General features: G+C 27.9%; 1 protein-coding gene and 2 pseudogenes across 1 annotated transcript; all 3 read right to left on the bottom strand.

The window, feature by feature from the left end:
* Positions 1-3,430: 3,430 nt before the first annotated feature.
* On the bottom strand, positions 3,431-4,917 carry LOC146886948 (uncharacterized; annotated as a pseudogene).
* A 7,936-nt stretch (positions 4,918-12,853) lies between these two features.
* Positions 12,854-13,943, bottom strand: LOC114180557 (uncharacterized; annotated as a pseudogene).
* Positions 13,944-35,137: 21,194 nt separating this feature from the next.
* On the bottom strand, positions 35,138-36,241 carry LOC114180556 (uncharacterized). The gene is made up of 3 exons (XM_028066867.1): positions 36,141-36,241; positions 35,982-36,058; positions 35,138-35,256 (listed from the first exon to the last, which is right to left on the bottom strand). The coding sequence occupies exons 1-3, from the start codon at positions 36,239-36,241 to the stop codon at positions 35,138-35,140; spliced, it is 297 nt and encodes a 98-aa protein (XP_027922668.1).
* Between the last annotated feature and the right edge of the window lie 35,848 nt (positions 36,242-72,089).

Raw genomic sequence — 72,089 nt, forward strand, 5'->3', positions numbered from 1 at the left:
ATAAAGAAAATTGTAAATCAAACAAGCAACAAAGGTCAATATTATCAACAACTAAACTACAATGATCTTGTGATAACCACTGCTCTCACTATAGAGCTCTGATTCAAGATCGGACGGGTCAAAGTCAAAAACTATGTGTTAAGGGTCATCTATTAAAATATCAGCTCGATCCAACGGTTAGCGAAGTAGTAACTTTCATTTTACGAAATATGTGCAGTGTTGTCAACAACCAAACTGCAGTGACCTTGCGATAAAAACTGCTCTGACTACAGAGCTTTAATTAAAGATCCGACCGGTCAAAGTCAATAATTTTGTGTTAAGGATCAGCTGTTAAAATTTCAGCTCAATCCAACGGTTAACGCAGTAGGAATCTTCATTTTACGAAAAGTGTGGAATGTAGAAAAAGAGTAGCGTCGCATCAATCAAACATACTCGCACACCATACATTTTTATTCGACCAACAGCCTCATTCAAGCATCACAGCCATACAAACAGACCAAAACTCGGCAAAATAACTTTATATACATAAACCTAGCTTCCTTTACCTGGAAAAAGCTAGCAGAATATCCCGACACCCAAGCAAGTGAGTACTACCGACCACGGAGCAGATTTACAATCTGTAAAACAGTGGAATAGATTCAAAATGGGTTACCATGGTGAACCCTAGTTTGAATCATGATGACAGAGCTGGGAATGAAAAAGGTACGGTAGAGAATCAACTTACATGAATTGAAGAATGGGGTTGAGTTAACACAAAGAAGGGTAAGACCCAAACCCTAGCAGAGCTTCTGTGGAGAGAAAAGGGAAGAGCGAGAGCACTGATTTTGGCAAGTGAGTGCAGAATGAGGGGTATGGCTGCTTTAGGGGCCTTGTCACCCTATGGGCCAGCCTTTAGGCCCAACTGATTAGGGGCAACCCTTAAAAATAAGAGCAGAAAATAATTGAGCCTTATACTTACCCCAAATAAACTACAAATAAAATGGAAGCACACACATAATCACATAAGTTTTGCCTTAGAGAGTAAGTGAGATTGGGAAACACTCTAACTAAGGCAAAATAAAAACTAAAGACAACATGTGTTGCACTTGAAACGAAGTAATATAGAAAAATAATAGATTTCACTATGTTAATTAGGATTTAAATAAACAAGTTTTGGTTCACCAAATTCAATTTTTGGATTGTTGTTTTATTTTAGATGATTGAATCACTCATAAAAAATTATAAAGATATTTGACCATAATTAATTATGTGTGTTTTTTAATTTTTCTTTCCAGGCTTAAATACCTTGTTAGTCCCAGTTTTCGTGAGCTTTGTTTTGTTTGGTCCTCATTTTTTCAAGATGTTCAACATAGTTCTAATTTTTGTAATTTGTGATCAATTTAGTCATTTTTGCAGTCGCCGTTTAAATCTTTAACGGGAGGTGAACAATAATTGTCATGTGTCACTCTGTGGTTTTTTTTAATTTTAAAAATGTTGTCCATGTGTCAAGTCACCATTGTGACACGTGGAAGTATCTTGTGGCTTATATTCAATTTAGTTCCAATTTTTCGTTAATTTTATTCAATTTAGTCCCAATTTTCATTAATTTTGTTCAAATCAGTTCCAATTTTGCTCCTTTCCAAATTGACCAAATTTAATTTCTATATAAATGTTGTACAATGAAAAATTTTCCTTCTAATTATAAAAACAATAAAGAATTTTTTCTCTAATTTTAAACTAACTTTATCCCTATTTTTTACATGTACCAAAAATAAAACATATATAATAATTTCCCTCCAAACATATAGTTATGTTTGGTATAAAAATAAAATTTTCAATATAACATTTATATAAAAAATAAATTTGGTCATTTTGGATAGAGACAAAATTGAGACTGAATGGAACAAAAATAACAAAAATTGGGATTAAATTGAACAAAATTAACGAAAATTGAGACCAAATTGAATATAAGCCATGAGATACTGCCACGTGTCACAATGTTGTGTTGACACGTGGACAACATTTTTAAAATTAAAAAATTAAAAAAAAATTAAAAACCACATAGTGACACATGACAGTTATAGTTCATCTTCCGTTAACTATTTAAACGACATCTTCAAAAAGGACCAAATTGACCACAAATTATAAAAATTAGGATAATTTTAAACATTTCGAAAAAATGAGGAACAAACGAAACAAAGCTCACGAAAATTGAGACCAAAAAGATATTTAAGCGTTCTTTCAACTATTGAGTTTTTACATAAATTAGATATGAGATATATTAAATTTGAATTTGGCCAATTTGTCAAATAAGTTAGTTTAATATTTTTTTTAAAGATTTATTTACTTAAATGTAATAGTTTTAATATTTCAAATAAATCTTTTAAATTGAAGAGGTTGATTTGTTTAAATAAATGTAAATAATATAATGATAATAGTATTCCTCTAATATTAAATATTTATTATAATAATTTTAAAATTTATATTTTAAAATTATTTAATTTTTCAAGTTAATTTAACTTTTAATACATTATATACAACGCATTAAAAATAATTAAAATTAAAAAAAATTATATATATATATATATATATATATATATATATATATATATAAATATATTTTGTAATGTAAATATAATTATTATTTTAACTTAATTTATTTTTTAAGTTAATTTATTTTTTAATACATTATATAAAATTAAAACTATATATATTAATATATATTTTTTAAATATTTATTAAGAAATATTAATATTTTCTTTCATTTTTAAAATATATATTAAAAGATAAACTATAAAGAAAACATAAATAAATAAAATTAAAGAATATATTAAACTACCATTTTTAAAAACTTTAAATAAAACTTTAAATTAAATTAAAAGAAGTTAAAACAGAATATTAAAGAATATATATATATATGCTTTAAAAAATAAATAAAGTTACAAAAATACCATTTTTGTTTTGAATTCATTGTCTGTTTATAATGATTTATAAAAAAATGTATGATTTTTTTTAACCATCTGTTTTTTTATCAAATCTTTGAAAATAGGCATTGCATAGAAAAAACGTTACACTTTTAAGTTAAAAAGTGATACAAGTTTTATAGGTGTGGTGTTTATAAGTGTGACAACGTGTTGTAACAAGAGAAGAGTCTGATACTATATTGAGATTTTCCTCCTAAGAAACAAACACAAAACAAGGAAAATATTTGATTGAAAAAATGTTTATTGATCTTGGTAGGAAGTAGCCTCCTGACATTAAATAGATTATTATATTAAATATTTAAAGTTCTTAAAAAATAGCATTAAATGACCTTAGTATTTTTATTTCCTTAACCTAATAACCTAAATTCACCCATGCTTATATATTAAGGTTAAGCATGAAAAGCCAAATGAGTGTAAAAACTAAAAATAGAAGTGTTTATAGACTCTGAATGGTATCAATATCTTGTTCAGCTCGTTTTGGTCTTTTTAAATTCAGTTAGAGCATCATTAAAAGTGCTCCTAACATGGCGGCACATGAGCATCAGTTCCAAGCATCCATCTTTAAACGCCTCCTTTGCTGGATCCCCTACACAACCAAATTTAACACAAGATTACAATGTCATACTTTATTGCATTTTTTTACAATGTCATACTATATTGCATTTTTTTTTATATCGACAAATGGTAGTTATTATAGTATTTGTTAGTGGTAGTAGATATACATAGAAATTAAATGAGATATGTTTGTTCTTTATATACTATGGTTTTCTAAATTTCCATTTTTGAGAGACAAAAGAAGATAAATAGTCTTACTTGAAAGATACGATTCTTGGTGTTTATAGACTCTGAATGGTATCCATATCTTGTTCAACTGATTTTGGTCTTTTTAAATTCAAATAGAGCATCATCAAAAGTGCTCCTAACATGGCGGCATATGAGCATCAGTTCCAAGCATCCATCTTTAAACACCTTCTTTGTTGGATCCCCTACATAACCAAATTCAACACAAGATTACAATGTCATACTATATTGCATTTTTTTACAATGTCATACTACATTGCATTTTTTTTTTCTATATACAAATGGTAGTTATTATAGTATTTGTTAGTGGTAGTAGATATATATAGAATAAATAAGATATGTTTGTTCTTTATATACTATGGTTTTCTAAATTTCCATTTTTTAGAGACAAGAAGATAAATAGTCTTACTTGAAAGATACGATTCAAAATTGGTGATTCATCACTAAATTATTAATTATTAGAGACGAATACAAAAAATAGAGTAACATAACTTAGAAATAAATTCTTCATCTACCCATCCCAGTGTTTTCAAATCAAGAATCTTTTTATCAAACTCAGGAATTGGTTAAACTAATTTAATGAAAAGAACTAATGAAAATATTTATTAAATCAAAATTTGAAAATTAAGTAAACTTATCAAATGAAAGTATTTATTATTATTCTATATATATCCAAGAGAATTCTCAATTTCTCTCATCTTCTATTTTAAACTTTACCACTGAGTCATCATTATATCTCTACAAACGATAAGTATTGGAGGCTAAGAATTTTGTATGTAGTAGCAAAAAGAATTTAGCATATACATGATTATTGTAGAAAATTTTTACTTATGGTAAGATTTGGTTCACTATGATAAAAAATTGACAAGAAACTCAACACACTTCTGCATTACCTATTGTCTGGAGTCTGATATTAACTCGACTAAATTAGGGATGAGGGATGCTGTACCCACAATATGTCACCCTTGGACTGCAAAACAACACTAAAAACCTCAATAAATCAAGATAAATATATTGAATTAAACTCGTATAAGAATATTCACAATACCTACTCCTAATTTAGGGTGTATCAGATAGAATTTGCAAATGTATGATCCTCATCTACCAGGCAAAATGTTGATTTACTATCATCAGAATTTGACCCAAGTTCCATCTTTGTCAGTTAATCTGAAAGATAACATAAAATATTTTTAAGAACAACCTTAAAATAGAGAGTCCTACATAGTCATTAAGAAATTGTCAATCACAAATTAGTTCTTTTGTGCATAAAATAAAATATTATTCTTCAAATTTGTCCACACAACAAAAATAACAATCATATCTATGAAAGTTCCACTAATAGCAACAATCATCAAAACTTGGGATCGATCTATTTTACAATTTACACAACCTTAAGAAATAAGAATTGTACTAGTTTTTTTCATTAATGAGTCTGTACATATGATTACCACATAACCTAAATCATCATCAATTACACAAAGTGGTAAAATTTGTAAAATTACATGATTGACACATCCAATTGTCAAAATTAAGAAGTAAAATCGTCAATATTTCTTAAAAAACAAATCCTTATTTCCATGTAACTATTACATAAAGAACTAACTATTGCTACCCAAAGTTGAAGATTGAAACTTTGAAGATGTTGATCACTTCTTAAACCAAATAAAGTGAATCGAACAAAATCACGCACGGATAATCACTAAATCTTTGCGTGCGAGAAAGTGAAATTGGGGAAAACGCTTTACCTGAGGCAAAATAAAAATGAAAGACAATGTGCGCTACACTTGAAAGGCACCGTTGATTGGAGTAATAGAGAAAACTAAAGAATTTCACTCTCTTAATTAGGGTTTATTGTGATACGACAAAAGTAATTTTAAATAAGCAAACCTCTATTCATAAAAATATTATAAAAATATTTGACCATAATTATATGTGTTTTGAATTTGTCTTTCCAAATTATTATAATAAAAACGTACTAGAATATTTGCCAAAATAATTAAAACATTTTTTAAAAATGATATTTTAATTTTAAAAATATATTCTTTATTATTTAATTTAAATCTAATACATGTATTTCCTTTTAGTTTTTTAAATCAATTTTACTTTTACTCAACCTTATGTCTCATTAATTTTAGACAATTCTATTAATTCATTCATTGTTATAGATATATCATATTCATATCTTATATTTTATCTCCCATTATAATTTAAAATAAATAAAAACTAAATATAGTTGTTCACACATACCAACTTCACGTATAATATGTCACGAATCACTCAACTAATTCAATATCATAATATCATAAATTACCATTTCTATTATTTTATATTATGTAACCGATAAATGAAATGAAAATATTTTTTCTACTCTATAATTAATTGATAACAACTTTTGGATATATTATAATTATAATTATTTAAAAAAGTAATTTTTTATATTTGTAAATAAAGAAAAATTATAAATTAAAATAATAGATATAAAGTAAGTGTAAAAATTAATGTGTGAAAATAATAAAACCCTATATTAAGCCATGTATATTATATTATATGATATTATCACTATAAATTCAAGATGATAAATATCTATATATAGTATAATAAAATACAAAATTGATAAAACTATAAATATTAAAATAACAACCCCACTAAGGGCAAAAATATTCATCTCTCACTCTTTCTTCCCTCTTTATTATTTTATTTCCCCTCATCCTCATTAATAATAAGTAATGAGTTTATAAGGGCATACCTTTAAGTGACAAAAACAAGGAAAAATGCGATTTAAACTCCATAACTATGCAACCCATGAAGAACGTATGACATTCAAACTCACACTAATAAGTATAGATAATCAAATAATATCATAGCATTATTTAATATTATCATGCATCAAAACATTTTTTACAAAAATCCAAAGGGAACAACTCTACATAAAATGTCAAACGCCCTATCAAACACCAAAGAACCAAACACATGAGTGATAGCTAGAAAGAAGAAAACCCATATACCTTGCGTGTATGACGTAAAGAGAAACAACCTCCTGCAACGCTCCAAACCTCACCTACTCATGACGGTCCTTCACGTCTCCATGTTTGTTTTAAGTTTTATAGATTTTAAAAACCCCTACACCATTTTATTTAGTTTTTATACATGCATTTTTAGAATATATAATATTTGGCTGTTTTTCTTCTCTATCTATAATATGGCAGCAACATGTTTAAAAATCACTATCCTAACCTTTAAACTGATTTATTTCTTTATTTTTTGGGTAACTTATGATCAATTGAATAACAACCGAAAGATTAGAGCATATGATTAAAAAAAAATACTGCAAAGTGTGGGTAACAGAAGAGAGAAAAAAAATGTGACCCAACATAAAAATGGAGAGAGAAAACTAATTAAAAATAAACATGTATAAAAATATATATATACTTTAAAAAATAAACAAAGTTACAAAAATACCATTTTTGTTTTGAATTCATTGTCTATTTATAAAGATGTATAAAAAATGTATGAAAATAAGTCAAGCTAAAAAATAATTAAACTATAAAAATAAATAAAAAAATTATTCTGTTTTATATTTTTTTAATTTTATTTAAATTTTTTTTTTAATTTTATCTTTAGCTGATTTGTTTGTATTTTATTTATTTTTTATTTTTTAATATTAATATTTTTCAAATTTATTTATTTACAATTTTTAATATTTTTTTATATATTTAAAAAACAAAATAAAATATTAGCATATATATATATATATATATATGAAAATTTATATCTTAATTTATTTTTTATATAATGTATTAAAAATAATTAAATTAAAAATGATTAAACTTTAAATTAAATAAAAAAGTAAAAAGAAAATATATATATATATATATATAATTTTTTAATTTTAATTTTAATTATTTTTTAATTTAATTTATGTTAATTTAATTTATTTTTTAATACATTACGCAAAAATAAAGTTAAGTGTGTGCGCGTGTGTATATATATATATTTATATATATATATATATTTTCTTTTCTATTTTTAAAATTTATAATAACAAATATTAATAATTTATTGAATTTTTAAAAAATATATTAAAGGATAAAAAAATAAATAAGACATAAAATGATATACTAAAGAAAAAATAATTAAAATTTAACAAAAAGTAAACTTTAAATAAAATGAAAGAAATGTTAAAACAAAAATAAAATATAAGTTAAATAGAGGTTAGGGGCACCTCACTTAAGGTAAATATAGAAATAAAGTAATTATGAATAGATGAAAAGATAATAAAAATATGAGAATAAGGTAATAAATGTGTCCTTCCATTATACCATATGAAAGGGTAATAAGTTTCTACCTCTAATCAAAGTAACTTCTCAATTATTAGCAAAAACTCAAGCAATCATATGAAAGTTTCTAAAAATTAATCAAAGTAACTTCTTAATTAAAATTCAAAAAAACCCATAGACTCATATGATTGTTATGTTCTTTAGATTTAACACTATGCTAACTTGCTATAATGTAAAAATCAATGCTTTAACTAGATTAAGAACTAAAAGACATAGATAAAAAATAAATCTCAAAAAGAATCAAAAGAACAAATAAATTAATTCATCTAACCTCATAATCCAATTAAGAAATTACAGTGGAACCAACCCTAAAAGCTTAGCCCCCAACCAACATGATAATATGATGAAGGAAGGAAAAATAAAAGAAAAGAAAGAATGAGATATGCGGTGGATGATGGTATCTCTAAAACCAGAGAGTGGCTAGGTTTTGTTGATTCACCATGTTAGCAATCTGCTACTGCATGGCTGCAATCATTGCCTCAATTGCTCCCACCAAATGAGGATTATCTAGGTTTGGAAGAGGAGGAGGAGGAGGCCTAGGTGCCATAGCTCTGACCACACAAAGAAAGGAACCATCAGTTTAGCTAACAAATACCACAACCACGCCAAAGACACTAAGAGGAACACACAACAGAAACTAAGCAAGCTCACACCTACAGATCCTAAAGGAACCAGGCTCTGAGACCAAAAATGTAACATCCTGTTTTAATAGTTTTTACACTATCTGGCAAAATATTATATTATGATAATTCAAAGCAGATGATAGGAATAGGCTGGTATAAACTATCAATATAGTCATCCCAAAAATAATTGTACATGTATTGTCTATCAACACAGCCTACACTAAGAAAGGGTTACCAAGCACCCAACATCTAAGCAAAACATAGAACAAATACTACTGCTGGATCGCTCACGTCACCACTCAACTCCTATCCCGGAGGGGTGTGTCTTCGCCTGCACTTTTATCTTCTCACACCAATTATAGGCGATCATTGCAAAAGAGAAAAGACACAAAAAGAAACAACATATGCAGGAAGGGTAAGCTAACTTAATTTAGAGAAAATCATGCAGCTTATTAATTATACATCAATCAAGGCTTATCACATTTATCAGAATTATTCAAACCACCACAACCACAACATATATTCGTGACTCTAGACTCAATATCCAAATTATGTAAGAGACATTGGAGCTCTTGGCGGCTTGCACCTGTGATGGTTCCCAAACTTTGCAGAGTTTTGGGCACAAAGGGTTATCACCCAACCACTCCCAGGGTAAGTCTCATTCGCGTCTATGACGGATCGGGTCCATAGACTAGGACCTCCTGCTACTCCTCTCGACATAATTTATTATACTCTATATGAGTCTTAATGTTTATTAGAGCGTCAAGATACCACCAAACTAAGTCCTCATGTCCTTACATTCACTAAAACCTTCCTTTTTAGAATTTCCCTTGAAATCCTAATTCAATCACATTCTCTAATGAACCAAATCCACACAATTCCATCACGTATACTATTTTTCATAAAAACTCGAGCACAAAAGAGACAAATATCACATCAATTCACTTAGTATAGCTTCATTTAATCTAAAACAGAGAAGTAACTAAATTCTGTAGTGAAACTCGCTCAAGCTAGAGGATCTCGCCTAAGCTAGAGAGTTGTCTCGCTTAGGCGAGTCACTCTCGCCTGGGCGAGACCCCAAATAGAGAGCAACCCCAAATTTGAGCGAATTCTCACTCAGGCTAAGCTGTTTCGCTTAAACGAGAGTGACTCTCGCTCAAGCGGAACCAGCTCGCCTAGGCGAGACCTCACGCAACAACAAGGGTGAATTTCTGGTATTTTCACTCAGGCGAGAGCTGCTTGCCTTGGCGAAACCATGCAAAACCACACAGTTCATGCCAAAATCGCAATTCACCACACATAATTGTTCCCACTCATCAATCAAGCACCCAATCATGCAATCCTAGCTCTAATTAACAATTTTTATGCGAAATTTGAGTGAAAGGTTAGCTTCCCATACCTATTTCTAATTTTTGACTTGGCAAGACACTGCATCAACAGTGAGGGCACAGAACCTCAAACCAACCTATGTAAATGCAACACAGTGTTGCAAAAGAAGATATAGACCTAGTTAACTCAGAAACAGGAAGTGAATTCTGTATGGAGAATAAGGAAGAGCTTTACTTGGTTTGACTCACTCTGAAGAGGGAAACAGAGGTTGAAAATCCACAGAGGGTCTAATAGGGGCTTCATTTCCAGGACCTGAATGCAAGAGTAAGGAAATTTTGATTGAAGGAAGGGAAAATTATGGATGAGAAGGGGCTGATGAAGTATCAGTGTGTGAGGAGAGTGGAGAGAAGGAGAGTTGGTGTTCTGTGTTTGGTAAGGAGCATGGGTTTCATATGCTGCACTTGAAATGAGGTAATAGAGAAAAATAATAGATTTCACTATGTTAATTAGGGTTGAAATAAACAAGTTTTGGTTCACCAAATTCAATTTTTGGATTTTTGTTTTATTTTAGATGATTGGATCACCATAAAAAATTATAAAAATATGTGTGTTTTTTTAATTTTTCTTTCAAGGCTTAAATATCTTGTTGGTCCCAATTTTCGTGAGTTTTGTTTCGTTTGGTCTTCATTTTTTCGAAATGTTCAACATGGTCCTAATTTTTGTAATTTGTGGTCAATTTGGTCCTTTTTGCAAACACCGTTTAAATCGTTAACAGAAGGTGAATAGTAACTACCACATGTCACTCCATGGTTTTTTAATTTTTTTTAATTTTTTTTAAATTTTTTTAATTTTAAAAATATTGTCCTTGTGTCAAGTAAGAATTGTGACACGTGGCAGTATCTCGTGGCTTATATTCAATTTGGTTCCAATTTTTTGTTAATTTTGTTCAATTTAGTCCCAATTTTCATTAATTTTGTTCAAATGAGTCCTAATTTTGCTCCTCTCCAAATTGACCAAATTTAATTTTTATATAAATGTTGTACTGAATCATTTAAAAAATAATGAAGAATTTTCCTTCTAATTTTAAAAACAATGAAGAATTTTTCCTCTAATTTTAAACTAACTTTGTCCCTATTTTTTACATGTACCAAAAATCAAACATATATAATAATTTCCCTCCAAAAATATAGTCAGGTTTGGTATAAAAATTATGAAAGAAATATTTAAAATAAATTTGAATTTTACTAATTTTTTTTTCAATATAACATTTATATAAAAAATAAATTTGGTAATTTTGGATAGAAACAAAATTGAGACTGAATTGAACAAAAATAACAAAAATTGGGACTAAATTGAACAAAATTAACGAAAATTGCGACCAAATTGAATATAAATCATGAGATACTACCACATGTCACAATGCTGAGTCGACACGTAGACAACATTTTTAAAATTAAAAAAAAGTTCATTTTTTTTAAATTAAACAAAAATGAAAAAAACCACGAAGTCACACGTGACAATTATGGTTTATCTTCCGTTAACTATTTAAGTGACATCTTCAAAAAGGACTAAATTGACCACAAATTACAAAAAATATGATAATTTTAAATATTTGAAAAAAATGAAGAACAAACGAGAGATATATTAAATTTGAATTTGGCCTATTTGTCAAATAAGTTAGTTTAATATTTTTTTTAAAAGATTTATTTACTTAAATGTAATAGTTTTAATATTTCAAATAAATCTTTTATATCGAAGAGGTTGATTTGTTTAAATAAATGTAAATAATATACTGATAATAGTATTCCTCTAAAATTAAATTTTTATTATAATAATTTTAAAATTTATATTTAAAATTTATTTAATTTTTAAAGTCAATTTAATTTTTAATACATTATATACAACGCGTTAAAAATAATTAAAATTAAAAACAATTATATATATATATATATATATATATTCTGTAATGTAAAGTTTAATTATTATTTTTATTTAATTTATTTTTTAAGTTAATTTATTTTTTAATACATTATATAAAATTAAAACTATATATATATATATATATATATATATATATATTTTAAATATTTATTAAGAAATATTAATATTTTGTTTCATTTTTAAAATATATATTAAAAGATAAAATATAAAGAAAAATGAAAATCATAAACTAAAGAAAAAATAACTAAAATTAAAAAAAAAAACTTTAAATAAAATTAAAAGAAGTTAAAACAGAATAATAAATAATATATATATATATATATATATGCTTTAAAAAATAAATAAAGTTAAAAAATACCATTTTTGTTTTGAATCATTGTCTGATTATAAAGATCTATAAAAAATGTATGAAAAATATTTTTTTTAAACATCTATTTTTTAATCAAATCTTTGAAAATAAGGACATCGAAAAAACATTACACTTTTAAGTTAAAAAGTAATACAAGTTTTATTGGTGTGGTGTTTATAAGTGTGAGAATGTGTTGTAACAAGAGAAGAGTCAGATACTATATTGAGATTTTCCTCCTAAGAAATAAACACAAAACTAGGAAAATATGTGATTGAAAAAAAGTTTATTGATCTTGGCAGGAAGTAGCCTCTTGACATTAAATAGGTTATTATATTAAATATTTTAAGTTCTTAAAAATAGCATTAAATGACCTTAGTATTTTTATTTCCTTAACCTAATAACCTAACATTCACCCATGCTTATATATTAAGGTTAAGCATGAAAACCTAAATGAGTGTGGAAACTAAAAATAGAAGTGGTTACAGACTCTCAATGGTATCCATATCTTGTTCAACTGATTTTGGTCTTTTTAAATTCAAATAGAGCATCATCAAAAGTGCTCCTAACATGGCGGCATATGAGCATCAGTTCCAAGCATCCATCTTTAAACACCTTCTTTGCTGGATCCCCTACACAACCAAATTCAACACAAGATTACAATGTCATACTATATTGCATTTTTTTTACAATGTCATACTACATTGCATTTTTTTTCTATATACAAATGGCAGTTATTATAGTATTTGTTAGTGGTAGTAGATATATATAGAAATTAAATGAGATATGTTTGTTCTTTATATATCATGGTTTTCTAAATTTCCATTTTTTAGAGACAAGAAGATAAATAGTCTTACTTGAAAGATACGATTCAAAATTGGTGATTCATCACTAAATTATTAATTATTAGAGACGAATACAAAAAATAGAGTAACATAACTTAGAAATAAATTCTTCATCTACCCATCCCAGTGTTTTCAAATCAAGAATCTTTTTATCAAACTCAAGAATTGGGTAAACTGATTTATTGAAAAGAACTAATGAAAAGATTTATTAAATCAAAATTCAAGAATTAAGTAAACTTATCGAATCAAAGAATTTATTATTATTCTATATATATCCAAGAGAATTCACAATTTCTCTCATCCTCTATTTGAAACTTTACCACTAAGTCATCATTATATCTTTGCGAAACGATAAGTATTGGAGGCTAAGAATTTTGTATTTAGTTGTGAAAAGAATTTAGCATATACATGATTGTTGTAGAAATTTTTTACTTATGGTAAGATTTTGTTCACTACAATCAACAATTGACCAGAAACTCAACACACTTCATGCACTACCTGTTGTCTAGAGTCTGATATTAACTCGATTAAATGAGGGATGAGGAATGTTGTACCCACAATATGTCACCCTTGGACTACAAAACAACACTAACAACCTCAATTAATCAAGATAGATATATTGAATTAAACTCACATCAGAATATTCACAATACCTACTCCTGATTTAGGGTGTATCGGATAGAATTTGCAAATGTATGATCCTCATCCACCAGACAAAATGTTGATTTACTATCATCAGAATTTGACCCAAGTTCCATCTTTGTCTGTTAATCTAAAAGATAACATAACATATTTTTAAGAACAACCTTAAAATAGATAGTCATGCATAGCCATTGAGAAATTGTCAATCACAAATTAGTTCTTTTGTGCAAAAACTAAAATATTATTCTTCAAATTTGTTCACACAACAGAAACAACAATCATATCTATGAAAGTTCCACTAATAGCAACAATAACCAAAACTTGGGATCAATCTATTTTACAATTTACACAACCTTAAGAAATAAGATTTGTACTAGTTTTTTTCATTAATGAGTCTGTACATATGATTACCACATAACTTAAATCATCATCAATTACACAAAGTGGTAAAATTAGTAAAATTACATGATTGACACATACAATTGTCGAAATTAAGAAGTAAAATCGTCAATATTTGTTAAAAAACAAATCCTTATTGCTACCCAGAGTTAAAGATTGAAACTTTGAAGATGTTGATCACTTCTTAAACCAAATAAAGTGAATCGAACAAAATCTCGTACACATAATTACTAAATCTTTGCGTGCGAGGAAGTGAAACCGGGAAAATGCTTTACCTAAGGCAAAATAAAAATGGAAGACAATGTGCGCTACACTTCAAAGGCATCGTTGATTGGAGTAATAGAGAAAACTAAAGAATTTCACTCTCTTAATTAGGGTTTATTGTTATACGACATAAATAATTTTAAATAAGCAAATCTCTATTCATAAAAATATTTGACCATAATTATGTGTTTTTGAATTTATCTTTTCAAAATATTATAATAAAAACGTACTAGAATATTTGTCAAAATAATTCAAACATTTTTTTAGAAATGATATTTTTATTTTAAAAATATATTTTTTATTATTTAATTTAAATATAATACATGTATTTCCTTTTTAGTTTTTTAAATCAATTTTACTTTTACTCAACTTATGCCTCCTTAATTTTAGAGAATTCTATTAATTCATTCATTGTTATACATACTTGATATTCATATCTTCTATTTTGTCTCCCATTATAGTTTAAAATAAATAAAAACTAAATATAGTTGTTCACACATACCAACTTCACGTATGATATAGCTATGAATCACTCAACTAATTCAATATCATAATATCATAAATTACCATTTTTTTTCATATTATTAGTTTTTTAATTATGATGTGACATATTTAAATTTGAATTTGTCATTTGTCCTATAAGTTAGCTTCATATTTATTTTAAATATTTAGTTTTAATATTCTTTTAAATCTAAGAGGTTAATTTGTTTAAATAAATACAATAGTTATAATAGTATTATTCTTTATTATTTGTATTTGAATTATGAGGTGACATACTTAAATTTGAATTTGTCTTGTAAGTTAGCTTAATATTTGTTTAAAGATTTATTTACTTAAATAAATTAGTTTTAATATTTTAAATATGTCTTTTAAATATAGGAAGTTGATTCGGTTAAATAAATACAAATCATATAGTTATAATAGTATTACTCTTTTTTATTTTAATAATTTTAAAGTTAAATTTAATTTTCTAACTGAAATCATAACATCATGGTCATTCCCAATAGATAAATTTTAAGATGATATTTAAGATAAACCATTTGTAATTAGTAGATCCACATTTATTATTTTATATTATATAACCGATAAATGAAATGAAAATATTTTTTCTACTCTTAGTAGAATTAATTGATAACAATCTTTAGATATATTATAATTATAATTATTTAAAAAAAGTAAATTTTTATATTTGTAAGAAAAGAAAAATTATAAAGTAAAATAATAGATATAAAGTAAATGTAAAAATTTATGTGTGAAAATAATAAAACCCTAAATTAAGCCATGTACATTATATTATACGATATTATCTATGTGATGAACTATAAATTCAAGATGATAAATATCTATATATAGCATACTAAAGTACAAAATTGATAAAACTATAAATATTAAAATAACAACTCCACTAAGGACAAAAAAATTCATCATCTCACTCTTTCGTCCCTCTTTATTGTTTTATTGCCCACTCATTCTCATTAATAATGTGACTTTATTGTCCACTCATATCTTTAAATGACAAAAGCAAGAAAAAATGTGACTTTAACTCTATAACTATGTAACCCATGAAAAACTTATGACATTCAAACTCACACTAATAAGTATAGATAACCAAATAATATCATAGCATTATTTATTTGTTTATATTTTAATACATTATAAAAAAAATTAAATATCATATATATATATATATATATATATATATATATATATTTACATTAGTATTTTATTTTATTTTTAAAATATATATTTAGAAATATTATTATCTTATTTCAATTTTAAAATATATATTAAAAGATATAAAATAAATAAAACAAAAAATGATAAACTAAAGAAAAATAATTAAACTTTAAAAAATTAAACTTTAAATAAAATTTCAAAAAGTTAAAACAGAATAAAAATTATTATATATACATATATATATATATATATATATAGATTAATTATATAATGCTTTAAAAATTATAAAACAATAAAACTTTAAATTAAGTAAAAAATATTAATAACTTTATTTAAAATTTAATATTTTAAATTTTATCATTAGCTTAATATTTTGTGTTTTATTTTTTTACTATTAATATTTAACATATTTATATATTTTCAAATTTTTAATAATTCATTATATATATTTTAAATAAGATTAAACTTTAAATTAAACAAAAAAGTAAAAACAAAAAAAAAACTAGATATATATATATATATATATATATATATATATATATATATATATATATATATATTTCTTTTTTAAATTTAAGATCTAATTATTTTTTTAGTTTAATTTAATTCTTAATTTCATTTATTTTTTAAAACATTGTACAAAATTAAAATTAAAGATATATATACTTCAAAAAGTTAAAACAGAATAAAAAGTATTTTATATATATATATATATATATATATATATATATATATATATATATAAATTATATAATGCTTTAAAAATTATAAAACAATAAAACTTTAAATTAAGTAGAACATATTAATAACTTTAATTAAAATTTAATATTTTAAATTTTATCATTAGCTTAATATTTTGTGTTTTATTTTTTACTATTAATATTTAACATATTTATATATTTTAGAATTTTAATATTTCTTTATATATATTTTAAATAAGATTAAACTTTAAATTAAACAAAAAAGTAAAAACAAAAAAATCTATATATATATATATATATATATATATATTTCTTTTTTAAATTTAAGATCTAATTATTTTTTTAGTTTAATTTAATTCTTAATTTAATTTATTTTTTAAAACATTGTACAAAATTAAAATTAAAGATATATATATATATATATATATATATATATAACATTTTGATATTTTATTTTATTTCATTTTTAAAATATATATTAAAAGATAAAAAATAAAGAAAACAAAAATAATATACTAAATAAAAATTATTAAAAGATTAAAAATTAAACTTTAAATAAAATTTAAAAAAGTTAAAACATAATAAAAATTATTATATATACATATATATATATATATATATATTAATTATATAATGCTTTAAAAATTATAAAACAATAAAACTTTAAATTAAGTAAAAAATACTTAATCTGTTTTAGATTTTTGTGTATTTTATTTAAAGATTAATTTTTTTTAATTGTATCTTTAGCTTATTTTTTTTGTTTTATTTATTTTTATTTTATAAGATTAAATGTTTTAGAAATTTATAGTTTTTTCAAATTTTAGTATTTGTTAATTTATTTTAAAAATAAAATAAAATACTAATATATATATATATATATATATATATATATATATATATATATATATATATGCTTCAAAAATAAGTGAAGCTAAAAAGTAATTAAACTTTAAAATAAAATAAATAATCTGGTGTAGATTTTTTAATTTTCTTTGAATTTTTTTTTTAATTTTATCTTTAGCTGATTTGTTTGTATTTTATTTATTTTTTATTTTTTAACATTAATATTTTTCAAATTTATTTATTTACAATTTTTATTAATTTTATATATATTTCACAAATAAAATTAAATATTAGCATATATTTATATATATATATATATATATATATATGTAAATATATAACAATTTATTTTTTATATAATGTATTAAAAATTATTAAAATTTAAATTAAATAAAAAGTAAAAAGAAAATATAATATGTAACATCCCATTTAATAGTTTTTATGCTATTAAATAAAACATTTTATCCCGATTAAACAAAATAGATAGTAGAAATAGGCTTATATATAGTATCAATACGGTCATCCTAAATAACCATATATATACACCAACTATAAATACAGCCTATGCTAAGAAAAGTTTAACTGAACATCCAAAGTTTAAACAAAACATAGAATGGAGACTACTACTAGAGGTCCCATGCTATGGATCAACTCCTATCCAAGAGGGGAGTGTCTTCACCTGTATTTTCATCTACTCACACCAAAAGTAGGTGATCATTGCAAAAAGGAAAACACACAAAGAGAACAAACATAGGCAAGAAGGGTAAGCTAACTTGATTAAGAGAGAGAGCATGTAATTCAATTATGAATGCCAAGCAATGTCTTTTTAACATTCATTAGAATAAATTAAACCACCACAACACAACACAAAATTTCATGACTCTAGACTCAATATCCGGATTATGTATGCGACATTGGATCTCTTGATGACTTGCACTTGTGAAGGTTCCCAAACTCTGTAGAGTTTGGGCTCAAAGGGTTATCACCCAACCACTCCCAGGGTAACTCCCCTTCGCGTCTAAGACTGATCAAATCCAAAGACTATGACCTCCTGCTACTCCTCACGACATAATCCATTATGCTCTATTTGAGCATGAATGATTATTGGATTTTCAGGATACCAACCAATAGTGAGTCCTCATGTCCTTACACACACTAACATACTCATTAGAATTTCCCTTGAAATCCTGGTTCAATCACAACTTCTCATAATCCAAATTCATACAATTTCACCACATAGACTAACAGTCATAACAATCCAAGCATAGTATGAACAATTATCCCATAGTCTTATTTAAGTATATCTTCATCCATTTAAAACAGAGAAATAAACATAACTCTGTAGTGGCTCTCGCTCAAGCTAGAAGATCTCGCCCAAGCGAGAGGGCTATCTTGCTTAGGCGGGTTATTCTTGCTTGAGCGAGGCTCCAAACAGAGGGCAATTAAAATCTGGGTCTTCTGGCGTTTTCGCTCAGGTGAGAGCTGCTCGCCTAGGCGAAAATACCAAATTTCCACTCTATTCCCACATGCAAAAACCCAAAATTTTTGCACAAATCAATCACAAACCCAATTATATAGTTCAAGCACCAATTCAACACTCAAACATGCAATCCAAAGTCATCAAAACATATTTCTATGCAAAATTTAAGAAAAAGGCTAGCTTCCCTCACCTTTTCACTGAATTTGTACTTGGTTAAGTCAACCTTAGTTGTCAAAGGCAGAAACCCTCAATTCAACCTGAGGAATTTCATCATCAAGATACAGGGAGAGGGAGAATTCTAAGATTAATCCAAGAACAAATGCAAAGATTCAGAATTCAGACCAAAATTGAACCAAGCAAGAGTGGAGACTTACCTAGAGGGAGAGGAGCTGGGAGGGGGAGCAGAATGCGGCTCTATTGGAGTTGTTCTTCCAGAATCTGAGTACAACCAAGGGAAAAGGGTTCAATAGAAGATGATCAAAGGGGCAACTGACAGAGAGTGATGGAGAGGCAAGGAGAAAAAGAATTAGAAGTAGAGTGTGGGTTCTATGTACTTGGCAAAGGAGTAGAAGAGAGAATACCAAAAAAAGTGTCTCACATAATATATATATATATATATATAAAATTCTTTAATTTAAATTTTAATTATTTTTTAATTTAATTTATATTATTTTTCTTTATTTTTTATTACATTATGCAAAAATAAAATCAAGTATATATATATATATATATATATATTATTTTTAAAATATATAATAAGAAATATTAATGTTTTTATCAAATTTTTAAAAAATATATTAAAAGATAAAAAATAAATAAAACAAAAAGTGATAAATTAAAGAAAAAATAATTAAAATTTTAAAAAAATTAAAATTTAAGTAAAATTAAAAAAATGTTAAAACAGAATAAAACTTTGCGTTTTATTATGTAATCTCATTTTATTCTTCATATAAATTAAGAGGAGATTTAAATAAATGAATTATGATGGAATAGCTAGAATTGAGCTAATCTCAATCCCAGCTTTTCATCTCAATAACAACAGAAAGTTTGTGCGGTTGGCGTTTCAAAAATAAAATTTTAGATTAAATCATTTCATTGATTCCATTTTTGTAAAAAAACTCAGTAGATCTTTTTTTTGTCTCAGATTAATCTCATTCTATTTTTCATATTAATTAAGAGGAGATTTAAATAAATGGATTCTGGATGGAAGTGAAACTAAGATAAACTCAATCCCAACTTCTCATCTCAATAATGTAGAAAGAAAATGTTAAAGCTATAAAAAATTATTTTTGTCTTTAATGTAGACAAGGGACTGGTATTTCTAAATTTTTTTTATCAATATATGTTTTGCATAATTTTCTCAAAAAGAAATTAGAAAACAAAAAGAAAATTCAAATCTACTTTTCCATAAACTAAAATTAACTTGTGTAAAATAACATGAATTATTTCATATTTTTTATCTTAATTTTCTCTCTCTCTTAGAAACTATTCTACAAAAGTTTGTCAAAAAAATATAATTATTTACCACCACTTCTATTTTTCTCTTTTTACATTTTTGTTACAAATATACCATTTTTGTTTTGAATTTATTACCTGTTTTCAAAGATTTATAAAAAAAAAGTATGAAAAATATTTTTTCTAAACATATGATTTTTTTTTCATCAAATCTTCGAAAATAGAGATTGCATTGAAAAAATGTCACACTTTTAATTTAAAAAGTGATACTAGTTTTGTAAATGTGGTGTTTATAAATATGAGAATGTGTTGTAACAAGAGAAGGGTCAGATGTTATATTAAGATTTTTCTCCTAAGAGACAAACACAAAACTAGGAAAATATATGATTTAGAAAATGTTCATTGATCTTGCTATAAAGTACCCTCGTGACATTAAATAGATTATTATATTAAATACTATTTTGAGTACTTAAAAAATAGCTTTAAATGAACTTAGTATTTTTATTACCATAAATGCTTTATTTGAAAAAAAAGCAAACTACTTTTATTTTCTTAACCTAAGATTCACCAAGGCTTATATATTGTTCAGTTGTTCTTTTTAGATTCAGTGAGAGCATCATCAAAAGTGTTTCTAACATGGCAGCACAAAAGCATTAGTTCCAGACATCCATCTTTAAACATCTCCACTACTGGATCCTTACACAACCAAATTCAACACGAGATTACAATGTCATACTATATTGCATTCTTTTGTTAATCGACAAATGTTAGTTGCTATAATATTTATTAGTGGAGACCGAGAGTAAAAAACCAGAAATAACTAATGGTAGTAGGAATATAGAAAATAAATGAAATATGTTCATCCTTTCTATACATATATTTACAAAGCATTTCCCTAAATTTTCATTTTTGAAAGAAAAAGGAAGATAAAATTCTTACTTGAAAGATAAGATTCAAATTTAGCGAATCATCAATAAATTATTGCGAGATTACATTAGATTTATAATGTTGTGTATATAAACCCATCAGAAAAAAAAATATTTTTCTCTCTCGGAATTCTGGAGACCTCTCTCACCTTAAGCACACATTTTCTTTTAACCCTCGCATATAAAAGACCCACTCACCTTCGATCGCCACCCCCACGTGCTTATTGGTGTTCCAACGCAACTATTGTAAGTCCGATCTCCCGTTCAGGTTCGTAAAAATTAATTTTTATTGTGTTATGCAGTCTTTCTCAAGATTTTTTTATGATCTTGGTTGAATTTGATATTTTCATTATTTCTTTTTTATATGAAAAAAACATTATTGTCATGCATTTTTGGGTTCATTAGTTTTATAATTAATGTTTGTTGAATGCATTGGGTTGTGAACGTTGTTGCATGAATAAGTGAGATATATCATGTTTTAACATCGTATGAATATGTTGTGCCACACTTTTCATGTTAAGGGTTTTAAAACTTTTTCATAATAAAATAATATGTTTAATCCTAAACATTATTTCCTAATTTTTTATTTATTTTCCTAATATTTTCATAAATTGTGGATATATAATAGTCACGTTTTTTGGTATCATGTTTTATTTTGAAAGTTTTTTTAGAGGAAGTAATAACAAATAAATAATTTAAATATCCTTTTAACTTTTAAAATGTATAAATGCTCGTGTGACCGCTCGCGTCATCTTAGTACTTAATACCTTCGCTCTTCTATAAGATTACTAAAAAAAATATACAAAATTTTCAAATATTAAAAAGGAGAAATATCAACCTCTTCGAACAAAGTGTTTTTTTTTTCAAAAAGTTTTTCATATAAAACTATACGTGACCCTGATTCTCCATTATGAATGGAGATACGTAGGAGCAAGGAGTAATCCTTGTCGGGCCCAAAAACCAAAAAATCTTTTTTGTTTCCTTTGTTTTTTCTTTGTCATCTTTATTTATTTTTTTAATTTTTTTTCAAGTTTATTTATTTATTTATTTTTTAAAAATAAACATTTAAAGGAGACCACATCAATTTTTATTTTAATTAAAGGTACTGTATCACACCTAGCCGGTCACGACCAGTACAACAGCACATATCATCGTTCACCGACACACTATATTGGCAAAGGCTGGGGGACTGGTGTATCGTACCTGGCCAACTTAACTATACCATGCTTGGCCAACTTAACCATATAAATAAAGACCCTTACGTATATGCCGGAAACAACCCAAGTACACAACTCGGGCCAGCATAGACCTAAAATCATAACTGAACGAAGCTTAAACTAATAACAAAACGACCAACCTAGGATAGTGCACGGGCAAAGACGACATCCGCCAACTGAAGAAGTAACAGGATCAGAACATTCCTAAAGACTTAGCGAAATGAAAGGCCCCCCGACATCCAATAAGCCCACAATGGGCCTGGGCCAAGGTCTAGGCCCACCTACAGCCCAAACTAGGGCCCAACCCATGACACGGAATCAAACATAATTAATACTCTATAAATACATGTGGACCCTAGTAATTAAAGGTATGCATTCATTACTCCATTAATCACCTGATTTGACCTTTTGAGAGCTTTGACTCACTTGAGCTTCGGAGTCCCTTCTGCAGGTAACCCCCCGTGGGTCCAAGCTGACATGTATAAACCAGGAAGACGCCAACTGAGGAGATAGCGGACTACGTGGGTAAGGTGACGCTTGTGCCTAACTTATCTTGTTTGTTCTCTACAGGAACAATGATGTACCGTACTTAGCCAACTTAACTATACCATGCCTGGCCAACTTAACCATATAAACAACGACCCTTACGTATATGCCAGAAACAACCCAAGTACACGACTTGGGCCGACATAGACCTAAAATCATAACTGAACAAAGCCTAAACTAATAACAAAACGTCCAACCTAGGACAGTGCACAGGCAAAGACGACATCCGCCAATTGAAGAAGTAACCGGATCAGACCGTTCCTAAAGACTTAGAAAAATGAAAGCCCCCCTGACATCCAATAAGCCCATAATGGGCCTGGGCCAAGGTCCAAGCCCACCTACAACCCAAACTAGGGCCCAACCCATGACACGTAATCAAACATAATTAATACTCTATAAATACACGTGGACCCTTGTAACTAAAGGTACGCATTCATTACTCCATTAATCACCTGATTTGACCTTTTGAGAGCTTTGACTCACTTGAGCTTCGGAGTCCCTTCTGCAGGTAACCCCTTGGGTCCAAGCCGACATGTATCAACCAAGAAGAGGCCAACTGAGGAGATAGCGGACTACGTGGGTAAGGTGACGCTTGTGCCTAACTTATCTTGTTTGTTCTCTGCAGGAACAGGTACCGTCTTAGGATGAGTGTTGTGGGGTGCTAACACTTTCCCTACGCGTAATCAACTCCCGTACCCCCAAACTCTTTTTTCGTAGACCTTGCTTCTTCCTTTTTTATGGTTTTCCATAGTTTCCTATAATAACCAGGGATGATGTATTGTATGATTTAATTGGATGAATATAAGTTATGAGAAGATGAGGTTAAAATGGAATTTCAAGGGAAATCCAAGTGGAATAGTAATGTGTGTAAGGATGTGAGGAATCTAAAATGGTTGGTATCCTGAAACTCCAATAATCATTCAAGCTCAGATAGAGTAGAATAGATTATGTCGTGAGGAGTAGCAGGAGGTCCTCGTCGTCGGACTTGATCAAGTCTCAGACGTGGAGGGGACTTACCCTGGGAACGGTCGGGTGAATACTCCATGTGTCCAGACAGTGGCGGATCTTACCCACAAATTTTGGAGGGGCCAAAATAATATAATTTTTTAATCATTAGATTGTTGGATCATTAGTATAATATTTTAAGAATTGGTTTCTCTAACTGAATAATTTGATCTTTAGTATAATGTTGTGAAAAATATAATTTATCTTGTTTCTATCTTCACGAATAGCTTCACTTTTATCACTTTTGAATAATGAATTTATTCTTTTATTCTTCATCAATATACCAATTTTTTAAAATAATATTAAGAATAATTTATCATACATTACTTACAAATTTGAGAAGTGTAAATATTAAAGGAAAAATATAATATAGTTAAGTCACAATTAAAAATCGGTTATGAAAAAACACATAATACATTATTTTTCTTCTATATTCATAAAAAATGAATATACCAAAGGCTCATGAGATAAAAGAAACAATGCTAACTATTAAATTAATATTTCATTATCAAGTAAGATAAAAGATAATTACTTTTCTTTTCTTCAAAAAATAAATAAGAGAAATGAGAAATGAGAGAAAAAATAATAACTTTTTTCTTTAAAAAAATATGACAGTGAGAGATGAGTACAATTTTTGTAAAATTAAGAAGACAACAAGAAAGGACATAAAAAATATCTTAATAAATATTTGATTTAATTATTCTTTTAGTTATTCTTTTAGTTCAAAAATGTTAAGTTAGTCCTTCAATTTTGTTTAGTTTCAATTTCGTTATGAATTTTGAAAAACTGATGCAATTTGGTTATTTTTATTAAATTTCTTGAAATAGATCAATATTTTTTCATTAAAATTAAAGTTGTAAATATAAATAGTTTGTTTTGTTGGTATAATTAACATAATCTCACTGTCAATCTTGATGAAAATTGTTGATCCACTTCAATAAATTTAACGAGAATAACCAAATTGTATCAATTTTTCAAAGGTCGGGATCAAATTAAAAAATTAAAACTAGAAAATATATTACTTATAATTTAAAAAAACTTAAAAAAAATCAAAATTTTCAAAATGTATATAACATTAAAAAAAATTCAAAAATCTTGGGGGGGCCATGGCCCCTCCCAGCCTTTAAGATGCTCCGCCATATATTAAAAGATAACAAATAAATAAAACAAAAAAATGATAAACTAAAGAAAAATAATTAAAGTTTAAAAAATTAAACTTTAAATAAAATTTAAAAAGTTAAAACAGAATAAAAAGAATTATATATATATATATATATATATATATATATATATATATATATATATATTAATTATATATATGCTTCAAAAATTAAATTAAATTAAAAAAAAAAAAACTTTAAACTAGGTAAAAAATATAAATAATTTTATTTAAAATTAAATATTTTAAAGTTTATCATTAACTTTATATTTTATGTTTTATTTTTATTTTCTTTTACTATTAATATTTTACAATTTTTAATATTTCTTTATATATATTTTAAATAAGATTAAACTTTAAATTAAATAAAATAGTAAATATATATATATATATATATATATATATATGTATATATATATATTTCTGTTGTTAATTTAAGGTCTACTTATTTTTTTAGTTTAATTTAATTCATAATTTCATTTATTTTTCAAAACATTGTACAAAAATAAAATTAAAGATACATACATACATATATATATATATATATATATATGTATATATATATATTTTTTAGTATTTTATTTTATTTTATTTCATTTTTAAATATATATTAAAAGATAAAAAATTAATAAACTAAAGAAGAAATCATTAAAACTCAAAAATATTAAACTTTAAATTAATTTAAAAACTTTTAAAAGAGAATCAAAAAATGAAATGTATACATATAGATATTAATTATACATATGCTTTAAAAAATAAATAAAGTTAATACATATATTAAATTAAAAAAATAATTAAACTTTAAATTAAATACAAAATACTTAATATGTTTTAGATTTTATTTTATTTTATTTAAAGATTTTTTTTTAATTTTAACTTTAGCTTTTTATTTTTTTATTTATTTTTTAAGATTAAATTTTTTAGAAATTTATAGTTTTTTCAAATTTTAGTATTTCTTAATATATTTTAAAAATATAATAAAATTTTAATAATAAATATATATTAAGAAATATTCATATTTTATTTATTTTTAAAATATATATTAAAAGATAAAACGTAATAATAAACTGAAGAAAAAATAATTAAAATTCAAAAAATTAAACTTTAAATAAAATTAAAATTCGTTATCACAGAATAAAAAATAATATATATATATATATATATATATATATATATATATATATATATATATATATATATATATATATATATATATACACACACATATATATACATATATGCTTCAAAAATAAGTCAAGCTAAAAAATAATTAACCTTTAAAATAAATAAATAAATTATTCTGCTTTAGATTTTTTAATTTTATTTAAAATTTAATTTTTTTTAATTTTATCTTTAGCTGATTTGTTTGTATTTTATTTATCTTTTATTTTTGAATATTAATAGTTTTCAAATTTATTTATTTACAATTTTTAATATCTTTTATATATATTTCATAAATAAAATTTATAATAAGAAATATAATTATACATATATTTTTTTTGCAATTTTTAAAATTTATAATAAGAAATATTAATATTTTATTGAATTTTTAGAAAATTTATTAATAGATAAAAAATAAATAAATCAAAAAATTATTAAAATTTAACAAAAAGTAAACCTTAAATAAGAGGAAAAAATGTTAAAACAAAATAAAACTTTGTGTATTACTAGTAATCACGTTTTATTCTTCATATAAATTAAGAGTCGATTTAAATAAATAGATTCTGAATGGAATTACTAGAACTGAGTAACTCAAGAACATCTCATCTTGAGTACTAACTACTTATTTAAATCTCCAAGGTCATACCTCAACCTACAATAATCAAATATTTATTTATCATAATTTTTATTTTGATATTAAACCATATAATTGTATAAATAAATAAATAGGATTAGTGCATAACTAAAAATAAATAAAGAGGACCAATACGTGACTAGAGATAAATATAAATAAATGAAAATAAATACAAATTAAATAATTAGGATCAGTGCATAACTAGATATGAATATAAATAAATAAATAATAATGTGAAGTAAAATACAAGTTAAAAAGAAGTTAGGAACACCTCACTTAAGGTAAATATAAAAATAAAGTAATTATGAATAGATGAAAAGATAAAAAAAAAATATAAGAATAAGGTAATAAATGTTTCCTCCCCTTTTACCAAGGTTGTATTGAGACTTTGATGATATATAAATTTATTTTTCCTCTTTCTTACTTCTCACACTCGCACTACTCTACTTCTGTTTCTATTTGTTTGTTCTTATTGTCTCTCTTCTCCTCCCCATTTCATTTACCTCATCCTATTTATACTGTCATATGTAATCATTACATTAGTTTAAATTGAATTCAATTTCCTTTAATTTTAATTTTGTTGTTTCAATTTGATAAGAGTTTCTAGTTCATAGATTTTTCTTTTTACAATGAAAGGATAGAATCCTACTAAATGTTACATTATCTTTTCATTTTCTCATTTTTTATATATTAATAGTTTTTCTAAAATTATTATATATTTATTACTTAATTTTATGTTTATCCATTTGCTTTTGAATATTAGTCCAATCAATTTAAATGTTTTCCTTCTATACTTTTATATATTTTGTTCTGTACGCGTATATGTATATATTGTTAAGCCAATATATAATTTTATAGTATTATTATATTATTATTAGTTAATTATTGTTAAAAACAGATCTGTCTAATACTCTTAACCACAAGGGGATCAGAATTGATTAACACACTTTTATCTGGTTTAAGATGAATCTTGAAGAAATCTTTAGGTTTTAAAGCTCAATTAATCAATTTCGCAGTTCTGGGTTAATGGACTGTTTTAACTCAATTAAGAAAAGTTGTGAGAGAAGAGAAAGAAGCAATACACACCAATTTATACTGGTTCGATTCACAAAGAATCTACGCCCAGTCTTCTCCTAAGTAAACCCACTTAGGAGGATTCCACTAACACAATTAGGATCCAAGAATTACAAGAACACCTATATAATTCTAGAACCTAAAACCCAAGAACTTGATCTACCAATCAAGAACTCCCCCTAGGAGCAATGCATCCACACAATTGCACCTAGGCCTACACTTCACACACTAAAGCAATAGTAATCAGAAATACAGTAAACAAAATCAAGAAACGAATACACCTATGTTGTGCAGATTTGACAAGATGCTCCTTGATTCAAGCAAGACCCATCATAGTAGAATCAACCATCAATCTTCTTGGATCTGCACTTGAGTGATCTTCCAGAATGATCAATATCTCTGTGACTATCAGAAGGCTCTTTCTCAGAAGGAAAACTGCGTGATTTGTCAATTATCTCTTGAGCCAAAACAGATTCTAAAAATAGCTTTTATACAGAGTTTTCTGCTGTCACTAATTGATTAGCAATTTACCTAATCGATTATCGTGAGTGTATTTTCACTGCCTTAGTGCAGTACTCACAGCTAATCCATTAGTTAAAAAGCTAGCCATGCAAGATTACACCAGCACAAGTGTAATGGTCCAAAGCAGCACACAACAGGCCTAAAAAAACATTTGATAAAGAGAAGCTATTTGCCTAATGCATATCCTAACTAGACCAAGCTATGTTTTATTCTAAACCAGTAGACATCATCAAAATCATTCTTCATTCATAGGTGAAGTAGCTCCCCCTACCAACAAATTTGAATTTGGCCTATTTTCTAAATAAGTTAGCTTAAATTTTTTTAAAGATTTATTTACTTAAATGTATTAGTTTTAGTATTTTAAATGTTTCTTTTAAATTTAAAAGCTTAAGAGGTTGATTTGTTTCAAGTGATAATAATACTACTCTATTAGTACCATATTAAGTTTTTATTATAATAATTTTAACATTTAAATTTTATTGTAATAACTGAGATTATAATATCATGGTAAACCACACTAAATGAATTCAAGGCGAGATTTAAGATAAACTTTTGTGACTAACATTGTTAGTCACAAATTAAACCCACATATATTATTTTATATTATCTAATTGATAAATTAAGATGAAAATATTTTTCTACATTTTTGTATTTGTAAAAAAAGAAAAATTATAAAATAAAATATTAGATATAAAGTGGATGTCAAAATTTATGTGTGAAAATAATAAAACTCTAAATTAAGCCATGTATATTATATTCTACAATATTCTCCATATCATCAACTACAAATTCATGATGACAAATATCCACATATAGCATACTAAAGTGCAAATTAATAAAACTCCACTTAGGGCAAAAAGTTTACCATCACTCCTTCTTCCCTCTTTATTATTTCCACTCATATTAATAGTAAGTTACCACGTGCGTACCTTTCAACAACAAAACCAAGAAAAATGTTTTAAGTCGTTAGAAGATATCTGTCTTCCCATTCTCTCACTTACCTCCTTTTTCTTTAATTGTTAGCTCTTTTCGTTAGAATAAAATTAGTTATTATATTTATTTGAAAATAAATATTTTTATTTTAAATTATAAATATTTTCTTTTCTTTTAAATATACTTAAAATAAAATAAACTATAACATTTTACTTTAATATGTTTTCTTTAAATTTGATCGATTTTTCAAATTTGAATGTTTTTTAAACTTAATGCTTTTTTTAATTATAGATAATAAATTTTACAAGTTAAAAAAATTATTTGATTTAATTTTATAATTATAATAATAATCTATACCTATAAAAGATTTCCTTTGTAAGGTTCATTTTTATTTTTGAATTTTATCCTTTAAATAATTTTTAATTTAAAATAATTAGTTTATCAATTTTTTTCTATATGTGACAATTTTTTTAGTAAATCGAACTTTTTTTTTAATTTGATTTTTTTTAAACTCAACCATTTTTTTATTATAAAATTACTTACAAAGTAAATAAAAAAGTTTATAATAAAAGATTAAAACTTTAAGTTGAAATCTTTGAAGACGTTGATCACGTCTTACTGTAACACCCCATTTAAATATTAACATAATCAAATGGAATATTACACAAGATAACATAAAAGGCCAATTTGCGGAGTATCAAGTCACTCCTTACAAATATCCAAGGTACATAAAAGTTGAAATACTAGGGCACACCACGATGCCAATAACTAGAAAAAGAAAATAGTTCGACAATGTTTAAAATAAATACTTAGAGAGCAGATAATACATGGGCCATAGCCCTAAAGTAAACTCTGAAAAGCGGGATTTGTCCCAACACGGACTAAGCAGCGAAACCTCCACCACCGTGATGACCACGGGGAGTTCTCGCATCTGCTCACATCAATAAATTGATGATCATCGCAAAACGAGAAAACCAAACATATAACAATCAAACAAACAAAGGGTAAGCTAGAGTAGAAAACAGTTTATCATGCAATCACATGCTATTACACAATCCAACTAGTATATGTCATCCAAACATGTTATGACTCCTCAAGCAATACACTAGACTCGACACGACTCATCCGAATACATATAATCTAGTCAGATTCAGTGAATGCTTGCACTTATGGTAGATACCTCTGCTCACCCCCGAGCTGCTCAGCCCCGAGCTAAGTATTACAAGTGTTACAATGTCTCAATCCCCCCCACACAAGGTTAGCCCTTGATGAGTTTCAAGCCTCCTACTACTCTCACCACAAGAGTCAGTCCGCTCTAAGTGAGACTAACGGACTCCTTAGAGTGTCAGGATGCAACCTTACCTTGAATCCTTACCAAATTATATAGATGGGGCACCACCATGAACTCCCACTAACAGGGGTCATGGAATTACGTCCCGACCACTAAAGCACTACCATGAGGTCTCATCTAGAGGCTCATGGAATTACGCACTAACCTAGACCAAACATACTCAATCAATAAAGTAATATTTATCATGCACATAACTCTCATGCCAACCTTTATAACCAAATCCTCATTCATATTCCATGTTGAATCCATTCCAACTCATCCTTCCCAATCCATGAATATAGAATTTCACCTCATACCAATACCATGCCCTTTTGATACCAACCATTTCATTGAAATCACATGCCAAGATTTATCCAAGCTCATCATTCATAACTCATACACCCTTTTACTCATGCATATTCACTCATCTCATGCTTTAACATAGCAATCCAACTTAACATCATATTATGCAAACGATTTAGGGATTTTAGAAATAAAATTGCAGCTTGTGTAAAGCTCAAAAAAATTTTGTATTTATATTCAAATTAAATATGATTGAATCAAGAACCAAATGAAATAAGAACCAACTTAATTGAATAACGATAAAGAAAGTTGTAAACCAAACAAGCAACAAAGGTCAATGTTGTCAACAGCTAAACTATAGTGATCTTGATAAAAACTGCTCTCACTACTGAGCTCCGATTTAAGATCGGACTGCTCAAAGTCAAAAACTATGTGTTAAGGGTCATCTGTTAAAATATCAGCTCGATCAAACGGTTAACGAAGTAGTAATTTTCATTTTACAAAAAGTTTGCAGTGTTGTCAACAACCAAACTGCAGTGACCTTGCGATAAAAACTTCTCTGACTACAGAGCTTCAATTAAAGATCCGACCGGTCAGAGTCAAGAATTTTGTGTTAAGGATCAGCTGTTAAAATTTCAGCTCGATCCAACGGTTAATGTAGTAGGAATCTTCATTTTACGAAAAGTGTGGAATGTAGAAAAAGAGTAGCGTCGCATCAATCAAACATACTCGCACACCATACATTTTTATTCGACCAACAGCCTCATTCAAGCATCACAGCCATACAAACAGACCAAAACTCGGCAAAATAACTTTATATATATAAACCTAGCTTCCTTTACTTGGAAAAAGCTAGCAGAATATCCCGACACCCAAGCAAGTGAGTACTACCGACCACGGAGCAGATTTACAATTTGTAAAATAGTGGAATAGATTCAAAATGGGTTACCATGGTGAACCCTAGTTAGAATCATGATGACAGAGCTGGGAATGAAAAAGGTACGGTGGAGAATCAACTTACATGAATTGAAGAATGGGGTTGAGTTAACACAAAGAAGGGTAAGACCCAAACCCTAGCAGAGCTTCTGTGGAGAGAAAAGGGAAGAGCGAGAGCACTGATTTTGGCAAGTGAGTGCAGAATGAGGGGCTATGGCTGCTTTAGGGGCCTTGTCACCCTATGGGCCAGCCTTTAGGCCCAACTGATTAGGGGCAACCCTTAAAAATAAGAGCAGAAAATAATTGAGCCTTATACTTACCCTAAATAAACTACAAATAAAATAGAAGCACACACATAATCACATAAGTTTTGCCTTAGAGAGTAAGTGAGATTGGGAAACACTCTAACTAAGGCAAAATAAAAACTAAAGACAACATGTGTTGCACTTGAAACGAGGTAATATAGAAAAATAATAGATTTCACTATGTTAATTAGGATTTAAATAAACAAGTTTTGGTTCACCAAATTCAATTTTTGGATTTTTGTTTTATTTTAGATGATTAAATCACTCATAAAAAATTATAAAGATATTTGACCATAATTAATTATGTGTGTTTTTTAATTTTTCTTTCCAGGCTTAAATACCTTGTTAGTCCCAGTTTTCGTGTGCTTTGTTTTGTTTGGTCCTCATTTTTTCGAGATGTTCAACATAGTTCTAATTTTTGTAATTTGTGATCAATTTGGTCATTTTTGCAGTTGCCGTTTAAATCTTTAACGGGAGGTGAACAATAACTGTCATGTGTCACTCTGTAATTTTTTTTAATTTTTTAAATTTTAAAAATGTTGTCCACGTGTCAAGTCACCATTGTGACACGTGGCAGTATCTTGTGGCTTATATTCAATTTAGTTCCAATTTTTCGTTAATTTTATTCAATTTAGTCCCAATTTCATTAATTTTGTTCAAATCAGTTCCAATTTTGCTCCTTTCCAAATTGACCAAATTTAATTTCTATATAAATGTTGTACGATGAAGAATTTTCCTTCTAATTTTAAAAATAATAAAGAATTCTTTTCTCTAATTTTAAACTAACTTTATCCCTATTTTTTACATGTACCAAAAATCAAACATATATAATAATTTCCCTCCAAAAATATAGTTATGTTTGGTATAAAAATAAAATTTTCAATATAACATTTATATAAAAAATAAATTTGGTCATTTTGGATAGAGACAAAATTGAGACTGAATTGAACAAAAATAACGAAAATTGGGATTAAATTGAACAAAATTAACGAAAATTGAGACCAAATTGAATATAAGCCATGAGATACTGCCACGTGTCACAATGCTGTGTTGACACGTGGACAACATTTTTAAAATTAAAAGATTAAAAAAAAATTAAAAACCACATGGTGACACATGACAATTATGGTTCATCTTCCGTTAACTATTTAAACGACATCTTCAAAAAGGACCAAATTGACTACAAATTATAAAAATTAGGATAATTTTAAACATTTCAAAAAAATGAGGAACAAACGAAACAAAGCTCACGAAAATTGAGACCAAAAAGATATTTAAGCATTCTTTCAACTATTGAGTTTTTACATGAATTAGATATGAGATATATTAAATTTGAATTTGGCCAATTTGTCAAATAAGTTAGTTTAATATTTTTTTTTAAAGATTTATTTACTTAAATGTAATAGTTTTAATATTTCAAATAAATCTTTTAAATTGAAGAGGTTGATTTGTTTAAATAAATGTAAATAATATAATGATAATAGTATTCTTCTAATATTAAATTTTTATTATAATAATTTTAAAATTTATATTTTAAATTTATTTAATTTTTCAAGTTAATTTAACTTTTAATACATTATATACAACACATTAAAAATAATTAAAATTAAAAAATTTATATATATATATATATATATATATATTTTTTTTTTGTAATGTAAATATAATTATTATTTTAACTTAATTTATTTTTTAATACATTATATAAAATTAAAACTATATATATATATATATATATTAATATATATTTTTTAAATATTTATTAAGAAATATTAATATTTTCTTTCATTTTTAAAATATATATTAAAAGATAAAATATAAAGAAAACCGAAAATAATAAACTACAGAAAAAATAACTAAAATTCAAAAAAAAACTTTAAATAAAATTAAAAGAAGTTAAAACAGAATATTAAAGAATATATATATATATATATATATATATGCTTTAAAAAATAAATAAAGTTACAAAAATACCATTTTTGTTTTGAATTCATTGTCTGTTTATCCATTTGTTTTTTTGTCAAATCTTTGAAAATAGGCATTGCATAGAAAAAACGTTACACTTTTAAGTTAAAAAGTGATATAAGTTTTATAAGTGTGGTGTTTATAAGTGTGAGAACGTGTTGTAACAAGAGAAGAGTCCGATACTATATTGAGATTTTCCTCCTAAGAAACAAACACAAAACAAGGAAAATATGTGATTGAAAAAATGTTTATTGATCTTGGTAGGAAGTAGCCTCTTGACATTAAATAGATTATTATATTAAATATTTTAAGTTCTTAAAAAATAGCATTAAATGACCTTAGTAATTTTATTTCCTTAACCTAATAACCTAAATTCACCCATGCTTATATATTAAGGTTAAGCATGAAAAGCCAAATGAGTGTAAAAACTAAAAATAGAAGTGTTTATAGACTCTGAATGGTATCAATATCTTGTTCAGCTGGTTTTGGTCTTTTTAAATTCAGTTAGAGCATCATCAAAAGTGCTCCTAACATGGCGGCACATGAGCATCAGTTCCAAGCATCCATCTTTAAACACCTCCTTTGCTGGATCCCCTACACAACCAAATTCAACAGAAGATTACAATGTCATACTATATTGCATTTTTTTACAATGTCATACTATATTGCATTTTTTTTACATCGACAAATGGTAGTTATTATAGTATTTGTTAGTGGTAGTAGATATACATAGAAATTAAATGAGATATGTTTGTTCTTTACATACTATGGTTTTCTAAATTTCCATTTTTGAGAGACAAAAGAAGATAAATAGTCTTACTTGAAAGATACGATTCAAAAATTGGTGATTCATCACTAAATTATTAATTATTAGAGACGAATACAAAAAATAGAGTAACATAACTTAGAAATAAATTCTTCATCTACCCATCCCAATGTTTTCGAATCAAGAATCTCAGGAATTAGGTAAACTAATTTAATGAAAATAACTAATGAAAATATTTATTAAATCAAAATTTGAAAATTCAATAAACTTATCGAATGAAAGTATTTATTATTATTATATATATATATATATATATATATATATATATATATCCAAGAGAATTCTCAATTTCTCTCATCCTCTATTTCAAACTTTACCACTGAGTCATCATTATATCTCTACAAACGATAAGTATTGGAGGCTAAGAATTTTGTATGTAGTAGCGAAAAGAATTTAGCATATACATGATTATTGTAGAAATTTTTTACTTATGGTAAGATTTGGTTCACTACGATAAAAAATTGACAAGAAACTTAACACACTTCTGCATTACCTGTTGTCTGGAGTCTGATATTAACTCGAATAAATGAGGGATGAGGGATGCTGTACCCACAATATGTCACCCTTGGACTGCAAAACAACACTAGAAACCTCAATAAATCAAGATAGATATATTGAATTAAACTCGCATAAGAATATTCACAATACCTACTCCTGATTTAGGGTGTATCGGATAGAATTTGCAAATGTATGATCCTCATTCACCAGGCAAAATGTTGATTTACTATCATCAGAATTTGACCCAAGTTCCATCTTTGTCAGTTAATCTGAAAGATAACATAACATATTTTTAAGAACAACCTTAAAATAGAGAGTCCTACATAGTCATTAAGAAATTGTCAATCACAAATTAGTTCTTTTATGCATAAAATAAAATATTATTCTTCAAATTTGTCCACACAACAGAAACAACAATCATATCTATGAAAGTTCCACTAATAGCACCATCACCAAAACTTGGGATCGATCTATTTTACAATTTACACAACCTTAAGAAATAAGAATTGTACTAGTTTTTTTCATTAATGAGTCTGTACATATGATTACCACCTAACCTAAATCATCATCAATTACACAAAGTGGTAAAATTGGTAAAATTACATGATTGACACATCCAATTATCAAAATTAAGAAGTAAAATCGTCAATATTTCTTTAAAAACAAATCCTTATTTCCATGTAACTATTACATAAAGAACTAACTATTGCTACCCAAAGTTGAAGATTGAAACTTTGAAGATGTTGATCACTTCTTAAACCAAAAAAAGTGAATCGAACAAAATCACGCACGGATAATCACTAAATCTTTGCGTGCGAGAAAGTGAAATTAGGGAAAACGCTTTACCTGAGGCAAAATAAAAATGAAAGACAATGTGCGCTACACTTGAAAGGCACCGTTGATTAGAGTAATAGAGAAAACTAAAGAATTTCACTAGGTTTATTGTTATACGACAAAAGTAATTTTAAATAAGTAAACCTCTATTCATAAAAATATTATAAAAATATTTGACCATAATTATGTGTTTTGAATTTGTCTTTCCAAATTATTATAATAAAAACGTACTAGAATATTTGCCAAAATAATTAAAACATTTTTTAAAAATGATATTTTTATTTTAAAAATATATTCTTTATTATTTAATTTAAATCTAATACATGTATTTCCTTTTAGTTTTTTAAATCAATTTTACTTTTACTCAACCTTATGTCTCATTAATTTTAGACAATTCTATTAATTAATTCATTGTTATAGATATATCATATTCATATCTTATATTTTATCTCCCATTATAATTTAAAATAAATAAAAACTAAATATAGTTGTTCACACATACCAACTTCACGTATAATATGTCACGAATCACTCAACTAATTCAATATCATAATATCATAAATTACCATTTCTATTATTTTATATTATGTAACCGATAAATGAAATGAAAATATTTTTTCTACTTGATAACAACTTTTAGATATATTATAATTATAATTATTTAAAAAAGTATTTTTTTATATTTGTAAATAAAGAAAAATTATAAATTAAAATAATAGATATAAAGTAAATGTAAAAATTAATGTGTGAAAATAATAAAACCCTAAATTAAGCCATGTATATTATATTATATGATATTATCACTATAAATTCAAGATGATAAATATCTATATATAGTATACTAAAATACAAAATTGATAAAACTATAAATATTAAAATAACAACTCCACTAAGGGCAAAAAAATTCATCTCTCACTCTTTCTTCCCTCTTTATTATTTTATTTCCCCTCATTCTCATTAATAATAAGTAATGAGTTTACAAGTGCATACCTTTAAATGACAAAAACAAGAAAAAATGCGACTTAAACTCCTTAACTATGCAACCCATGAAGAACGTATGACATTCAAACTCACACTAATAAGTATAGATAATCAAATAATATCATAGCATTATTTAATATTATCATGCATCAAAACATTTTTTACAAAAATCCAAAGGGAACAACTCTACATAAAATGTCAAACGCCCTATCAAACACCAAAGAACCAAACACATGAGTGATAGCTAGAAAGAAGAAAACCCATATACCTTGCGTGTATGACGTAAAGAGAAACAACCTCCTGCAAAGCTCCAAACCTCACCTACTCATGTTTGTTTTAAGTTTTATAGATTTTAAAAACCCCTACACCATTTTATTTAGTTTTTATACATGCATTTTTAGAATATATAATATTTGGCTGTTTTTATTCTCTATCTATAATATGGCAGCAATATGTTTAAAAACCACTATCCTAACCTTTAAACTGATTTATTTCTTTATTTTTTGGGTAACTTATGATCAATTGAATAACAACCGAAAGATTAGAACATATGATTAAAAAAAAATACTGCAAAGTGTGGGTAATAGAAGAGAGAGAAAAAAATGTTACCCAACATAAAAATGGAGAGAGAAAACTAATTAAAAATAAGTGGCCCCACAACTTAAATGAGAAAGAAAAAATTTAAAAAATAAACAACATATAGTGGACATCCAAGAATCAAACCTACATCCCTTTCAAAGGCTAATCACACACATTATTCACTCAACTAAATGCTTAATCATTACATCATTCACATTACTAATATATAAAAGCATATATTCCGCATAATATAACTAAAAAATAATTAAAATAAATAAAATCACAACTTAAATCACTTAAATAATTATCTCAATATTTCATAATTCAGTATATTAAATAAATTAATGATCTTAATCAAAATTATTAATTTATTCCAATGATTTCTATTTATTTTAAATTTTTTCGGATCTTACACATATCTTTCAATAACAAAAGCAAGAAAAATGCCTTTTTTTTGTTTAATTGTTATTTCTTTTCTTTATATAGATTTAGTGAAAAAATTAAATAAATTGAATAAAAGTTGAAGAGTGATGTAGGTAAGTGAAGTTGAGGTCTAGTGGATATTGTGTATGGGTGAGAAAAAAATAAATGAGAATGAATTTTGTAAGGTTGAGATAAGAAAAAACAGATTTAGAATAAAATTAGTTATTATATTTATTTGAAAATGAATATTTTTATTTTAAATTATAAATATTTTATTTTTTATTAAATATACTTCAAATAAAATAAACTATAACATTTTATTTTAATGTGTTTAGAGTTTTTGTCAAAATAATTAAAACTTTTTTTAAAAAATGATATTTTTATTTTAAAAATATATTCTTTATTATTTAATTTAGGTTTAAATACCTTTTTAGTTCCCATTTTCGTAGTGTTTGTTGCGGATGATCCTCATTTTGAAAGAATGTTTTAAATGGTCATTATTTTTACCGAATGTTTACAATAGTTCTCATTTCCGCAATTCGTGTTTTATTTGGTCCTTTTTTGTGACACTGTTTAAATCAGTAACGGAACACTGTATAGGTGACACTGTTTGTATTAGGTTGCATTAGGGTGTGTTAGGTGTACTGTACAGGTGATCCGTTACTAATCTAAACGGTCTCACAGAAAATGATCAAATAAAACACGAATTGTGAAAATGAGGACTATTTTAAACATTCGGTAAAAAATGAGGACTATTTTAAACATTTTGTCAAAATGAGGACCATCCGCAACAAACACAAAAATGAGGACGAAAAATGTATTTAAACTTTTAATTTAAATCTAATAAATGTATTTCCTTTTAGTTTTTTAAATCAATTTTACTTTTATTCAACCTTATGCATCATTAATTTTAGACAATTCTATTAATTCATTAATTGTTATAAATATCTCATATTCATATCTTATATTTTATCTCCCGTTATAATTTAAAATTAAAAATTAAATAAAAACTAAATATAATTGTTCACACTTACCAACTTCGCGTATAATACACCACAAATCACTCAATTACAAATTTAACATGAACTTTTGTAAGTAACATGGATAGTTACAAATTAAATCCACATATATTATTTTATATGATATAACTTATAAATTTAATTAAAATATTTGTTTTATAGTTGCCTCCTTTCTTTATTTGATTGATTGTTAGTTCTTTTCTTTGTATAGACCGCGTAAAAAAATAAATAAAGTGAATAAGGGATTTCTTTTTACACCTCAAAGATTTCTTCTGCATCCCAAATATTTTTTAAATTACAAAAATACTTTTTTTCCATTTAACCAGAGTCACACATATATCACCTCAAAATTTTTTTCAGACGTAAACTTCTAATGAAGAATGCTTTCGAATATCAACATTTGGTAAAAGTTATGAACTTCCATATTTCAACAATATATATATATATATATATATATATATATATATATTTACATTGATATTTTATTTTATTTTTAAAATATATATTCAGAAATATTATTATCTTATTTCAATTTTAAAATATATATTAAAAGATAACAAATAATTAAAATTTAAAAAATTAAACTTTAAATCAAATATAAAAAGTTAAAACAGAATAAAAAGTATTATATATATATAAATTATATATATGCTTTAAAAATTAAATTAAATTAAAAAACAATTAAACTTTAAATTAAGTAAAAAATATAAATAATTTTATTTAAAATTTAATATTTTAAAGTTTATCATTAGCTTTATATTTTTGTGTTTTATTTTATTTTACTATTAATATTTTACATATTTATATATTTTACAATTTTTAATATTTCTTTATATATATTTTAAATAACATTAAACTTTAAATAAAATAAAATAGAAAAAACAAATCTATATATATATATATATATTTTTTTTTCTTTTTCTAATTTAAGGTCTAATTATTTCTTTAGTTTAATTTAATTCTTAATTTCATTTATTTTTCAAAACATTGTACAAAAATAAAATTAAAGATACACACACACACACACACACATATATATATATATATATATATATATTATTTTGTTTTATTTCATTTTTAAAATATATATTAAAGGATAAAAAATAAATAAGACAAAATTAATAAACTAAAGAAAAAATAATTAAAATTCAAAAAAATACTTAATCTGTTTTACATTTTATTTTATTTTACTTAAGATTATTATTTTTTAATTATAAGTTTAGCTTTTTATTTTTTATTTCTTTTATAAGATTAAAGATTTTAGAAATTTATAGTTTTTGCAAATTTTAGTATTTCTGAATATATTTTAAAAATATAATAAAATATTAATATTATATATATATATATATAAATATTAAGAAATATTAATATTTTATTTTATTTTTAAAATATATATTAAAAGATTAAAAATAATAATAAACTGAAGAAAAAGTAATTAAAATTCAAAAAAATAACCTTTAAATAAAATTAAAAATCGTTAAAACAGAGTAAAAAATAATATATATATATATATATATATATATATATATATATATATATATATATATATATATATATATATATACACTTTAAAAAATAAACAAAGTTACAAAAATACCATTTTTGTTTTGAATTCGTTGTCTGTTTATAAAGATCTATAAAAAATGTATGAAAATAACTCAAGCTAAAAAATAATTAAACTTTAAAAATAAATAAAAAAATTATTCTGTTTTATATTTTTTTAATTTTATTTAAATTTTTTTTTTAATTTTATCTTTAGCTGATTTGTTTGTATTTTATTTATTTTTTATTTTTTAATATTAATATTTTTCAAATTTATTATTTACAATTTTTAATATTTTTTTATATATTTAAAAAATAAAATAAAATATTAGCATATATATATATATATATATATATGAAAATTTATATCTTAATTTATTTTTTATATAATGTATTAAAAATAATTAAATTAAAAATGATTAAACTTTAAATTAAATAAAAAAGTAAAAAGAAAATATAATATATATATATATATATATAATTTTTTAATTTAAATTTTAATTATTTTTTAATTTAATTTATGTTAATTTAATTTATTTTTTAATACATTACGCAAAAATAAAGTTAAGTGTGTGTGTGCGTGTGTGTGTATATATATATTTTTTTTCTTTTCTATTTTTAAAATTTATAATAAAAAATATTAATAATTTATTGAATTTTTAAAAAATATATTAAAGGATAAAAAAATAAATAAAACAAAAAATGATAAACTAAAGAAAAAATAATTAAAATTTAACAAAAAGTAAACTTTAAATAAAATGAAAAAAATGTTAAAAAAACAATATAAGTTAAAAAGAGGTTTGGGGCACCTCACTTAAGGTAAATAGAGAAATAAAGTAATTATGAATAAATGAAAAGATAATAAAAATATGAGAATAAGGTAATAAATGTGTCCTTCTATTATACCAAGGTTGTATTGAGAATTTGATGATATATAATTTTTTTTTCCTCTTTGTTACTTCTCACACTCGCACTACTCTGCTTTGTTTGATTTTATTGTCTCTCTTCTCCTCTTCGTTTCATTTATCTCATCCTATCTATACTGTTATATGTAACCATTACATTGATTTAAATTGAATTCAATTTCTTTTAATTTTGTTGTTTCAGTTTGATAAGAATTTCTAGTTCATAGATTTTTCGTTTTAGATAGAATCCCATTAAATGTTACATTATCTTTCCATTTTCTATTTTATATATTAATAGATTTTTTAACGTTGTTATATATTTATTACTTAATTTTGTGTTTATCTATTTGCTTTTGAAGATTAGTCCAATCAATTTAATTATTTTTCTTGTATACTTTTATATATTTTTTCCTGCACATGTATATGTATATATTGTTAAGCCAATATATAATTTTATAATATTATTATATTGTTATTAGTTAATTAGTTTTGATTTCCAATATATTTATAAGAGTTATGTGTTCACAGTTCAATTCATGATACATTATTATTTCTAATAATAATAATTTAATAATATTTATAATATAATATATTGTTAATAGAATTATTGTATTGAATTTTATTATTATTTTTTTTTATGTTACATGTTAAACTTGAAACACACAATTTATTGAAGTAATAGATTAAGATAAAGAATTTCACTTTCTTAATTAGATTTATTATCATACAGTAGAAGCTTTAAATAAACATAATTTTGTTCTTCAAATTCAATTTTTGGATTTGACCATAGTATTTTTGAATTTATCTTTAAAAATTATTGCAATAAAAGTGTATTAGGCTATTGAATTTGTATTTGAATTATGATCTAGCATATATTAAATTTGAATTTGGTTTATTTTCTAAATAAGTTAGCTTAATTTCTTTTAAAGATTTATTTACTTAAATGTGTTAGTTTTAATATTTCAAATATGTCTTTTAAATTTAAAAGCTTAAGAGGTTGATTTGTTTAAAGTGATAATAGTATTACTCTATTATTACCATATTAAGTATTTATTATAATAATTTTAACATTTAATTTTTATTTAATAATTGAGATTATAATATCATGGTAAACCACAGTAAATGAATTCAAGACGAGATTTAAGATAAACTTTTGTGACTAACATTGTTAGTTATAAATTAAACCCACATATATTATTTTATATTATCTATTTGATAAATTAAGATGAAAATAGTTTTCTAAATTTTTGTATTTGTAAAAAAAGAAAAATTATAAAATAAAATATTAGATATAAAGTGAATGTGTGAGGAGTCTTCTTTCTCTCTTCATTTTCTTTCCATCTAAAACACAAAACCCATTTCCACATCTTCTCTCTGTTCTCTCTTTCCCCTCAACAAAGAAACTCAGGTTCCCCTATTTGAATTCATTCTTCTTTTTTGTGCAGTAGGCAGAATTAGGATCGATGCAGAACCCTCCATTCAAGTTGAACCTCCCCCTTCTTCTCGTAAGTTTGGTTTCAACTCTCAATTCTAGAATTTAGTTATTTCTAGGTTAGAATTTTGAATCCCACTTACTGTATGGATATGCATTTCCCTTCCTTAGGTTCAAAGCAGTAGTGGTGTCCCTTTTGGAGCTCCTTCTTTGCTAAGTCAGTAAACTTTTAAAGAGGTAAGGGAAGCTAACCATTCTCTTTTAAATTTGTACATAAATGTGTTCTTCTGGTCTGGATTGCATGTTTGAAGTGTTGAATTGATGTTGAACTATATGATTGAGTGTGTGATTGAAATTTGTGTGATGAATCTGGGTTTCTGCATGTGGGAACAACAAAGTAGTATGGTATTTTCGCCTAAGCGACTAGCTCTCGCCTGAGCGAAAACACCAGAAAACCCACCCCTGTTCCTGCGCGAAGCCTCGCCTAGACGAGCTGAGGTCGCTTGAGCGACAGACACTCTCGTCTAAGCGAATCAGCTTAGCCTGAGCGAGAGTTCGCCCAAATTTTTATTTTTGCCACTGTTAGAGCCTCGCTTAGGCGAGACTGACTCGCCTAAGCGAGATGGCCTCTCGCTTGGGCTAGATCCTCTAGCTTGAGCGAGAATCATTACAGTAGGGTGTATGATGTTCTTATTTAAGGGATGACATTATATGTTTAAATTTGATTTTGTGCAATTAGTCTCTTACATGCGTGGAATGTTGTTGCTAATATTAAGTATGGTGAAATTGGATGAATATGAGCTATGAGAAGTTGTGGTTGAAATAGAATTTCAAGGGAAATTCAGATGAGTATGTTAGTGTGTGTAAGGACGTGAGGACTCTGTATTGGTTGGTATCCTGAAACTCCAATAATCATTCACGCTCAGATAGAGCATAATGGATTATGTCGTGAGGAGTAGTAGAAGATCCTAGTCTTTGGACTTGATCAAGTCTTAGACGCGAAGGGGACTTACTTTGGGAGTGGTTGGGTGATAACCCCTTGTGCCCAAACTCTATAGAGTTTGGGAACCTTCACAGGTGCAAGCCACTAAGAGATCCAATGTCACTTACACAATCCAAATATCGAGTCTAGAATTATATAATTGAGTTATGTTTTATGAATGATATTCATGATGTGGACTGCATGATTTCTCTTATTTCAGTTAGCTTACCCTTTCTTGTCCTTGTTATTTTCCTTGTGTGTCTTTCCTTTCCAATGATCACCCACTTCTGGTGTGAGCAAAGTAGAATCCAAATGAAGACACCCCTCTCCTGGACATGAGCTGATCTTTAGCTTGGAAATCCAGTGTGGCTTTTGGGTTAGGTTCTTTGGAGCTTGAGATGTATAAATTAACTCTTCCTTGTATAGACTGTACATGTCGATAGAAACTTATATGGTTATTTTGGATGACTGTATCAGTACTCTATAATAGTCTGTTTCTACCATCTGCTTTGTTTGATCATAATGTGATGTTTTATTTGGTAGCGTAAAAACTATTAAATAGGATGTTACAGAATGTCTAAATTTATGTGTGAAAATAATAAAACTCTAAATTAAGCCATGTATATTATATTATACGATATTCTCTATGTCCTCCACTATAAATTCACGATGGCAAATATCCAGATATAGCATACTAAAGTGCAAATTGATAAAACTATATGTATTAAAGGAGCAACTCCACTTAGGACAAAAAGTTTACCATCACTCCTTCTTCCCTCTTTATTATTCCCACTCATATTAATAGTAAGTTACCACGTGCATACCTTTCAACAACAAAACCAAGAAAAATGTTTTAAGTCGTTAGAAGATATCTATCTTTAAAATTAATTATTATATTTATTTGAAAATAAATATTTTTATTTTAAATTATAAATATTTTCTTTTCTTTTAAATATACTTAAAATAAAATAAACAATAACATTTTACTTTAATATGTTTTCTTTAAATTTTATCGATTTTTCAAATTTGAATGTTTCTTAAACTTAATACATTTTTAATTATAGATAATAAATTTTACAAGTTAAAAGAATTATTTAATTTAATTTTATAATTTACTTTGTAAGGTTCATTTTTATTTTTGAATTTTATCCTTTAAATAATTTTTAAATAAAATAATTAGTTTATCAATTTTTTCTAATGTGACAATTTTTTTAGTAAATCGAACTTTTTTTTTAATTTGATTTTTTTTAAACTCAATCATTTTTTTATTATAAAATTACTTACAAAGTAAATAAGAAAGTTTATAATAAAAGATTAAAATTTTAAGTTGAAATCTTTGAAGACGTTGATCACTTCTTACACCAAATAAACTACAAATAAAATAGAAGCACACACATAATCACATAAGTTTTGCCTTAAAGAGAGTAAGTGAGATTGGGAAACACTCTACCTAAGACAAAATAAAAACTAAAGACAACATGTGTTGTGTAACATCCCGTTTTAATAGTTTTTACACTATCTAGCAAAACATTATATTATGATAATTCAAATCAGATGATAGGAATAGGCTGGTATAGAGTATCAATACAGTCATCCCAAAAATAACTATACATATATTGTCTATCACCATAGCCTACACTAAGAAAGGGTTACCAAACACCCAACATCTAAGCAAAACATAGAACAAATACTACTGCTGGATCGCTCATGTCACCACTCAACTCCTATCCCGGAGGGGTGTGTCTTCGCTTGCACTTTTATCTGCTCACACCAATTGTAGGCGATCATTGCAAAAGAGAAAAGACACAAAAAGAAACAACATATGCAGGAAGGGTAAGCTAACTTAATTTAGAGAAAATCATGCAACTTATTAATTATACATCAATCAAGGCTTATCACATTTATCAGAATTATTCAAACCACCACAACCACAACACATATTCGTGACTATAGACTCAATATCTGGATTATGTAAGAAACATTGGAGCTCTTGGTGGCTTGCACCTGTGATGGTTCCCAAACTCTGCAGAGTTTTGGGCACAAGGGGTTATCACCCAACCACTCCCAGGATAAGTCCCTTTCGAATCTATGACGGATCGGGTCCATAGACTAGGAGCTCCTGCTACTCCACCCGACATAATCCATTATACTCTATATGAGTCTTAATGGTTCTTGGAGCGTCAAGATACCACCAAACTGAGTCCTCATGTCCTTACATTCACTAAAACCTTCCTTTCTAGAATTTCCCTTGAAATCCTAATTCAATTACATTCTCTAATGAACCAAATCCATACAATTCCATCACGTATACTATCATTCATAAAAACTCGAGCACAAAATAGACATATATCACATCAATTCACTTAGTATAGCTTCATTTAATCTAAAACAGAGAAGTAACTAAATTCTACAGTGAAACTCGCTCAAGCTAGAGGATCTCGCCTAAGCTAGAGAGCTGTCTCGCTTAGGCGAGTCACTCTCGCTTGGGCGAGACCCCAAACAGAGAGGAACCCCAAATTTGAGCGAATTCTCGCTCAAGCTAAGTTGTTTCGCTTAGACGAGAGTGACTCTCGCTCAAGCGGAACCAGCTCGCCTAGGTGAGACCTCACACAGCAACAAGGGTGAATTTTTAGTATTTTCGCTCAAGCGAGAGCTGCTTGCCCGGGCGAAACCATCAGAATTTCAATCGTTTTTCACATGCAAAACCACACACTTCATGCCAAAATTGCAATTCACCACACACAGTTGTTCCCACTCATCAATCAAGCACCCAATCATCCAATCCTAGCTCTAATTGACAATTTTTATGCGAAATTTGAGTGAAAGGTTAGCTTCCCTTACCTTTTTCTGATTTTTGACTTGGCAAAACACTACATCAACAATGAGGGCACAAAACATCAAACCAACCTATGTAAATGCAACACAATTTTGCAAAAGAAGAATTAGACCTAATTAACTCAGGAACAGGAAGTGAATTTTGTATGGAGAATAAGGAAGAGCTTTACTTGGTTTGACTCATTCTAAAGAGGGAAACGAAGGTTGAAAATCCACAAAGGGTCTAGTAGAGGCTTCACTTCCAGGACCTGAATGCAAGAGTAAGGAAATTTTGACTAAAGGAAGGGAAAATTATGGATGAGAAGGGGCTGATGAAGTATCAGTGTGTGAGGAGAATGGAGAGAAGGAGAGTTGGTGTTCTATGTTTGGTAAGGAGCATGGGCTTCACATTCTCCCTAACAACAAAAAATTTTCGACCCGAAAATTGAGACTTACCAGAGAACAGGTGTGGATATGACTTTCTCACGTCATCTTCTAATTCCCAGGTGAAATCACTCGTTCTCTTGTCCTAGATGACCTGCACTAGACTAATGGATTTCCCTCGGTGTTGTCTTGTCTGGATATCGCCAAGACCAACAGACTGAACCTTTACTGAAAGATCTCCTCTAATCTGCAAGTCTTCCACCTCAAGCACATGAGAGGGGTCAGGCACATGCTTCCTTAACTGCGAAACGTGAAACATCGAGTGGAAGTTGGCCAATTGGGGAGGCAGGGCGATCTCATAAGCCACTGGTCCAATTCTTCTTAGTATCTGATAGGGGCCAATGAACTTAGGAGACAACTTCTTCGAGCGAATTGCCCTTCCCACACCAGTAGTCGGGGTAATTCTCAAGAAGACATGGTCTCCAGGTGCAAACTCCAATGGTCTTCTCCTCTGATCAGCATAAGATTTCTGTCTACTCTGGGATGCTTTCATTCTTTCATGTATGAGTTTGACCTTCTTAGTAGTCTGCCTTAGTAGCTTTGGTCCCACCACCTTTGATTCCCCATCCTAGTACCAGCACAAGGGTGTCCTGCATCTCCTGTCATAGAGGGCCTCATATGGCACCATGCCAATGCTTGCATGAAAGCTGTTATTATATGTAAACTCCACCAAAGGCAGGATCTCATCTTAGGCACCCAGAAGATCTAGCACGCACGTTCGTAAGAGATCCTCAAGAGACTAGATTGTTCTCTTGGATTGACCATCAGTCTCAGGGTGATAAGCTGAGCTCATAGTCAACCTACTACCCAAAGCATCCTGCAACGTCTGCCAGAAATGGGAGATGGATCGTGGATCTCTATCAAAGACTATGCTTAATGGCACACCGTGCAACCTCACGATCTCACTGATATACAACTGTGTCAGCTTTGCCATGGACATCCTCAGGTTCACTACTAGGAAGTGGGCACTCTTGGTTAGACGGTCTACTATAACCCATATGGCATTGTGGCTCCTCACGGTCCGTGACAAATGGGTAACAAAATCCATAACAATGTTATTCCATTTCCACTCTGGTATCTCTAACTACTGCAGCATCCCTCCAGGTCTCTGATGCTTTGTCTTAGCCTTCTGACAGGTTAAGCATGATGACACATACCGAGCAACATCTTTTTCATGCCCGACCACCAAAAAGATTCTTTCAGATCATGATACATTTTAGTCATGCCTGGGTGCATGCTAAAACGACTTTTGTGCCCTTCCTCAAGAATCACACCTTTCACCTCTAAGTCTTCAGGTATGCAGACCCTGCCTCTGAACCTTAACACCCCATCACTTCCTATCGTGAAATCCTTGGCTTTCTCGGGGCCAAGCAACTTCACTGTCCTCTGCAGCTTGGGGTCAAATAGTTGCCTCTCCTTTATCAGGACAAGGAAATCACTAAACACGGTTAAATGAGTGCATCTAATGACACCATCGCCTAGAACCACTTGTAATCGCATGTCTCTGAATTGTTCCACCAAGTCTAACTCCCTGACCATCATATGAGATTCGTGAATTATTTTTCTGCTTAAGGCGTCAGCCACCACATTCGCCTTTCCTGGATGATACGACAACTCGAAGTCGAAGTCTTTCAAGAACCCCATCCACCGTCTTTGTCTCATGTTTAATTCTTTCTGGTCAAACAGGTACTTCAGACTCTTATGGTCGCTGAAAACCTAGAATTGTGCACCATATAGATAGTGTCTCCAGATCTTCAGTGCAAATACCACCGCGGCTAACTCCAAGTTGTGTGTGGGGTAAATCTTCTCATGATTCTTCAACTACCTTGAGGCGTATGCAACCACTCTCCAATCTTGCACCAGAACACATCCTAATCCCTGATGGGAGGCATCACATTAAACCTCGAAGGGTCTACTAGTATCAGGGATCACCAACACTAGGGCGCTAGTCAACTTTTGCTTCAAGTCTAGGAAGTTTTCTTCACACCGGTCAGTCCAAGGAAAAGGCTGATCCTTACGAGTTAGTTGTGTCAAGGGTGCCGCTATCTTAGAGAATCCCTCAATGAACCTCCTATAGTAGTCAGCCAACCCCACAAAGCTTCTTATCTCAGTCACTGACTTAAGACGCTCCCATTTTAACACAACTTCCACCTTAGATAGATCCACCGATATGCCCTTAGCTGAGATCATATGCCCCAAAAACTGGACTGAGGTCATCCAGACACACTTTGACAACTTTGCATACAACTGCTTCTCTCTCAAGATGCTCAAAATGGTTCTTAGATGCTCTACATGCTCTTCATGAGTTCGGGAGTATATCAAGATGTCGTTGATGAAAACCACCACGAACTTGTCTAAGAATGGCCTGAAGATTCTGTTCATGTAGTCCATGAACAAGGCGGGGGCGTTAGTCACACCAAAAGGCATCACTACAAATTCATAATGCCCGTATCTAGATATGAAAGCAGTCTTCTGCACATCATTAGACTTGACTTGAATCTGATGGTATCCTGATCTCAGATCTATCTTGGAAAACACTACAACACCATGCAACTGATCCATCAAGTTATCTATCCTCGACAGGGGATACTTGTTCTTGATGGTCAGCTTATTCAGCTGCCTGTAATCCACACAAAGCCTAGAACTGCTGATATCGCTGTCGTTAGGCGATCAAATTATCACTACTTAACTTTAGCAACTTCAGTATTGCCAAATTAGTAGTGAACAAACTAGTTAGGGTTAAGATAACCCTGAGTCGTCTCACAACGAATACAGAATTGAATTCGAATATTTGACTCTTATAAAAATGCAATTAAAACTAGTAACCATGAAAATATGGGGTTTTGATAAGCATAGAATAAAGGGTTAAATATGTTTTTGGTCCCTCAAGTTTCAGTGAATTTTGGAATTAGTCCCTCATCAAAACTTTATACGAATTTAGTCCTTCATCTTTCAAAATGTGTGAATTTAGTCCTTTTAATCAAATTTTGTTAAATTTATCTGACGTTTCAAGCACATTTCATGATAATATTTAAGTTAACATTGAAGTAAAAATGTGTCAAACAGTTCAAATAATTTAAATACTATCATGAAACGCGCTTGAAACGTCAGATAAACTTAACCAAATTTGGTTAAAAGGACTAAATTCACGCATTTTGAAAGATAAAGGACTAAATTGGTCAAAAGTTTTGATGAGGGACTAATTCCAAATTTCGCTGAAACTTGAGGGACCAAAAACATATTTAACCCAAGAATAAATGACACGCAAATAAAATATTGTAAAAATAGTAATAGTAAATAGGTCAATTCCACTGCTCTTTCAAAATAGGATTCATCATTGGTTTTCTAAAGATTATTGTTATTGATTCCTTGTTTAAGATTTCAAATTAATCAATGTAACTTCTTAATTAATTTGTTGACGTCCTCACTTTTAACCAAAGTAACTTCTCAATTAAAAGTAAGAACTTTGTAGATTAGTCCTAGTAAATTTAACCAAAGTAACTTCTCAATTAAACATTACTAGTCCTAATCATGTCTATTCTTTTAGACCTTATATCTAGTCAAAAGTTAATTAATCAAAGTAACTTCTTGATTAATTCTAATCTAAGTTTCTACCTCTAATCAAAGTAACTTCTCAATTATTAGCAAAAACTCAAGCAATCATATGAAAGTTTCTAAAAATTAATCAAAGTAACTTCTTAATTAAAATTCAAAAAAACCCATAGACTCATATGATTGTTATGTTCTTTAGATTTAACACTATGCTAACTTGCTATAATGTAAAAATCATTGTTTTAACTAGATTAAGAACTAAAAGACATAGATAAAAAATAAATCTAAACAAGAATCAAAAGAACAAATAAATTAATTCATCTAACCTCATAATCCAATTAAGAAATTACAGTGGAACCAACCCTAAAAGCTTAGCCCTCCATGGCTTGGATGGAATACATGATAATATGATGAAGGAAAAATAAAAGAAAAGAAAGAATGAGATATGTGGTGGATGATGGTATCTCCAAAACCAGAGAGTTGTTAAGTATCTCTGTCCCCTTCTTTTACTCCCTTAGGCCTCTTTATATAGGCTTCAATTGGACTTGGACTTTATCTGTCGGTTGCTCAAATATTTTATCTTTATTTAATTAATTGGCAACTTAATTTCTGTCCAATTTCCAATTTTGCCCCTCTTATTTGACCATTTTTACAATATTGACCAGAATTTAACCAAAGTTTGACCAGTTGATCAGATTTGACAAATTTGACTGTGCAATCATAGACTGACACGTGGCGCAGAGAGTCTCTCCAGAATTAGGGTTTGCTCCTCCTTCCTCATTTGGCTGTTGCCTTGGGTTTCATGGAGGCTTGTGGCTACTGTCATGGTCTGAATGCATTGCGGTGGTGGCGGCTCCGGCAAGTGGTGGTGGCACTACTGTTGTAGGCTCGTTGCAATGACGCTAGCCTCGCGTGTATCTGTTCGAATGCTGGCACAATGGCAGCAAGCTCACGTGCGCGAGGAAGATGATGGTTGCGGATTTGGTGCGTGTTGCTGCTGGAACGGGTTCTCACACTCACGTTGCTGCTCGTGCTGGTTGAAGGTGTGTTGAACGTTGTTGTTGCTGCAATGGAGGTGTTACTCGCAGTTGCAGATCTGCGTTCTCGGGAAGAAGAACTCGTGGTGACTATTACGAACGGTGATGTGCAAATGCTGGTTCGTTTCTGCAATGGAGAAGATGGACGCGCAAATGGTGCGGACGAACATGGAGACTGCTACGTTGTGTAAATAAATTTTTGATGCTGCGAAGATTAGAGTTCGTTGCAGAGAAGCTCATGGTGGTGCTGCAGACCTGTGGTGTGGACGGCGCGAGAAGATGGTTAAGGTTCGAATTGCTGCCATGACTGGTTCTTCTCCGGCAACGAGCGATGGTGGCTGGTGAGTGCGTCACAAGCGCGGTGGATGCGTCGTGGTGGCGCGAACGATGTGCGAGGAAGATGGTGGAGTCTGTTGCAGGCGCAGAGGCTGCTGCGTGGAGTTGCAGTGGCCGGCGTGAGTGGCGGCTGCCGTGGAGGGTGGTCATGGTGGCAGAAATTAGGGTTAGGGTTTCATGTGAGATGGAGGAGATGATGACGTGGCAGTGTTTAATTGGTGCAGATTAGTTTGCAAGGATAATGACACATGTCAACATTTGGTTGACCTGATTTGAAAGGTGGGGATTGCCACATGGCAACATCTGGTTGAGTGGAGTTTAAGTGGTAGGAGGGGTGCAACTTAGTGAAAACTGGGGGGTAGAACAGGTTTTTGGTGGTCCACTTTAGAAGGAGTGTGTAAATAAAATCTGGGGGTGCATTTAGCTCCTGATTTATTCTTTTCCAGAATTTCCTGATTTTGGACTTGTTTTGTAACTTCGAATATTTCAAATCCACACTTTTAATGACCCAAATTAAACTTCAGCTGCATTAACAAACGTTAGAATATCCAATAATATTTTATGCAACTAAAATCAATTTTTACGCCATTTTTACCTTACGTACTCAATAAATCCAATAATCATAAATCTTAATTAAATCAATCCTTAAGCACAGAAAATTCAATTAAATCCTTAAATTTAAACATTAAATGAGGGCAAAAATTTAAACTCATCAACTGTCGTCTTTCTTCTTAACCAATAACACTAGCGCTCCCTAAGGTGATACACTAGGTCTGATAAAATGTTTCTCCAGCAGTTCTTCAATATGTTTCTTCAACTCTACTAGCTCAGTGAGGGTCATTCTGTAAGGTGCTATAGACATTGGCCCTGCCCCCGACACTAGATCAATGGAGAACTTTATCTCCCTAGAAGGGGGTAAGCCAGGCACGTCCTTAGGGAACACATATGAGAAGTCCCTTACCATAGGTGTTTAAGTATTTATGCTTCCAGTCTCAACAGATAGTTGAGTCAGAATCAAGAAACACTGAGATCCTTCCTTCATTGCTTTATCCACCTGCTGGGAGGACATCAACAAATATTCTTCTTCCATGCTAGGAAACAACACCTTTTTCTCGTTGCCATCAATTAGAATGTGATTGGTAGATAGCCAATCCATTCCCAAGATTACATATAACCCTTCCAAAGGTAAACAAATAAGGTTTACCCTGTACTTGCGCCCCTCAACCTCGATCAGACACCTAGCACACACTATCGAGGTTCTGACTAATCCAGAAGCAGGCGTGGACACCACCAGGTCATACTGGAGTTCCCTCATCGGAAGACCTAACTCTACCACTTTAGATTCCAACACAAGGGAGTGTGTCGCTTCCGAATCATACAGAATATGTAAGCTCCTACCAACAATCACACAAGACGCGATGATAAGATTACCTTATCTGGCTGCCTCTGCAACCGTCATGGCGTACACTCGACCAGCCGCATGAGGTCTTGCACCTCCCCTCGTCTGATGTGGCTGAGGTTGTGATGGAGGCCTCGACACTATACTCCTACCAACGGGGCAATCCTTGATGAAGTGGCCCTCATGGCCACATCTATGACATGTCCTCTTGCCAACAAGTTGGGGGCAAGCACTCTTCAGATGAGGTCCTCCATAATGAAAGCATTGTGGCCTAAAAGGCTGAGACTACTGAGGCTGATGTGAAAACCTCCTAGGCCCCTAAGGCTGAGGCCTAGAGTATGGCTTCCTCCTGTCGTCGTGTTTGCTCGTGGACGCAGATGGTCCTCCTAGCTTCTGTTGAGATCGCTGCTGAGCTTCAACTTCAACCTTAAGCTTATCCATTACTCTTGCCTTCTTTACCAAGGCAAGGAATTCCTTGATAGAGAGTGGAGCCACCATGAGTTTGAGATCGTCTCTCAGCCCATTCTCAAACTTCCTACACTGTCAGTCCTCAGCCATCTTTAAGGTGTGAAATCTACCCAGGTGTTTAAACTTTTCAGCATACTCTGATACTGACATGTCTCTTTGCATTAGCTGCAAGAACTCAACCTCCTTTGCGTACTTCACACTATTTGGGAAGTACTCAGCATAAAACTTCTTCTTAAACAACTCCCAAGTGATGGGTTCCCTACTATCTTCCAACATCATCTTCATGCTGGACCACCAATGCACGACCTCTCCAGGCAGAAGGTACTCAATGTATGGTAATCTGTTCTCTACAGGACATCTCATTGCATTATAGATTCGTTCCATATCCTGCATCTGATGATCAGCTCCATCCGGGCTAGTCTTGCACTCGTGGTGGTGGAGCTTGGGAAGAACCCGCTGCTGAACGATTTTCTCCTAGCTGATGCAAGGCTTCCAAATGCCTCTGCTGAGTCGCCTCTGCTGATAGTCTTGCAGACTCCATCTGTTACAAGGCTAGGTTTTGTTGATTCACCATGTTAGCAATCTGCTACTGCATGGCTGCAATCATTGCCTCAATTGCTCCCACCAAATGAGGATTATCTAGGTTTGGAAGAGGAGGAGGAGGAGGCCTAGGTGCCATAGCTCTGACCACACAAAGAAAGGAACCATCAGTTTAGCTAACAAATACCACAACCATGCCAAAGACACTAAGAGGAACACACAACAGAAACTAAGCAAGCTCACACCTATAGATCCTAAATGAACCAGGCTCTGATACCAAAAATGTAACATCCCATTTTAATAGTTTTTACACTATCTAGCAAAACATTATATTATGATAATTCAAAGCAGATGATAGGAATAAGCTGGTATAAACTATCAATACAGTCATCCCAAAAATAATTGTACATGTACTGTCTATCAACACAGCCTACACTAAGAAAGGGTTACCAAGCACCTAACATCTAAGCAAAACATAGAACAAATACTACTGCTGGATCGCTCACGTCACCACTCAACTCCTATCCCGGAGGGGTGTGTCTTCGCCTGCACTTTTATCTTCTCACACCAATTGTAGGCGATCATTGCAAAAGAGAAAAGACACAAAAAGAAACAACATATGCAGGAAGGGTAAGCTAACTTAATTTAGAGAAAATCATGCAGCTTATTAATTATACATCAATCAAGGCTTATCACATTTATCAGAATTATTCAAACCACCACAACCACAACATATATTCGTGACTCTAGACTCAATATCTGAATTATGTAAGAGACATTGGAGCTCTTGGTGGCTTGCACCTGTGAGGGTTCCCAAACTTTGCAGAGTTTTGGGCACAAGGGGTTATCACCCAACCACTCCCAGGGTAAGTCCCCTTCGTGTCTATGACGGATCGGGTCCATAGACTAGGACCTCTTGCTACTCCTCCCGACATAATTTATTATACTCTATATGAGTCTTAATGTTTATTGGAGCGTCAAGATACCACGAAACTGAGTCCTCATGTCCTTACATTCACTAAAACCTTCCTTTTTAGAATTTCCCTTGAAATCCTAATTCAATCACATTCTCTAATGAACCAAATCCACACAATTCCATCACGTATACTATCATTCATAAAAACTCGAGCTCAAAATAGACAAATATCACATCAATTCACTTAGTATAGCTTCATTTAATCTAAAACAGAGAAGTAACTAAATTCTGCAGTGAAACTCGCTCAAGCTAGAGGATCTCGCCTAAGCTAGAGAGTTGTCTCGCTTAGGCAAGTCACTCTCGCCTGGGCGAGACCCCAAATAGAGAGCAACCCCAAATTTGAGCGAATTCTCACTCAGGCTAAGCTGTTTCGCTTAGACGAGAGTGACTCTCGCTCAAGCGAAACCAGCCGCCTAGGCGAGACCTCACGCAGCAACAAGGGTGAATTTCTGGTATTTTCGCTCAGGCGAGAGCTGCTTGCCTTGGCGAAACCATGCAAAACCACATAGTTCATGCCAAAATCGCAATTCACCACACATAATTGTTCCCACTCATCAATCAAGCACCCAATCACTCCATATATATTAAATTCGAAATGTTCAACATCGTCCTAATTTTTGTAATTTGTGGTGAATTTGGTCCTTTTTGCAAACACCGTTTAAATCGTTAACAGAAGGTGAACAGTAACTACCACATGTCACTCCATGGTTTTTTAATTTTTTTTAATTTTAAAAATATTGTCCATGTGTCAAGTAAGAATTGTGACATGTGGCAGTATCTCGTGGCTTATATTCAATTTGGTTCCAATTTTTTGTTAATTTTGTTCAATTTAGTCCCAATTTTTATTAATTTTGTTCAAATCAGTCCTAATTTTGCTCCACTCCAAATTGACCAAATTTAATTTTTATATAAATGTTGTACTGAATCATTTAAAAAATAATGAAGAATTTTTCTTCTAATTTTAAAAACAATGAAGAATTTTTCCTCTAATTTTAAACTAACTTTGTCCCTATTTTTAACATGTACCAAAAATCAAACATATATAATAATTTCCCTCCAAAAATATAGTCAGGTTTGGTATAAAAATTATGAAAGAAATATTTAAAATAAATTTGAATTTTACTAAATTTTTTTTCAATATAACATTTATAAAAAAAAATAAATTTGGTAATTTTGGATAGAGACAAAATTGAGACTGAATTGAACAAAAATAATGAAAATTGAGACTAAATTGAACAAAATTAACGAAAATTGCGACCAAATTGAATATAAACCATAAGATACTACCACATGTCACAATGCTGAGTCGACACGTAGACAACATTTTTAAAATTAAAAAAAAAAATCAATTTTTTTAAAAATTAAACAAAAATGAAAAAAACCACGAAGTCACAAGTGACAATTATGGTTTATCTTCCATTAACTATTTAAGTGACATCTTTAAAAAGGACCAAATTAACCACAAAATACAAAAAATATGATAATTTTAAATATTTGAAAAAAATGAAGAACAAACGAGAGATATATTAAATTTGAATTTGGCCTATTTGTCAAATAAGTTAGTTTAATATTTTTTTTAAAAGATTTATTTACTTAAATGTAATAGTTTTAATATTTCAAATAAATCCTTCGTATCGAAGAGGTTGATTTGTTTAAATAAATGTAAATAATATACTGATAATAGTATTCCTCTAAAATTAAATTTTTATTATAATAATTTTAAAATTTATATTTAAAATTTATTTAATTTTTAAAGTCAATTTAATTTTTAATACATTATATACAACTCATTAAAAATAATTAAAATTAAAAAGAATTATATATATATATATATTCTGTAATGTAAAGTTTAATTATTATTTTAATTTAATTTATTTTTTAATACATTATATAAAATTAAAACTATATATATATATTAAATATTTATTAAGAAATATTAATATTTTGTTTCATTTTTAAAATATATATTAAAAGATAAAATATAAAGAAAAATGAAAATCATAAACTAAAGAAAAAATAACTAAAATTCAAAAAAAAAACTTTAAATAAAATTAAAAGAAGTTAAAACAGAATAATAAATAATATATATATATATATATATATGCTTTAAAAAATAAATAAAGTTACAAAAATACCATTTTTGTTTTGAATTCATTGTCTGTTTATAAAGATCTATAAAAAATGTATGAAAAATATTTAAAAAATTAATTATAATTATTTAAAAGATAATTGATAACAATCTTTAGATATATTATAATTATAATTATTTAAAAAAAGTAAATTTTTATATTTGTAAGAAAAGAAAAATTATAAAATAAAATAATAGATATAAAGTAAATGTAAAAATTTATGTGTGAAAATAATAAAACCCTAAATTAAGCCAAGTACATTATATTATACGATATTATTTATGTGAAGATGATAAATATCTATATATAGCATACTAAAGTACAAAATTGATAAAACTATAAATATTAAAATAACAACTCCACTAAGGACAAAAAAATTCATCATCTCACTCTTTCGTCCCTCTTTATCGTTTTATTGCCCACTCATTCTCATTAATAATGTGACTTTATTGCCCACTCATATCTTTAAATGACAAAAGCAAGAAAAAATGTGACTTTAACTATGTAACTATGCAACCCATGAAAAACTTATGACATTCAAACTCACACTAATAAGTATAGATAACCAAATAATATTATAGCATTATTTATTTGTTTATATTTTAATACATAATAAAAAAAATTAAATATCATATATATATATATATATATATATATATATATTTACATTAGTATTTTATTTTATTTTTAAAATATATAATTAGAAATATTATTATCTTATTTCAATTTTAAAATATATATTAAAAGATATAAAATAAATAAAACAAAAAATGATAAACTAAAGAAAAATAATTAAACTTTAAAAAATTAAACTTTAAATAAAATTTCAAAAAGTTAAAACAGAATAAAAAGTATTATATATACATATATATATATATATATATATATATATATATATAAATTATATAATGCTTTCAAAATTATTAAACAATAAAACTTTAAATTAAGTAAAAAATATTAATAACTTTATTTTAAATTTAATATTTTAAATTTTATCATTAGCTTAATATTTTGTGTTTTATTTTTTTACTATTAATATTTAACATATTTATATATTTTATAATTTTTAATATTTCTTTATATATATTTTAAATAAGATTAAACTTTAAATTAAACAAAAAAGTAAAAACAAAAAAATCTAGATATATAGATATATATATATATATATATATATATATATATATTTCTTTTTTAAATTTAATATCTAATTTTTTTTTAGTTTAATTTAATTCTTAATTTCATTTATTTTTTAAAACATTGTACAAAATTAAAATTAAAGATATATATACTTCAAAAAGTTAAAACAGAATAAAAAGAATTATATATACATACATACATATATATATATATATATATATATATATATATATATATATAAATTATATAATGCTTTAAAAATTATAAAACAATAAAACTTTAAATTAAGTAAAACATATTAATAACTTTATTTAAAATTTATTATTTTAAATTTTATCATTACCTTAATATTTTGTGTTTTATTTTTTACTATTAATATTTAACATATTTATATATTTTAGAATTTTTAGTATTTCTTTATATATATATTTTAAATAAGATTAAACTTTAAATTAAACAAAAAAGAAAAAAAGAAAAAATCTATATATATTTCTTTTTTAAATTTAAGATCTAATTATTTTTTTAGTTTAATTTAATTCTTAATTTCATTTATTTTTTAAAACATTGTACAAAATTAAAATTAAAGATATATATATATATATATATATATATATATATCTAATATATATATATATATATATATATATATATATATATATAACATTTTGATATTTTATTTTATTTCATTTTTAAAATATATATTAAAAGATAAAAAATAGATAAAACAAAAATAATATACTAAATAAAAATTATTAAAACATTAAAAATTAACTATATATATTAACTATATAATGCTTTAAAAATTATAAAACAATAAAACTTTAAATTAAGTAAAAAATACTTCATCTGTTTTAGCTTTTTTGTTTTATTTATTTTTATTTTATAAGATTAAATGTTTTAGAAATTTATAGTTTTTTCAAATTTTAGTATTTGTTAATATATTTTAAAAATAAAATAAAATACTAATATATATATATATATATATATATATATATGCTTTAAAAATAACTGAAGCTAAAAAATAATTAAACTTTAAAATAAAATAAATAATCTGGTGTAGATTTTTTAATTTTATTTAAATTTTTTTTAATTTTATCTTTAGCTGATTTGTTTGTATTTTATTTATTTTTTATTTTTTAATATTAATATTTTTGAAATTTATTTATTTACAATTTTTATTAATTTTATATATATTTCAAAAATAAAATTAAATATTAGCATATATATATATATATATATATATATATATGTAAATATATAACAATTTATTTTTTGTATAATGTATTAAAAATAATTAAATTAAAAATGATTAAAATTTAAATTAAATAAAAAGTAAAAAGAAAATATAATATGTAACATCCCATTTAATAGTTTTTACACTATTAAACAAAACATTTTATCCCGATTAAAGAAAATAGATAGTAGAAATAGGCTGATATATAGTATCAATACGGTCATCCTAAATAACCATATATATACACCAACTATAAATACAGCCTATGCTAAGAAAAGTTTAACTGAACATCCAACGTTTAAACAAAACATGGAATGGAGAGTACTACTAGAGGTCCCATGCTATGGATCAACTCCTATCCAAGAGGAGAGTGTCTTCACCTGTATTTTCATCTACTCACACCAAAAGTAGGTGATCATTGCAAAAAGGAAAACACACAAAGAGAACAAACATAGGAAAGAAGGGTAAGCTAACTTGATTAAGAGAGAGAGTATGTAATTCAATTATGAATGCTAGGCAATGTCTTTTTAACCTTCATTAGAATAAATTAAACCACCACAACACAGCACAAAATTTCATGACTCTAGACTCAATATCCGGATTATGTAAGCGACATTGGATCTCTTGATGGCTTGCACTTGTGAAGGTTCCCAAACTCTGCAGAGTTTGGGCTCAAGGGGTTATCACCCAACCACTCCCAGGGTAACTCCCCTTCGCGTCTAAGACTGATCAAATCTAAAGACTATGACCTCCTGCAACTCCTCACGACATAATCCATTATGCTCTATTTGAGCATGAATGATTATTGGATTTTCAGGATACCAACCAATAGTGAGTCCTCGTGTCCTTACACACACTAACATACTCATTAGAATTTCCCTTGAAATCCTGGTTCAACCACAACTTCTCATAATCCAAATTCATACAATTTCACCACATAGACTAACAGTCATAACAATCCAAGCATAGTATGAACAATTATCCCATAGTCTTATTTAAGTATATCTTCATCCATTTAAAACAGAGAAATAAACATAACTCTGTAGTGGCTCTCACTCAAGCTAGAAGATCTCGCCCAGGCGAGAGGGCTATCTTGCTTAGACAGGTTACTCTTGCTTGAGCGAGGCTCCAAACAGAGGGCAATTAAAATCTGGGTCTTCTGGCGTTTTCGCTCAATCGAGAGCTGCTCGCCTAGGCGAAAATACCAAATTTCCACTCTATTCCCACATGCAAAAACCCATAATTTTTGCACAAATCAATCACAAACCCAATTATACAGTTCAAGCACCAATTCAACACTCAAACATGCAATCCAAAGTCATCAAAACATATTTCTATGCAAAATTTAAGAAAAAGGCTAGCTCCCCTTACCTTTTCACTGAATTTGTACTTGGTTAAGTCAACCTTAGTTGTCAAAGGCAGAAACCCTCAATTCAACCTGAGGAATTTCATCATCAAGACACAGGGAGAGGGAGAATTCTAAGATTAATCCAAGAACAAATGCAAAGATTCAGAATTCAGACCAAAATTGAACCAAGCAAGAGTGGAGACTTACCTAGAGGGAGAGGAGCTAGGAGGGGGAGCAGAATGCGGCTCTGTTGGAGTTGTTCTTCCAGAATCTGAGTACAACCAAGGGAAAAGGGTTCAATAGAAGATGATCAAAGGGGCAACTGACAGAGAGTGATGGAGAGGCAAGGAGAAAAAGAATTAGAAGTAGAGTGTGGGTTCTATGTACTTGGCAAAGGAGTAGAAGAGAGAATACCAAAAAAAGGGTCTCACATAATATATATATATATATATATATATATATATATATAACATTCTTTAATTTAAATTTTAATTGTTTTTTAATTTAATTTATATTATTTTTCTTTATTTTTTATTACATTATGCAAAAATTAAATCAAGTGTATATATATATATATATATATATATATATATTTTTTAAATATATAACAAGAAATATTAATGTTTTTATCGAATTTTTAAAAAATATATTAAAAGATAAAAAAGAAATAAAACAAAAAAATGATAAATTAAAGAAAAAATAATTAAAATTTTAAAAAATTTAAAATTTAAGTAAAATTAAAAACATGTTAAAACAGAATAAAACTTAGCGTATTATTATGTAATCATATTTTATTCTTCATATAAATTAAGAGGAGATTTAAATAAATGAATTATGATAGAATAACTAGAATTGAGCTAATCTCAATCCCAGCTTTTCATCTCTATAACAGCAGAAAGTTTGTGCGGTTGGCGTTTCAAAAACAAAATTTTAGATTAAATCATTTAATTGATTCCATTTTCGTAAAAAAACTCAGTAGATCTTTTTTTTTGTCTCAGATTAATCTCATTCTATTTTTCATATTAATTAAGAGGAGATTTAAATAAATGGATTCTGGATGGAAGTGAAACTAAGATAAACTCAATCCCAACTTCTCATCTCAATAATGTAGAAAGAAAATGTTAAAGCTATAAAAAATTACTTTTGTCTTTAATGTAGACAAGGGACTGGTATTTCTAAATTTTTTTTATCAATATATGTTTTGCATAATTTTCTCAAAAAGAAATTAGAAAACAAAAAGAAAATTCAAATCTACTTTTCCATAAACTAAAATTAACTTGTGTAAAATAACATGAATTATTTCATATTTTTTATCTTAATTTTCTCTCTCTCTTAGAAACTATTCTACAAAAGTTTGTCAAAAAAATATAATTATTTACCACCACTTCTATTTTTCTCTTTTTACATTTTTGTTACAAATATACCATTTTTGTTTTGAATTTATTACCTGTTTTCAAAGATTTATAAAAAAAAAGTATGAAAAATATTTTTTCTAAACATATGATTTTTTTTTCATCAAATCTTCGAAAATAGAGATTGCATTGAAAAAATGTCACACTTTTAATTTAAAAAGTGATACTAGTTTTGTAAATGTGGTGTTTATAAGTGTGAGAATGTGTTGTAACAAGAGAAAGGTCAGATGTTATATTAAGATTTTTCTCCTAAGAGACAAACACAAAACTAGGAAAATATATGATTTAGAAAATGTTCATTGATCTTGCTATAAAGTACCCTCGTGACATTAAATAGATTATTATATTAAATACTATTTTGAGTACTTAAAAAATAGCATTAAATAAACTTAGTATTTTTATTACCATAAATGCTTTATTTGAAAAAAAAAAGTAAACTACTTTTATTTTCTTAACCTAAAATTCACCAAGGCTTATATATTGTTCAGTTGGTTGTTCTTTTTAGATTCAGTGAGAGCATCATCAAAAGTGTTTCTAACATGGCAGCACATAAGCATTAGTTCCAGACATCGATCTTTAAACACCTCCACTACTGGATCCTTACACAACCAAATTCAACACGAGATTGCAATGTCATACTATATTGCATTCTTTTGTTAATCGACAAATGTTAGTTGCTATAGTATTTATTAGTGGAGAACGAGAGTAAAAAACCATAAATAACTAATGGTAGTAGGAATATAGAAACTAAATGAAATATGTTCATCCTTTCTATACATATATTTACAAAGCATTTCCCTAAATTTTCATTTTTGAAAGAAAAAAGAAGATAAAATTCTTACTTGAAAGATAAGATTCAAATTTAGCGAATCATCAATAAATTATTTCGAGATTACATTAGATTTATAATGTTGTGTATATAAACCCATCAGAAAAAAAAAAGAAAAAAAGATTTTTCTCTCTCGAAATTCTGGAGACCTCTCTCACCCTAAGCACACATTTTCTTTTAACCCTCGCATATAAGACCCATTCACCTTCGATCGCCTCCCCCACGTGCTTATTGGTGTTCCAACGCAACTATTGTAAGTCCGATCTCCCGTTTAGGTTCGCAAAAATTAATTTTTGCTGTGTTATGCAGTCTTTCTCGAGATTTGTTTATGATCTTGGTTGAATTTGATGTTTTCACTATTTCTTTTTTATATGAAAAAAACATTATTGTCATGCATTTTTGGGTTCATTAGTTTTATAATTAATGTTTGTTGATTGCATTGAGTTGTGAACGTTGTTGCATGAATAAGTGAGAGATATCATGTTTTAACATCGTATGCATATGTTGTGCCATATTTTTCATGTTAAGGGTTTTAAAACTTTTTCATAATAAAATAATATATTTAATGCTAAACGTTATTTCCTAATTTTTTATTTATTTTCCTAATATTTTCATAAATTGTGGATATATAATAGTCACGTTTTTGGGTATCATGTTTTATTTCAAAAGTTTTTTTAGAGGAAGTAATAACAAATAAATAATTTAAATACCCTTTTAACTTTTAAAATGTATAAGTGCTCGTGTGACCGCTCGCGTCATCTTAGTACTTAATACGTTCGTTCTTCTATAAGATTACAAAAAAAAAATATACAAAATTTTCAAATATTAAAAAAGAATGATATCAACCTCTTCAAACAAATTGTTTTTTTTTCAAAAAGTTTTTCATATAAAACTACGTGACCCTGATTCTCCATTATGAATGGAGATATGTAGGAGCAAGGAGTAATCCTTGTCGGGCCCAAAAACCAAAAAATCTTTTTTGTTTCCTTTGTTTTTTCTTTGTCATCTTTATTTATTTATTTTTTATTTTTTTTCAATTTTATTTATTTATTTATGTTTAAAAATAAACATTTAAAGGAGACCACATGAATTTGTATTTTAATTAAAGGTACCGTCTTAGGATGGGCGTTGTAGGGTGCTAACACTTTCCCTACGCGTAATCAACTCCATTACCCCCAAACTCTTTTTTCGTAGACCTTGCTTTTTTTATGATTTTCCATAGTTTCCTATAATAACTATGCTGGCAACTCCAAACCTCTCTTTTCTTTTTTATCTTTTATTTTTGGTTCGTCATCCCGTCGCGATTTCGATTGTGACAATAGGTACTGCACCTAAACTAACGTGAGTATGAACCAAAAGAAGAGACAATAACTAAGGAAAGAGAAATGGAATTCATGTAAAGAAGCATCAAGATTGGAAGCAATACTCTTACGTGATCTGCACCTAAATTGTAAAACATGAAAGTGAATTCAAAGGAGAAAAGAAAACAAAAAGACTTTATGTGGGATCCGTGGCTAAGAAAAAGACGAAGAAACTTAGCATGTGCTTTTTCACCAACCAATAATAACTAATCATGTAATTGAATAAAAGCTAATAGTTTTATAATGAGGAGAAAACTTAAACTAGCCCAAGGACAATATGCACCCAAAACTAAGGGAAAGAGAAAAGTAATATTTGATGTGGCTGCAACGTGATATAGGGTTAAAAAGGCAACTGAAGCAGTTACAGACACTTCTGAGACGAAAAACCATGAACCTCAAAGCTTCCTACAATGTTCCCAAATTTCATAATGCATGATACTAATCTGACAAGATCCAAGGAAAATGAAAATCGCAAAGCAGCCCACTATAATAACCATAACGTGAATAAGAACGAACACTTTGCATGAATGATTGCGGACCAGGGACTGCACCAAAGCATTACCCCTATAGTTGTGAAACCCTCCAAGAAAACCCCAACATGATATTAAAATCTTATGCTACTGAAGGAAGGCTCTGCACTCCTAACCATCAACGCATGCCACTCAAATATCAAAGATAGATGTATAAAACAGAAAATAAAACTAAATTGCACTATGCATACTCTTCAATGACTCGTTCATCAAACAAACCAAAGGACAAAAGAAAGACAAGAACAAGGTCTAGCTTCATTCATCAAGCATCAAGAAAACGAGTAAAAACCAAAACAAGATGTAGCTTCAAACAATAACAGAGAGTAAGCTCAGTTTCCCCTACCTCGTGTAGTAGTCCTCAAACTTTCGTTTCCTACTCACAGTCCTTCAAGTCTCCTTGTTTGTTTTAAATTTTGTAGATTTTAAAAACCCCTACAACATTTTATTTAGTTTTTATACATGCATTTTTAGAATATATAATATTTGGTTGTGTTTATTCTCTATCTATAATGTGGCAACAACATGTTTAAAAACCACTACAAAGTGTGGGTAACGAAAGAGAGAAAAAAAAAGAAAAAAAAAATACGTGACCCAACATAAAAATGGAGAGAGAAAACTAATTAAAAATAAGTGGGTCCCACAACTTAAATGAGGAAGAAAAATTTTAAAAAGTAAATAACATATATTTGGTCATCCAAGAATCAAACCTATAACCCTTTCCAATGCTAACCATACACATTATCCACTCAACTAAATGTTTAATCATTATACCATGCACACTATTGTCGCAACCGAAATTGTGACGGGACGACAAACCAAAAATTAAAATTTGAAAAAATAAAGAGTTTGCAGTCGCCACCATAGTTTATTCTGGAAAACTACGAAAAAATAAAAATGATAAGACTAGGTCTGCTAAAAAACCAGATTTTGGGTCCGAAAGTCGGTTACGCATGACGAAGGTATTAGCACCCCACAACGTCCGTCCTAAGACGGTACCTTTAATTAAATATACAAAAAGATATGGTTTTTTCAAAATAATTATTTTTCCCAAAAAATAATATAAAATGATGTACAAAAGAAAAAAAATATTTGTTAGGCCCGACAAGGATTAATCCTTGCTCCTACTTATCTCCATTTACAATGGAGAATGAGGGTTACGTAGTTCTTTATAATCTTTTAGAAATTGTTAATTTGATTTTTTTATTTTTTATAATTTTGAAAACTTTTTTATGTTTTTTAGTATTTTTAATTATTTGAAAATGAGTGTCACGCGACGCGAGCGGCTGGACAGATACTAAAATTAAACAAAGAAAACTATTTTTTTATCTTTAATTTTTTATATTATTTTTGATATATTTTCTAGAAAAATAAATTAGAAAATTGGTGTCACGCAATGCGAGCGGCCAGACCGACACTAAAAGAAATGAAGAAAAACTATTTTTTATGATTTTTAGAATAAAATGTTTATGAATAGTAGAAAATAATATCCCTTAAACAAAAAAGATCGAAGTTTAGGTATAAAACAAAAACATGTTCAATGTTGAAAGATAATATAAGAAAAAGGGAATGAATAAAAAAAAGATAACGACAATGACATACCTTATACACTTTTCAATTCCTCTTGTATCAATCTCACCCTCTCATTTTGTATATTATAGCTACCTTCTCTCTTTTTTTCTTTTCTCCTTTTCTATTTTTTTCAATTGAGATAATAAAAGAGGTGTGTGGGTGGTAATGAGAAAGAGAGAGGAAGAGTAGAGAATATTTTTTTTTCTACCTCCTTCAATATGTTTTTTTTTTTTGAAAGAGAGATAAAAAGGAGGTGTGTATGTGGGAGTGGTGATGGGAAAGAATTAGAGAAGTGTAGAGAATTTTTTGTTTATTGGTAATCTTGACATAGTGCGTATTTATACTCACACCTTGCAATATCAATGCAATCTCAGTCTTAATTTTAATGAACAATATAAGGGTGGAATTGATCATGATAGTAGCACATTATAGAGATCAAATCATAGCAAATCAGAGCACAAAATCAATCAAGATCAGTACTATTGATTCTAACGTTAACAAATCAGAGCACACAAATCAATCCCAATTAATTAGTAATATTGATTCTAATTATATGAAGAGATATTGCTTTTAATTATTAGAATCATATCACTAATTTCTCTAGCAGAACAAAGGTAGAAGATATGTTGAGTGTTGAGTTGTTGGGCTCATCAAGAGGGGTGTGATAACAAATTAGGCTCTTCCTTCTTCTTTTTTTCATCACTCTTTTTTTTTTCTTTTTTTTTTCTAAAATTAAAGTTTGAAAATCTTTGAAGAAAATTTTGTTTCACATTTTTTTTTATTTTCCATTAACTAAAAAACTTTATTTTATTTATTTTTTTATATTTTTTTTAAATAAAATTATTCACCTGGACGAAATTGGGTGTTGACAACTATTAATATATAAACGCATATCTTCCGGATAATATAACTAAATAAAATAATTAAAATAAATAAAACAACAACTTCAATCACTTAAATAATTATCCCAATATTTCATAATTCAGTATATTAAATAAATTAACAATCTTAATCAAAGTCATTAATTCCTTCCAATGATTTCTATTTATTCTAAATTTGTTCGGATCTTACACATATCTTTCAATAACAAAAGCAAGAAAATGCCTCCTTTTTGTTTAATTGTTAGTTCTTTACTTTATATAGATTTAGTGAAAAAATTAAATAAATTGAATAAAAGTTGAAGAGTGACATAGGTAAGTGAAGTTGAGGTCTAGTGGATATTGTGTGTGGGTGAGAAAAAAACAAATGAGAATGAATTTTGTGAGGTTGAGATAAGAAAAAATAGATTTAGAATAAAATTAGTTATTATATTTATTTGAAAATGAATATTTTTATTTTAAATTATAAATATTTTATTTTTTATTAAATATACTTAAAATGAAATAAACTATAACATTTTATTTTAATGTGTTTAGAGTTTTTGTCAAAATAATTAAAACATTTTTTAAAAAAGTGATATTTTTATTTTAAAAATATATTCTTTATTATTTAATTTAAATCTAATACATGTATTTCCTTTTAATTTTTAAATCAATTTTATTTCTACTCAACCTTATGCCTCATTAATTTTAGACAATTCTATTAATTCATTAATTGTTATAAATATCTCATATTCATATCTTATATTTTATCTCCCATTATATTTTAAAATTAAAAATTAAATAAAAATTAAATATAGTTGTTCATACGTACCAACTTCGCATATAATACACCACAAATCACTCAATTAATTCAATATCATAAACTATTTTTTTTTTCATATTATTAGTTTTATTTCCAAGAAAATTCATCTTAGTTAAAAAATTCTAGTCTCTCACAATTGAATATTGAATCATGAGAATATAACTTCAATTTTAAAATGGATCAGTTAAATATATATATATATATATATATATAATATAAAATAACCACTTTATTATCTCATATCTCTAGAAGGTATTGTTCCTTTTTATTATCCAATTTTACATGCTAAATATAATCACATAACTTTTGCGTTTTGCTTTAGAGATGGAGTGAAATTGGGGAAAAACTCTACCTATGCAAAATAAAAACTGAAGACAACATGTGCTATACTGGAAAGGAACATACTGAAGTGATATAGAAAAATAATGAATTTCATTTACTTAACATGGTTTATTGTGATAGGGTAAAAGCTTTAAATAAACATGATTTGGTTCACTAAATCCAAATTTTGGATTTTTGTTTTATCTTAGATAATTGGATTACTCATAAAAAATTTATAAAAACATTTGACCATGAAGTGTGTTTTTGAATTCGTGTTTCAAAATTATTACAATAAACATATATTAGGCTATTAAGTTTTGATATGAAATATGATCTGGCATATATTAAGTTTTAATTTGGCCTATTTGTCAGATAGATTAACTTAATATTTTTTAACGATATGTTTACTTAAATGTATTAGTTTTAATATTTCTAATAAATCTTTTAAGGTAAAAGGTTGATTTGTTTAAATAAATGCAATTAATAAAGTGATAATAGTATTACTCAATTACTACGATATTAATTTTTTAGTGTAACAATTTTAAAATTTATGTTTTTTTTTTTGTTGTAACTGAAATCATATGGTAAACTATAATAAATAAATTCAAGATGATATTTAAGATGAACTTTTGTAAGTTACAAATTAAACCCACATATATTATTTTATATGATGATAAATTTAATTAAAATATTTTTGTGTAGTTGCCTCCTTTTCTTTACATAGATTGCGTAAGTAAATAAATGACGTGAATAAGGGGTTTTTTCCTACACCTCAATTTTTTTTTTAAATTACAAAAAACCCATTGCCCATTTAACCAGAATCACACACATCTCACCTGAAAAGTTTTTTTTATATTCTTCGTTTAAATTACAAAAATATTCTTCAGTGAAAAGTTTTTTTAGATGTAAACTTCCAATGAAGAATATTTTCAATTATCATGGTAAAAAAGTTATGAACTTCCATACCTCAACAAAATATATATCTATGTCTATATCTATATATATTTAAATTTAAATTTAGTGTTTAATTATTTTTTAAGTTAATGTATAACTTAATTTTGTTTATATTTTAATACATTATAAAAACAATTATATATATATATATATATATATATATATATATATATTTACATTACTATTTTATTTTATTTTTAAAATATATATTTGTAACGTCCCATTTAATTATTACGCGAAATTAAAGGAAAACATCACACAAAATAGTATTATAGCGTAGTCCTGGGGTCCTTAACACAATCCCTACAACCTGGACACACCACGATGCCAACGGAAAACCAGATACAAGTCTAGCAAAAGAGAATAGAGTAGCAAGGCGTAAAAAAATACATAGGCCATAGCCCTAACGAAAACCATGAAGAAAATAAAAATTCCAGCCCCGATGGCTAAGCAACGGAATCTTCGTTTCCTTGTTGACCACGAGAACCTCGCCCATCTTCTCCCATCAATCGAATTGATGATCATCGCAAGAAAGAAGAACCACATACAAGACAACACACAACAACAGGGTAAGCTAGAGCCAACAACATTTTTATCATACAATCAAATATATATTTTCACCATTCAATATCCATACAACATCCAAGCATGTTATGACTTTCCAATCAATACACTATGACTCGACTCGACTCATCCGGATACATATAACTTGGTCGGATTCAGCGGATGCTTGCACTTGTGGTTGATACCTCTGCTCACCCCCGAGCTATGTGTTACAAGTGTTATAATGAATCAATTTTCCCTCACCACAAGGTTAACCCTTAATGAATTTCGGGCCTCCTACTACTATCACACAGGAGTCAGTCCACTCTAAGTGAGACTAACTGACTCCTTAGAGCGTCAGGATGCAACCTTACCTTGAATCCTTACCTAGTTATACAGATGGGGCACCACCATGGACACCCACTAACAGGGGCCATGGAATTACGTCCCGACCACTGAAGCGTGACCCTGATAGTCTCACCTAGAGACTCCAAGGAATTAAGCACTGACACAGACCAAACATAATCACGCAGCCAAATACTGTTTACCATGCATGCATACGTTAATCGTACCAACCTTTAAATCCAACGCCTTTCATGTTCCATGCACCAAGGATTTCCAAATCATCTCGTTATCATGCCTCTTTAATACCAACCATTTCATTACAATCTCATGTTAAACTCATATCAACCCGTTATTCATAATTCATGACTTGCATCACTCAATCATACTCATTCATCTCAAACTTTTAGCACAGTACTTAAAACCAAGCAAGCATTATCCATACAAA

Source organism: Vigna unguiculata, chromosome 4 (genome assembly GCF_037176805.1).
Source record: "Vigna unguiculata cultivar grain cowpea cultivar isolate G323 ecotype 2 chromosome 4, ASM3717680v1, whole genome shotgun sequence".
NCBI lineage: Eukaryota > Viridiplantae > Streptophyta > Magnoliopsida > Fabales > Fabaceae > Vigna > Vigna unguiculata.

Coding starts and splice junctions, on each gene's coding strand:
- LOC114180556 (XM_028066867.1), bottom strand. CDS start 36,241: ATGGAACTTGGGTCAAATTCTGATGATAGTAAATCAACATTTTGCCTG. Junction 36,059..36,140: donor CGATACACCCTAAATCAGGA/GTAGGTATTGTG, acceptor GTTGTTTTGCAG/TCCAAGGGTGACATATTGTG. Junction 35,257..35,981: donor TATCAGACTCCAGACAACAG/GTAATGCAGAAG, acceptor TTGGTTGTGTAG/GGGATCCAGCAAAGGAGGTG.